At 39.3% G+C, this 72089-nt stretch overlaps 2 protein-coding genes across 3 annotated transcripts; one reads left to right on the top strand and one right to left on the bottom strand.

Moving 5' to 3' along the window:
• Nucleotides 1–26369: 26369 nt before the first annotated feature.
• On the top strand, nucleotides 26370–40471 carry LOC132157527 (myosin heavy chain, fast skeletal muscle-like). Its single transcript, XM_059566900.1, has 40 exons — nucleotides 26370–26434; nucleotides 26609–26821; nucleotides 26949–27092; nucleotides 27162–27318; nucleotides 27808–27835; nucleotides 27939–28050; nucleotides 28140–28232; nucleotides 28319–28382; nucleotides 28484–28582; nucleotides 28666–28769; nucleotides 28920–29058; nucleotides 29143–29261; nucleotides 29370–29519; nucleotides 29607–29777; nucleotides 29852–30152; nucleotides 30397–30467; nucleotides 30546–30633; nucleotides 30711–30828; nucleotides 30935–31058; nucleotides 31532–31668; nucleotides 31750–32005; nucleotides 34149–34391; nucleotides 35644–35820; nucleotides 35900–36045; nucleotides 36131–36221; nucleotides 36326–36715; nucleotides 36793–36919; nucleotides 37016–37134; nucleotides 37258–37454; nucleotides 37537–37720; nucleotides 37803–37968; nucleotides 38066–38190; nucleotides 38393–38701; nucleotides 38808–39011; nucleotides 39106–39231; nucleotides 39373–39543; nucleotides 39747–39851; nucleotides 39939–40034; nucleotides 40147–40278; nucleotides 40373–40471. Exons 2-40 carry the CDS (start codon nucleotides 26621–26623, stop codon nucleotides 40388–40390), a joined length of 5802 nt encoding a protein of 1933 aa, XP_059422883.1. The 5' UTR covers nucleotides 26370–26434; nucleotides 26609–26620; the 3' UTR covers nucleotides 40391–40471.
• A 6768-nt stretch (nucleotides 40472–47239) lies between these two features.
• On the bottom strand, nucleotides 47240–63308 carry LOC132157522 (myosin heavy chain, fast skeletal muscle-like). Of its 2 annotated transcripts, XM_059566894.1 has the most exons (40): nucleotides 63253–63308; nucleotides 62866–63078; nucleotides 62595–62738; nucleotides 62369–62525; nucleotides 61845–61872; nucleotides 61630–61741; nucleotides 61448–61540; nucleotides 61298–61361; nucleotides 61098–61196; nucleotides 60911–61014; nucleotides 60605–60743; nucleotides 60402–60520; nucleotides 60144–60293; nucleotides 59886–60056; nucleotides 59511–59811; nucleotides 59196–59266; nucleotides 59030–59117; nucleotides 58834–58951; nucleotides 58604–58727; nucleotides 57989–58125; nucleotides 57652–57907; nucleotides 53335–53577; nucleotides 51909–52085; nucleotides 51684–51829; nucleotides 51508–51598; nucleotides 51014–51403; nucleotides 50810–50936; nucleotides 50595–50713; nucleotides 50275–50471; nucleotides 50009–50192; nucleotides 49761–49926; nucleotides 49539–49663; nucleotides 49028–49336; nucleotides 48718–48921; nucleotides 48498–48623; nucleotides 48186–48356; nucleotides 47878–47982; nucleotides 47695–47790; nucleotides 47452–47583; nucleotides 47240–47338 (listed from the first exon to the last, which is right to left on the bottom strand). In XM_059566894.1, exons 2-40 carry the CDS (start codon nucleotides 63064–63066, stop codon nucleotides 47321–47323), a joined length of 5802 nt encoding a protein of 1933 aa, XP_059422877.1. In that variant the 5' UTR covers nucleotides 63067–63078; nucleotides 63253–63308; the 3' UTR covers nucleotides 47240–47320. The 2 variants fall into 2 exon arrangements, with proteins under 2 accessions (XP_059422877.1, XP_059422876.1); XM_059566893.1 differs by lacking the exons at nucleotides 47240–47338; nucleotides 47452–47583; nucleotides 47695–47790; ... (1 more) ...; nucleotides 48186–48356; nucleotides 48498–48623 and having other exon boundaries at nucleotides 48685–48921; nucleotides 59196–59263.
• Nucleotides 63309–72089: the final 8781 nt, after the last annotated feature.

Below are 72089 nucleotides of genomic sequence, written 5' to 3'. Positions count from 1 at the left end.
GCCTGCGGGTGTCGCTGTTGGACAGTGTTTTCTCTACTTCCTGTTGGCCTTCTGTAGCAAATTGTAGCTCCGTGTAGCTGTTTTTATTTTATTTTTTTTCTCTAGAATCTTTATCTTACTATCACTCTCTGTTTTTTAAAGTGGTAAAATATAACTTAATTCACACCATATTTCTGATATTATCAATCAATCTTATCAGATTAACTTTGATCGTTCACTTTTATTTTATATCCGTGAGTGCAGTACACCTGCAAAGCGTTAGCACTCGTTAGCTTGTCATTAGCGTTTTCATTCGAACCTATCGCTGTTTTCTTTTCTCCTCTCCCTCGCTCCAGTTTTTCACAAGTTCATCAAACAACCGCAGTAAGAATTTTCATCAAGCACGGTGAGTAATGGCTTCTCCTATCATTGTTTCTTGCACCTCTTGCCACATGTACAGTTTATCTATCTCTGTCGCTGATGAGGGATTCACATGTGATAAATGCAGGGAAATAGTTAGGCTGACAGAGAAGATTTCAGAATTAGAGACACGCATCCAAACTTTAATTGAGGACAGTAAGAATGTTAGGGCTCTAGATATGGCTTTGGATGCGTCTAGCTCAGGGATTCCTGTACATTGTTCGGTTCCGGAAACAGAGCCCCAGCAGCAGGGCAACTGGGTGACGGTGAGGCAGCGTAGCCGTGGGTCAAAACACCGCTCTTCTGTTCCGATCAAAACATTAAACAGGTTCTCCCCACTCAGTGATGCACCCACTGAGAAACCTGATGAAAGTGCTCTAGTTATTGGTGATTCTATTGTACGGAACGTGAATATAGAGACACCAGCCACCATAGTCAAATGTTTACCGGGAGCCAGAGCGCCTGACATCTTGGCAAATTTAAAAGTGCTGGCTAATGCTAAACGTAAATACAGTAAGATTGTTATTCATGCCGGCGCTAATGATGTTCGACTTCGCCAGTCGGAGATCACTAAAAATAACATTAAAGAGGTGTGTGAACTTGCAAGCACGATGTCAGACACTGTAATATGCTCTGGTCCCCTCCCTGCTTACCGTGGTGATGAGATGCATAGCAGATTGTCATCACTCAATGGCTGGATGTCTAAGTGGTGCCCACAGAATAACATAGGTTTCATAGACAATTGGACGAGCTTTTGGGGCAGACCTGACCTGTTTAAAAGAGATGGTCTTCATCCCTCCTGGGGTGGCACCACTCTTCTCTCTAGAAATATGGCAAATAGTCTTAGTGTTTATACTTGACTAACTGGGGCCCAGGTCAGGAAGCAGACAGACTGGCTAAACCGACCGTCTGCTAGCTGCCTCCCGTCACAGAGGTCAGTTAATTCTCAGCACATAGAGACTCTTTCACCTAGATATCACACTATAGAGACTGTGTCTGTTCCCCGAACTAGAAAATACAAAAAAACGTCCAAACCAAGTTAAGATTAACAATTTAATTGAGGTTCAACAAATAAAAAACAGAAGCAATATGGATAAACAAATGATAAAGCTTGGCTTATTGAATATCAGATCCCTTTCTTTGAAAACACTTTTTGTAAATAATATGATCACTGATCATAATATAGATGTACTCTGTTTGACAGAAACCTGGCTAAAACCTGATGATTACATTATTTTAAATGAGTCCACCCCCCAAGATTACTGTTATAAACATGAGCCACGTCTAAAAGGCAAAGGTGGAGGTGTTGCTTCAATTTATAACAACGTTTTCAGGATTTCTCAGAGGGCAGGCTTCAAGTATAACTCGTTTGAAGTAATGGTACTTCATATAACATTATCCAGAGAAACAAATGTTAATGATAAATCCCCTGTTATGTTTGTACTGGCTACTGTATACAGGCCACCAGGGCACCATACAGACTTTATTAAAGAGTTTGGTGATTTTACAACGAGTTAGTTCTGGCTGCAGATAAAGTTTTAATAGTTGGTCATTTTAATATCCATGTTGATAATGAAAACGATGCATTGGGATCAGCATTTATAGACATTCTGAACTCTATTGGTGTTAGACAACACGTTTCAGGACCTACTCATTGTCGAAATCATACTCTAGATTTAATACTGTCACATGGAATTGATGTTGATGGTGTTGAAATTATTCAGCCAAGTGATGATATCTCAGATCATTATTTAGTTCTTTGCAAAAATTCATATAGCCAAAATTGTAAATTCTACTTCTTGTTACAAGTATGGAAGAACCATCAATTCTAACACAAAAGACTGCTTTTTAAGTTATCTTCCTGATGTAACCAAATTCCTTAGCATATCCAAAACCTCAGAACAACTTGATGATGTAACAGAAACTATGGACTCTCTCTTTTCTAGCACTTTAAATAAAGTTGCTCCTTTACGCTTAAGGAAGGTTAAGGAAAACAGTTTGACACCATGGTATAATGAGCATACTCGCACCCTAAAGAGAGCAGCCCGAAAAATGGAGCGCAGCTGGAGGAAAACAAAACTAGAGGTATTTCGTATTGCTTGGCAGGAAATCAGAATCAGAATCAGAATCAGAATGAGCTTTATTGCCAGGTATGTTCACACATACGAGGAATTTGTTTTCGTGACAGAGCTCCGCAGTGCAACATAACAGCGACAGAACAAAAAACACAATAAGGAATAAAAAATACAAAAAAATACAAATAGGTGGGTAAGGATTGACAATATACAAATTGACAATGTATGGCAGGTATATTAAAAAGAGCATTTATGTATGTAAAATGATTACATGCATTTATGTATGTAAAAAGTAACATATCCTACAGAAAAGCATTAAAAACTGCTAGATCCGATTACTTTTCTTCTCTTTTAGAAGAAAACAAACATAACCCCAGGTATTTATTCAATACAGTTGCTAAATTAACGAAAAATAAAGCCTCAACAAGTGTTGACATTTCCCAACACCACAGCAGTAATGACTTTATGAACTACTTTACTTCTAAAATCGATACTATTAGAGATAAAATTGCAACCATTCAGCCGTCAGCTACAGTATCACATCAGACAGTGCACTATAGACCCCCTGAGGAACAGTTCCACTCATTCTCTACTATAGGAGAGGAAGAATTGTATAAACTTGTTAAATCATCTAAACCAACAACATGTATGTTAGACCCTATACCATCTAAGCTCCTGAAAGAGGTGCTTCCAGAAGTCATAGATCCTCTTCTGACTATTATTAATTCCTCATTGTCATTAGGACATGTCCCCAAAACCTTCAAACTGGCTGTTATTAAGCCTCTCATCAAAAAACCACAACTTGACCCCAAAGAACTAGTTAATTATAGACCAATCTCGAATCTCCCTTTTCTGTCCAAGATACTAGAAAAGGTGGTATCCACATAATTATATTCCTTCTTTGAGAAAAATGGTATATGTGAGGATTTCCAGTCAGGATTTAGACCGTATTATAGTACTGAGACTGCTCTTCTTAGAGTTACAAATGATCTGCTCTTATCATCTGATCGTGGGTGTATCTCTCTATTAGTTTTATTGGATCTTAGTGCTGCGTTTGATACAATTGACCACAACATTCTTTTGCATAGACTTGAATACTTTGTTGGCATCAGTGGAAGTGCATTAGCATGGTTTAAATCGTACTTATATGACCGCCATCAGTTCGTAGCAGTGAATGAAGATGTATCATATCGATCACAAGTGCAGTATGGAGTACCTCAAGGCTCAGTACTAGGGCCGCTACTCTTCACGCTTTATATGTTACCCTTGGGAGATATCATCAGGAAACATGGTGTTAGCATTCACTGTTATGCTGATGATACTCAGCTCTATATTTCTTCGCAGCCCGGTGAAACACACCAATTTGAAAAACTAATGGATTGCATAGTCGATATAAAAAACTGGATGACGAGTAATTTCTTACTGCTAAATTCTGAAAAAACAGAGGTGTTAATTATAGGACCTAAAAACTCTGCTTGTAATAACCTAGAACACTGTCTAAGACTTGATGGTTGCTCTGTCAATTCTTCGTCATCAGTTAGGAACCTAGGTGTGCTACTTGATTGCAATCTTTCCTTAGAAAGCCACATTTCTAGCATTTGTAAAACTGCATTTTTCCATCTCAAAAATATATCTAAATTACGGCCTATGCTCTCAATGTCAAATGCAGAAATGTTAATCCATGCATTTATGACCTCAAGGTTAGATTATTGTAATGCTTTATTGGGTGGTTGTTCTGCACGCTTAGTAAACAAACTACAGCTAGTCCAAAATGCAGCAGCAAGAGTTCTTACTAGAACTAGGAAGTATGACCATATTAGCCCGGTCCTGTCAACACTGCACTGGCTCCCTATCAAGCATCGCATAGATTTTAAAATATTGCTTAATACTTATAAAGCCCTGAATGGTTTAGCACCTCAGTATTTGAATGAGCTCCTTTTACATTATAATCCTCTACGTCCGCTATGTTCTCAAAACTCAGGCAATTTGATAATACCTAGAATATCAAAATCAACTGCAGGCGGCAGATCCTTTTCCTATTTGGCGCCCAAACTCTGGAATAACCTACCTAACATTGTTCGGGAGGCAGACACACTCTAGCAGTTTAAATCTAGATTAAAGACCCATCTCTTTAACCTGGCATACACATAACATACTAATATGCTTTTATTATCCAAATCCGTTAAAGGATTTTTAGGCTGCATTAATTAGGTAAACCGGAACCGGAAACACTTCCCATAACAACCTATGTACTTGCTACATCATTAGAAGAATGGCATCTACGCTAATATTTGTCTGTTTCTCTCTTGTTCCGAGGTCACCGTGGCCACCAGATCCACTCTCTGTCCAGATCAGAGGGTCACTGCAGTCACCCGGATCCAGTACGTATCCAGACCAGGTGGTGGATCAGCACCTAGAAAGGACCTCTACATCCCTGAAAGACAGCGGAGACCGGGACAACTAGAGCCCCAGATACAGATCCCCTGTAAAGACCTTGTCTCAGAGGAGCACCAGGACAAGACCACAGGAAACAGATGATTCTTCTGCACAATCTGACTTTGCTGCAGCCTGGAATTGAACTACTGGTTTCGTCTGGTCAGAGGAGAACTGGCCCCCCAACTGAGCCTGGTTTCTCCCAAGGTTTTTTTCTCCATTCTGTCAACGATGGAGTTCCGGTTCCTTGCCGCTGTCGCCTCTGGCTTGCTTAGTTGGGGACACTTCATCTACAGCGATATCGTTGACTTGATTGCAAATAAATGCACAGACACTATTTAACTGAACAGAGATGACATAACTGAATCCAATGATGAACTGCCTTTAACTATCATTTTTGCATTATTGACACTGTTTTCCTAATGAATGTTGTTCAGTTGCTTTGACGCAATGTATTTTGTTTAAAGCGCTATATAAATAAAGGTGACATTGACATTGACATATGCTAAGGAATTTGGATACATCAGGAAGATAACTTAAAAAGCAGTCTTTTGTGGTAGAAGTGATGGTTCTTCCATACTTGTAACAAGAAGTAGAATTTTGGCTATATGAAGTTTGCACAAAACTAAATAATGATCTGAGATATCATCACTTGGCTGCATAATTTCAACACTATCAACATCAATTCCATGTGACAGTATTAAATCTAGAGTATGATTTCGACAATGAGTAGGTCCTGAAACATGTTGTCTAACCCCAATAGAGTTCAGAATGTCTATAAATGCTGATCCCAATGCATCTTTTTCATTATCAACATTGATATTAAAATCACCAACTATTAAAACACCGCTGCAAAGATCAACATGTGAAGCATTCGTATAGTCTATATATTTTTCTTTTTCAGTCTATGTATAGGTAAAATGCATGTATAGTATATTTAGTCAAAAATTTGCAGTAGGTTAGTTGTGTATAGATTTATATTGTTTTAATAAATTGTTGTATGTCTGTATTTATGTAGCACTGTGGTCTTGTGAGGCACAACATTTTGTTCCACTGTATATCCACACATGTAGCAGAGTGACAATAAAGCTCTGAACTTAAACTTGAAACTTGAACTTAAAGACCCCTCTGTCAAGCACCTGAGTTTGCAGATGACACTACAGTCATCAGTTTCATTCAGGATGGCGACAATACTACAGCAGACAGCCAGCTGCTCAGCCTCTTGTCTGTAAGCAGTCTTAACAACCTGGAGCTGAACATGCTCAAAACTGTGGAGATGATCGTGGACTTCAGGAGAATCCACCCTGCTCTCCCCTCACTCACCATCATTGACAGCAGTGGAGTCATTCAGGTTCCTGGGCACCACTTTCTCTCAGGACCTAAAGTGGGACAATCACATTGACTCCACTGATAAAAAGGCCCAACAAAGGTTGTAATTCCTTCACCAGCTGAGGAAGTTTAATCTGTCACAGGAGCTGCTGAAACAGATCTACTCAGCCGTCACTGAGTCTGTCCTGTCCACTTCAATAAATGTCTGGTTTGATTCAGATACAAAATCAGACATCAGAAGACTACAGAGAATGCTTTGGACTGCTGAAAGGATTATTGATGCTCCCCTATCCACACTTCAAGAACTGTATACATCCAAAGTGAGGAAAAGGGCTCAGAAAATCAATCTGGATCCCTCAAAGGGTTGCCACCTTCAATACAGAGAAATAAGGGACGCCTCACACACACTCTCTCTCTCTCTTTCTCACACACACACACACACATACACACTCAATATAATATGCTGTTATACTCCATATAACTCCATATACAAGCCAGAAACCAAGCCTTTTTTTGCACAGGCCTATTTAAAGGGTTAATGGTCCCACCTAGTGACCAACTGTAAAAAATAACAAATGTTACCTCTTCCCAGAAGTGAAAACCACAAACAATCAAGAATGCATGATTATATGGTGTCATGGCATTGCAATCAAAAAATGTCATTATAATGGAAGTCAATGGGGCAAAAACAGCCACCAACAACAAATTAAGGAGAAAAAATTTAAATCTAATGCTGCACAAAAACTAACAATGCATCAAAGCCAATCTTGTTACTAATCTTTGACATGCCCAAGACTGTGATAAAAGGTTTAAAAAAATCCAGTCCACAATCACTTTTTATATTGAAAATATGTAATTTTGTGTGTTTTTATTTCCCAAATCAGTGACATCATTTATGAACTTGGTAATTAAAAAGTTAAAATCTTGAATTTTTTTTTTAAATTTGGTAGTTTTGATCAGGACTGAGGTTGATTAATAGATTTATGCAAAAAAAAAGAAAAAATATTTATCTGATACATTTTTACAACAGTTTAATTTAGTGGATGGTTTCATCCACGAACATCCCGAAAGGGTAGTGAATTTGGCCACAGTGTACCATTGAGTTTTTGAAAAATTTCAATTTAATTCCATTAGCTCAAACACAGAGAAAGTTGTGGCCAAAATAAGACTCAACTTTACCCCCTAGTGGACGAAAACGTCCCCAACAACGCACAAGGGTTAAAACATGTTTTCATAAAAATATTAATTGCTAATGAACTTTAGTAATTGTATAAGGTGGCGTGAACAGATTTTGGATAAAATATTTGTCATTGTTTGCAGACAGTAACAGCATCCAAACACTGAAACCACATAATAAATAACCGATCTATAAACATTTCTAAATTCATGTTAATCACACAATTTTTTTTTTTTTTATTATTGGTAAATTAATCTATTTTATATAGTCAATTGTTAATTCTACAGTAGCCTATTGAAGAATGCAATCATTTAAATTAGTTAAGTTGTTTATTTGCTTCACTTAGGCATTATATTTTTATTATTAAATATATCTATCTTATCTCTTATTAAAATAATGCTTATGTGTCTGACTGTACACCTTAACCGTAATAAACAAATTGCCAACACTTTAAAATAAGGTTCATTAGTTAACTATATTAATTAACATGAACTAATAATGAACTGCACTTATACAGCAATTGTTCATCTTTGTTCATGTTAATTTCCACATTTAATAATACTTTATAAAAATCTTGTTAATATTAGTAAATGCACTGAACTAACATGAACAAACAATGAACAGCTTTATTTCTATTAACTAACATTAACAAATATTAATAAATAATGTAACAAATGTATTTCTTACTCATTGTTAGTTCATGTTAGTTAATACACTAATGTTTAATAAATGAAACTTATTATAAAGTGTATGAATGTTGTTCTCCCGAGTCATGCTGTCGAGCATCTGAAAAGCCACCGTGCACAACAGAGAACACTCGCCGACAAATTGTGCTTGATACTCATTTCCGCTGACACTTTCCAGCCAAGTATTTGATTCCTCCCACTTTCGTCGGTACGTTTGCGTCCACTTTCGTTTCAGCGCTGGACGCGGTTGGGTATCTGGAGCAGCCTCCGCCATTCTTTCAAATCGACTCTCTGTCAAGAGACCCGCCCTCCTCTGACTCTGATTGGCTGTGAACCTGAAACAAACCAATCAATCCACCGATGGCAGCGAGTATTACCCAATCAGGGTCAGAATAGGACGAGTCTTCACAGAATGCCGGTGGGATGATCTGCACGAGATGCTGTATTGAAGACAACTCCGAAAATACGGGACAAACCCCATACTGGATCAGCACCTAGAAAGGACCTCTACATCCCTGAAAGACAGCGGAGACCAGGACAACTAGAGCCCCAGATACAGATCCCCTGTAAAGACCTTGTCTCAGAGGAGCACCAGGACAAGACCACAGGAAACAGATGATTCTTCTGCACAATCTGACTTTGCTGCAGCCTGGAATTGAACTACTGGTTTCGTCTGGTCAGAGGAGAACTGGCCCCCCAACTGAGCCTGGTTTCTCCCAAGGTTTTTTTCTCCATTCTGTCACCGATGGAGTTTCGGTTCCTTGCCGCTGTCGCCTCTGGCTTGCTTAGTTGGGGACACTTCATCTACAGCGATATCGTTGACTTGATTGCAAATAAGTGCACAGACACTATTTAACTGAACAGAGATGACATAACTGAATCCAATGATGAACTGCCTTTAACTATCATTTTTGCTTTATTGACACTGTTTTCCTAATGAATGTTGTTCAGTTGCTTTGACGCAATGTATTTTGTTTAAAGCGCTATATAAATAAAGGTGACATACCGTATTGATTCAAAACGTGACGCGCTATTTTATTCTCAAATACGGGACGATTCCGTATTTTAAGGGACGGGTGGCAACCCTAATCCCTAACATCTAAGTTTCACACTTTCTGAACTTTTGCCATCTAGCTGGCGCTTCAGAGCCGCAAATACCAGGACACAGGGATTTTTTTCAACTGGGGGGCACAAGAGGGGCCACGAGTAATACAGAGGGGCCAATCTTGTGTTGTTTGAACTGTATATCCAAGTCATTTCAAGAGTTCAGTAACCTTTAAAATCAGTAATAAACAGTGATACCCTATTATATTTTAATAGCAGTTATTCACTGCTCTAAATCAAAACAATCAAATACAATTTGCATCAACTTTTCACTTTACAAAAGTGAAAGAAAAACTGTAATAAATAAAAGAATCCAATGTATGAATAGTGTACAACTCACAAATAATAATAATAATAGAATTTATTTATAATAGCCTTATATAATATATATAATAGCCTTATTTATATAAATGCAGAATAACATCAATAATTCATAGAAATAAATACACAATTAATGAATTAATATAACTAATATAAATGCAATATTGATGAATTGATTAATAAACAAAATCTACTTATGTCAAGGCTAATTAATCTTGAGCATATTGATTTAAAAATATCATATATCCATACTTTGTTAGATAGCTACTTGTTCAAAAAAGTAGCTTTAGTTTAACATGTAAAATATGTGGATCCCATAGAAACAGTTTAGAATAGCTTAATTAGTCCAGTGTTATTTTAGTATTAGTTATTTATTTTGCTATTTAATCATTCATTAAATGCATGTTCATGCATGTTATTTGTGGACATATGATGAACATATGATAAAGCCAGTTGCTAAATTATTTTTTTCACTTTGATTACACACAAGATGAAAAAAGATGTTCAGAGGGATTTCAGCATATTTATATATTTTCGGCATATTTTTTTATTTTTATTAAAATGTCTAATTAATCAGGCCAGTAATGATTTATTAACAAATCCCTCTGGAGATATCTTCAGAATACAGAATATAAGTGTATAACTGGAGAGTTTGGTGCACATAGCTGCTACATAGGCTAAGATGTTTGTACTGAAGAATGACAAAAAACTCATTTTGAGAAAACGGCATTTAAATATTTGTAATGTACAGTCGTGGCCAAAAGTTTTGAGAATTACATAAATATTAGTTTTCAAAAAGTTTGCTGCTAAACTGCTTTTAGATCTTTGTTTCAGTTGTTTCTGTGATGTACTGAAATATAATTACAAGCACTTCATACGTTTCAAAGGCTTTTATCGACAATTACATGACATTTATGCAAAGAGTCAGTATTTACAGTGTTGGCCCTTCTTTTTCAGGACCTCTGCAATTCGACTGGGCATGCTCTCAATCAACTTCTGGGCCAAATCCTGACTGACAGCAACCCATTCTTTCATAATCACTTCTTGGAGTTTGTCAGAATTAGTGGGGTTTTGTTTGTCCACCCGCCTCTTGAGGATTGACCACAAGTTCTCAATGGGATTAAGATCTGGGGAGTTTACAGGCCATGGACCCAAACTTTCAACATTCTGGTCCCCGAGCCACTTAGTTATCACTTTTGCCTTATGGCACGGTGCTCCATCGTGCTAGAAAATGCATTGTTCTTCACCAAACTGTTGTTGGATTGTTGGAAGAAGTTGCTGTTGGAGGGTGTTTTAGTACCATTCTTTATTCATGGCTGTGTTTTTGGGCAGAAGTGTGAGTGAGCCCACTCCCTTGGATGAGAAGCAACCCCACACATGAATGGTGTCAGGATGCTTTACTGTTGGCATGACACAGGACTGATGGTAGCGCTCACCTTTTCTTCTCCGGACAAGCCTTTTTCCAGATGCCCCAAACAATCGGAAAGGGGCTTCATCGTAGAATATGACTTTGCCCCAGTCCTCAGCAGTCAATTCACTATACTTTCTGCAGAATATCAATCTGTCCCTGATGTTTTTTTTGGAGAGAAGTGGCTTCTTTGCTGCCCTTCTTGACACCAGGCCATCTTCCAAAAGTCTTCCCCCCACTGTGCATGCAGATGTGCTCACACCTGCCTGCTGCCATTCCTGACCAAGCTCTGCACTGGTGGCACTCCGATCCCACAGCTGAATCCTCTTTAGGAGACGATCCTGGCGCTTGCTGGACTTTCTTGGATGCCCTGAAGCCTTCTTTACAAGAATTAAACCTCGTTCCTTGAAGTTCTTGATGATCCTATAAATTGTTGATTTAGGTGCAATCTTAGTAGCCACAATATCCTTGCCTGTGAAGCCATTTTTATGCAATGCAATGATGGCTGCACGCGTTTCTTTGCAGGTCACCATGGTTAACAATGGAAGAACAATGATTTCAAGCATCACCCACCCCTTATTTATGTAATTCTCAAAACTTTTGGCCACGACTGTAAAAGCTAATTATTTTTTTTAGTGGAAACAACTATTTACAGACACAATATCTTGTCAAATCCTTAGCAATCAACAATACAAACCAACTAAAACACATCAAAACCTATAACTCAGCATTTATGGCCTTCAACTAAACAGAAAAACAGTCAAAAACACTGTGGAAATGTCAGGGCACGTCACGTTATGTGTCTGAACGAATCATGTTGTCGGAAATTGGCATCAGCCAATGAGATTCACTTTTAGTGTTAAATGCCCCATTGTACTTTCACAATTGGTTGCTGATGAAAAGGAAATGACCATATTTGGATCCGAGAACATTGTATGGGAGAGAGAGCTAGAGAGAGAGCTTTCCAGGGTGCAGACAGCAATCGCGGAGTACCATGGTGATTTAGAACGCCAACTGAATTTATGCGAAATCTACAGACGCAAATAGACTAAAGGTGTAGTAAAATAAAGACCTATATGTGTATTTTGGACTTTTCACCACAAGTCTGAAAGAAGACATGTTATTGAAGATAAACAGCTCGGCGTTCGGCCGAAAAATAAGTAAATCGTAACGCAGTAAACCTCTTTTACATTCAGCATCAGACGAGCATAGTAAATATAATGATTAGCATCTTGGTCTGCTATAGGAGATAACATCTTCATCGAACCTGGTCTGTCTAACACCGAAAGACATTAACGTTAGTACCAAACACTTCTTGCACTGCAACAACTTGCTAATCGAAAAACATAAGCTATATAAAATAGATCAACTTACCGTGTTCTTTTTTTCGTTGGAAAACAGCAGCTCGCTATTCTTGGTCCTCGTTGAGAAGCATCGCGACGCAATCATGAGTTATTTACTAAACTGAAAGATTATGATTTGAATTTGTGAGTGACAGACAAGTAGAAGGGTGGGGGCACACTGGGGGGCCAATCAGTTTTCAGGAGGGGCCAGTGCCCCCATGGCCCCTCCACTGGCTACGCCACTGCCAGGACAGCTGGGCTCAAGAACAGTTTCTTCCCCCAGGCAACCTACCTCATGAACAGTTCAATTCTGAAACATAGCTAGAATGAAGCAGCCCCTCCTAACTTCACTTACATGAGTGTCTGCAGGACTGTTAGGAGAGGTGGAGGTGTAGCTGCTCTATTTAAAGATGTCTATCAATGCAAGCAAGTGTCATTTGGTCAGTACTTGTCTTTTGAATATCTAGGGATTGTGCTGAAAGGTGCTCTACACATTTAGTTTATTATCATTTACAGGCCTCCAAAATACTATCCAGCCTTTGTTGAAGAGGTCACAGAAATGTTATCAATGATTTCCTCAGAGTTTGACAGTTTTGCTATTGCAGGGGATTTTAATATTCACATAGATAATGCAGAAAACAAAACTACAAAAGAAATGATAACGTTCTAAACACTTTTGACTTGATTAAGCATGTGCATGGACCCACACACAAAGGTGGACACACTCTAGACTTAATCATCAGTAGGGGTCTAAACATTTCATCCATTGTTATTAAGGAGGTAGCACTATCTGATCACTTCTGTTTTTTCTTTGATATTTTGATGTCTGCTACAACTTAATCTAGATCTGTCTCTGTCAGAAGGAGATGCATTAACGAGAACACAAGTGTAATGTTTATGGAGGCTATATCTTTAACACCAAGCATTTCTGCAGAGTCTGTTGATATTCTCCTTGACTCCTTCAACTCAAAAGTTAAGAATGTTATTGATGACATTCCTCCAACAAAGAATGATCAAATAAGTGAAATAATGGGTGTAATTATTACCAAGATTTTCATAATAATATTTAATAGGAATATTGATATACAGTACAGACCAAAAGTTTGGACACGCCTTCTCTTTATATGTGTTTTTCTTTATTTTCATGACTATGAAAATTGTAGAGTCACACTGAAGGCATTAAGGGCTATTTGACCAAGAAGGAGAGTGATGGGGTGCTGTGCCAGATGACCTGGCCTCCATAGTCACCGGACCTGAAACCAATCGAGATGGTTTAGGGGTGAGCTGAACCACAGACAGAAGGCAGAAGGCCAACAAGTGCTAAGCATCTCTCTGGGAACTCCTTCAAGACTGCTTGAAGACCATTTCAGGTGACTACCTCTTGAAGCTCATCAAGAGAATGCCAAGAGTGTGCAAAGCAGTAATCAAAGCAAAAGGTGGCTACTTTGAAGAACCTAGAATATGACATATTTAGTCAATATTTAGACATATTCAACATTTAATATTTCCTTGTTCCTTGTCTCTGGCTTGCTTAGTTGGGGTCAATTCATTTACAGCGATATCGTTGACTTGATTACAAATAAATGCACAGACACTATTTAAACTGAACTGAGATGATGACATCACTGAATTCAATGATGAACTGCCTTTAACTTTCATTTTGCATTATTGACACACTGTTTTCCTAATTAATGTTGTTCAGTGTCATGCTGTCTAGTCTCTGTTTCCCTGGGTCTCCACTAGTGGGCTCACTTCCCCTTAGGGACTTCACCGTAGGCACTAGAATTCCTCTAGTCTGGTCCTGTCTTCACAGTAATTGCACTCCTGTTAATTGCACCAGGTGCTGTCACTTTATTGTCATTAGCCTCCTTATAAATACCAGTCTCTCCCTGTTGTTTGTATGGAGTCCTTACCCTTCGTGTTATCAGCCTTCTCGTCATCCGAGATTCCCCTTCGTCTTCTCGTCTTCCGAGATTCACCCTAACCTCTCGTCTTCTGAGTTCCTTTCCTGTTCCCTCCTTTGTTTATTTGTTTATTTTTGGACTGTCTGTTTGGCTTTGACCTCTGCTTGTTCGACCACGAATTGGATTACCCTGAATTGATAATAAATACCTGCAATTGGATCTCTTACTCTCTCCTGTGACTCTCTGGTACATGAATCGTCACAGAAGGACTCCTTTCAAACAGAGATCCAGCGGTATGTCTATTCAAATTTCCTCCCCAGCCACCGAGCGGGAGAGGAATGGTTTTGAGGGTACTCGCCTGGTCGTATATCGTGGGACCAGGGGAGGTCGCTCAGGAGTGGGTGGTCGAGATGAGGTCCGGCATCACTCCCCAATATGGCCACCCGTCGACCCTGAGTTCGGAGGGGAGTCGCCGTCTCTCCATTGTGGACGGTGAGGGGAAAGGAGGCGCAAGTCTGCCGAGCCAGCACCGCTGCACAAGATGGCCGCCAGCCCAGCGCCGCTGCGCAGAATGGCCACCAACCCAGCACCACGAGGCAAGATGGAAGCCAGCCTAACACCACAACACAAGATGGCCGCCAGCTCAGCGCCACGAGGCAAGATGGATGCCAGACCAGCGCCACAGCACAAGATGGCCGCCAGCCCAGAGCCACTGCGCAGAATTGCCGCCGGCCCAGCACCACTGCCCATGATGGCCGCAGGTCCAGCGACACTGCACAAGATGGCCGTCAGCCCAGCGCCATGAGGCAAGATGGACGCCAGCACAGCGCCACAGCACAAAGTGGTCACCAGCCCAGCGCCACGGTGCAAGATGGCTGCCAGCTCAGCGCCAACGCCCAAGATGGCCGCCGAGACATTTTTGGATTATTTCTCCATGCTGTCAAAGATCCTAGAGATTCCCAGGAGTGTTCACGTCACGTCTGCTGATCCAGAGACTGTTCACATCACGTCTGCTGAGCCAGCACCACAATACAAAATGGCCACCAATTCAGCGCCACTGCACAAGATGGACACCAGCCCGGAGCCACTGCAGAGGATGGCGGCTACAGTGGGCTTTCCTGAGTTGAGTCAGGTTCCCGTTGACTCTCCAGAGTCGAGTCAGGTTCCGGTTGACCCTCCAGAGTTGAGTCAGGTTCAAATGGACCATCCAGAGTCGAGTCTGGTTCCTGTTGACCATCCAGAGTCGAGTCACGTTCCAGTTGATCCTCCAGATTCAAGTCAGATTCCTGTTGACCTTCCAGAGTAGAGTCAGGTGCCCGTTGACTTTCCAGAGTTGAGTCAGGTTCCGGTTTACCATCCAAAGTCGAGTCAGGTGCTCGTGGACCCTCCAGAGTCGAGTCAGGTGCTCATGGACCCTCCAGAGTCAGGGTTAGTCACCGTCGACCTTCCAGAATCAGGGTTAGTCACGTTAACCTTCCAGAGTCAGGGTTAGTCACCGTTGACCTTCCAGAGCCAGGGCTAGTTCCTGTTGACTTTCCAGAGTCAAGTCAGATTCCAGTTGACTATGCAGGGTCGAGTAAGGCTTCTGTTGACCATCCAGTGTCGAGTCACGCTCCAGTTGATCCTCCTGAATCAAGTCAGATTCCTGTTGACCTTCCAGAGTCGAGTCAGGTACCCATTGACTTTCCAGAGTTGAGTCAGGTTCCGGTTGACCCTCCAGAGTCGAGTCAGGTGCTCATGGACCCTCCAGAGTCGAGCCAGGTGCTCATGGACCCTCCAGAGTCAGGGTTAGTCACCATTGACCTTCTAGAGTCAGGGTTAATCACCGTCGACCTTCTAGAGTCAGGGTTAGTCACCGTTGACCTTGCAGAGTCAGGGCTAGTCACCATCGACTTTCCAGAGTCAGGGTCAGTCACGGCTGACTTTTCAAAATCAGGGTTAGTTCCTGTTGACCTTCCTGAGTTGAGTCAGGGACTCACGGACCCTCCAGAGTCGAGTCAGGTGCTCGTGGACCCTTCAGAGTCAGGGTTAGTCACCATTGACCTTCCAGAGTCAGGGTTAGTCACCTTTGACCTTCCAGAATCAGGGCTAGTCACCGTTGACCTTCCAGAGTCAGGACTAGTCGCCATTGACCTTCCTGCATCAGGGCTATTTACCATGGACCTTCCAGAGTCAAAGCTAGTCACCGTTGATCTTCGAGGACAGAGTCAAGTCATTGGTGATCTTCAGGGACAGAGTCACGTCACTGGTGATCTTCAGGGACAGAGTTAAGTCACTGGTGATCTTCAGGGACAGAGTCAAGTCACTGATGATCTTCAAGGACAGAGTCAAGTCACTGGTGGTCTTCAAGGACCGAGCCAAGTCACTGGTGATCTTCAAGGACCGAGTCAAGTCACTGGTGATCTTCAAGGACAAAGGCAAGTCACCACTGATCTTCATGAACAAAGGCAAGTCACCATTGACCTTCATGAACAAATACAAGTCACCAATGATCTTCATGAACAAATGCAAGTCACCAGTAATCTTCATGAGCAGAGTCAAGTCAGCACCGATCTTCTGGAATCCAGTATAAACACCATGGGATTACCAGAGTCTCGTCACTTCTCTGTGGGACTACCAGAACCGTTCCACGTCTCTGCAGAACTACCAGAGTCTCTCCTCGCCTCTGCGGAACTTCCAGAGACTCGTCATGTCTCAGTCGAACTCTCTGAGCACCCGACTGTTCCTGTTGTGGCCACAGAGGCTACCCTTAACATGTTCATGTTCTATGTTTCCAACTTGCCCAACCAGACTTGTCCTCCTGTTGGTCCGGCCGCACGGATGTGGTGGTCTTCTGCTCCGCCCTGGGGGCCTTCTGCCTCGACCACAAGGATGTGGTGGTCTTCTGCTCCGCCCTGGAGGCCTTCCGTCCCGACCACACGGTTGTGGTGGTGTTCTGCTCCGCCCTGAGGTCCTTCGGCCTCGACCACAAGGATGTGGTGGTCTTCTGCTCCGCCCTGCGGGGCTTCCGCCCTGACCACACGGTCGTGGTGGTCTTCTGCTCCGCCCTGGGGGCTTCCGCCTTGACCACATGGTTGTGGTGGTCTTCTGTTCCACCCTGGGGGACATCCGTCCCGACCACACGGAGGTGGTGGTCTTCTGCTCCGCCCTGGGGGGCTTCCGCCCTGACCACGCGGTTGTGGTGGTCTTCTGCTCCGCCCTGGGGGGCTTCTGCCCTGACCACACGGTTGTGGTGGTCTTCTGCTACGCCCTGGTGGGCGTCACGTGATGTCCTTCTTGGACTTATGTTTTTGTGTTTTTTTTTTTTTTTTAATGTCTGTCTTCCTCATATGGACCTGGCCCTCCGTCCCTCCCCCTGATCCTCCGCCGGTCCACCTCCCTCCTGGACTCCTTGTTTTGTGTTGCACTTCTCTTGTCTCTGTTTTCCCATTTTACCGAGTTCCTTTCCTGTTCCCTCCTTTGTTTATTTGTTTGTTTATTTTTGGACTGTCTGTTTGGCTTTGACCTCTGCTTGTTCGATCATTAATTGGATTACCCTGAATTGATAATAAATACCTGCAATTGGATCTCTTACTCTCTCCTGTGTCTCCCTGGTACACGAATCGTCACATTCAGTTGCTTTGATGCAATGTATTTTGTTTAACCTCGTAGCCAGCACCCCGACGCCCTCGCCCTGAAAGCTTCTAAACTGGCACTTGTCAGTGTTTACGAATAGATTAAATGAAACGGGACAAATTTAATCTTGACAAACTATGTATCATTATAAAGATCTAAGCCTCAAGCATCGACGACAGATCGCTGTTTTTCAACGGAAAGCTTATAAAGACTGTATTTGCTACATTTGTGTAAGCAGTACACATAAAAACATGAACATTAGAAATGCTGTACATACCAGATCCGTCGTAATAACGAGTCATAAACACATCCACAGCTGTAAATCCCAGTTTAGTTGGAAAGGTAAGGGTCCACTGAACGTCATCTCATGGAGCACGTTTGGTCCAATGAAGCAATAACGTTGTAATATGGATCATAATTCCTTTGTTTACATTTCAGTTCTTCAGCGACAGAACTGTTTGCGTCCGTTATGGAATAACTCATGGTCGGAAACTGCGTCTTGGTAGTAAAAAAATGGCATGGTTTTGCAGTGTACAGTGTCACAAACAGAATAAGACGATCCACTGGAAAAAATAATGAATGAAAGATAGACGAAAGATTGTTTATTTGAACACACCTGTCAGCTGATGGAGGCGGAACTTATAGCGATCGCCTTTTTCTTTCTTTTGAGAGTGTGTTTTATGTTGAATGTGAATGTATCTGCATGATTACCATCTGTTTGAGTGCAAATCAGCCCAAATCAGATCGCTATTACTGTATGATCACGGCTATCAAAGTGAACGAGTCTATATGAATAGAGAGAGTTGATTATTTACTTTATGGCACATTTGTGTTATTACCATCTGTATAAGTGGCCATCAGCACATCAGCACTTTTTTTTTTTTCTTACTTAAATATTCTTATTGTATTTTTCTAGTGCTCAAATAAATCACTTATATGATGTTTTTTATATGATGATATATGATATATTTTTATGATGATATTTTATGATGATACTTATATGATGATATTTTTGAGCATTATCAAATCTGGTTGATAAAAAGTAATACCCAAAGGTCCTTCTTTCCAAAATTATGTTTGTAACACACTGAAGTAGGAAACTGTTACAATTATAAGTTTGGTAGAGCACTTTCAGCTGTGAGTCCCATAATGGGGGGTGCTGGCTGACAGGTTAAAGTGCTATATAAATAAAGGTGACTTGACTTGACAGTACGTTTTTTCTCTAACCTTTTTCAATTTGATGGGGGACAACAGCTTCTAATGTATGAGAAGATAGTGCCCATGTTGCCAGTCATTTCGTTAAATTCATGTGTATTTATGGGTAAACAGAGAAGTTGAGATAAATCAAGTTATTTGCGAATCTGTCTTTGGTGGCTGGAACAATAGTCACGGTTAGGCAGAGCCATATAGTTAATATCAGTGATACGCAGCGTTCACTATACAAGGAAATGGTCTGTAACATCATCACTTTGAGGTACGATATCTATATCAGCAAGATCGATTCCATGTGATATAATTAAATCTAGCATATGATTAAAATGCCCAGTGGGCTAAGTGACATTTTGCTTGACTCCTAAAGAGTCAAATTAGTTCAGTAAACGCAAGACCTAATGTGTCATTTGTATTATCAATATGAATGTTTAAATCTCAGTTATTAAGTACTTTATCAACCTTAGTGCTTGCATAAACAATCGACTACTCGAGCATGCATTAACCATAATGCATGCACAGTTAGCAAGTACGATGTGCTTTTTAGAACAACAATATTGTGTGTAGCTGTTACTTTCTATGACTTTATCTATGTTGCATGTAAAATTAAAACATGTAATGTAATAATAAGGGGTGTCCCCAAAGCCGAATACCTTATTTGGAATGGCACAGATAATGGCTTCAAAAACAAACAAGGGACAAGTAATAATTCTGCCTAAATATTCGGCTGAGGCTGGCACAGTCTGGTGTTTGCTAGATAACAGTTGAGCCAGGGGATCAGCGCAATATTATACAAAGAACTCTAAAGTCACCCAATAGAGTGTGACGTGAATGAATGTAAACTTTATGAATGAAAAGAGCGCAAATCAAACACCGCATTGCTGTTGCCTCTCCGTGCATCCCTCATAAATCAGAGCTTGGCAAGAGTAATAACACCTATAATAATACATCATACACATTCTATTATTTGTATATATTTAAAAGGCAATGGTTTAAACCTTAGGCTACGATATGATATGAATGAATGGAATAAGCACAGCGCGCTCACCAATCAAATAGCCGCTTTGTGCATCTCAGTCTCTCAAAAACCAAACCAGTTCTCTCTCAAGAGTAGGCTAATAATCAGCTTAGATACAGATACATTACTACTTGGCCTACATGTTTGCATCTTTATCTTTTGCTGGTTTGTAACAGCATATTTGTTTAGTGAAGTTCTCTCTGCTTGCATCTCTCTTTAGTGAAGATCTCTCTGCTTGCATGATAAATATATTTAAAAAAAACTAATAATTGTTTTAGTTTAATACGTCATACTTGTTCAGTGATTACTATGAAAAAAAATATTTAGTGGTAACGGTCAAGTCATTGTACAACGTTCCATCTGGTTTTATCCGAATGCAGTTACAAATAATTTTGTCATTGTTACAGATACAAATACTGTCTGTTACATGAAAATTAAAATATGTAATGGCTTAATTATAAAGTTATGACAATTTACATAATTGTTGCATTAGACTATGAGTTTATAAGCGTTTAAATACGAACTATGTAATGTCTTTTCATTTACAGTAGAATGAACCACGGGTAGTCGAGTAACTCGAGTGTTTTTTAGATAAGAAATCGACTAGCAGAAATCAGAAGTCATGCAACCCCTAATCAACAGTAACTAACAGGTCTGGGAGGAAATCTGACAATTATTTTAGGAATTCTGTATATGGCCCTGGTGGTCTAAACACAGTAGCCAGAGCAAGAGATACCATAGATTTATTTTGCATATTTGACAGTGTAACATTAAGCAGAAGTATTTCGAATGAGTTAAACCTGTATCCTGTTTTCTGGGTTACATTGAGAATATCACTATATATTGTTGACCAATCTGATGGGGCTCATGCTTATGTTCACGTTTCAGGACCTACTCATTGTCGAAATCATACTCTAGATTTAATACTGTCACATGGAATTGATGTTGATGGTGTTGAAATTATTCAGCCAAGTGATGATATCTCAGATCATTATTTAGTTCTGTGCAAACTTCATATAGCCAAAATTGTAAATCCTACTTCTTGTTACAAGTATGGAAGAACCATCACTTCTAACACAAAAGACTGCTTTTTAAGTTATCTTCCTGATGTATCCAAATTCCTTAGCATATCCAAAACCTCAGAACTTGATGATGTAACAGAAACTATGGACTCTCTCTTTTCTAGCACTTTAAATACAGTTGCTCCTTTACGCTTAAGGAAGGTTAAGGAAAACAGTTTGACACCATGGTATAATGAGCATACTCGCACCCTAAAGAAAGCAGCCCGAAAAATGGAGCGCAGCTGGAGGAAAACAAAACTAGAGGTATTTCGTATTGCTTGGTGGGAAAGTAACATATCCTACAGAAAAGCATTAAAAACTGCTAGATCCGATTACTTTTCTTCTCTTTTAGAAGAAAACAAACATAACCCCAGGTATTTATTCAATACAGTGGCTAAATTAACGAAAAATAAAGCCTCAACAAGTGTTGACATTTCCCAACATCACAGCAGTAATGACTTTATGAACTACTTTACTTCTAAAATCGATACTATTAGAGATAAAATTGCAACCATTCAGCTGTCAGATACAGTATCATATCACACAGTGCACTATAGACCCCCTGAGGAACAGTTCCACTCATTCTCTACTATAGGAGAGGAAGAATTGTATAAACTTGTTAAATCATCTAAACCAACAACATGTATGTTAGACCCTATACCATCTAAGCTCCTAATAGAGGTGCTTCCAGAAGTCATAGATCCTCTTCTGACTATTATTAATTCCTCATTGTCATTAGGATATGTCCCCAAAACCTTCAAACTGGCTGTTATTAAGCCTCTCATCAAAAAACCACAGCTTGACCCCAAAGAACTAGTTAATTATAGACCAATCTCGAATCTCCCTTTTCTGTCCAAGATACTAGAAAAGGTGGTATCCTCACAATTATATTCCTTCTTAGAGAAAAATGGTATATGTGAGGATTTCCAGTCAGGATTTAGACCGTATCATAGTACTGAGACTGCTCTCCTTAGAGTTACAAATGATCTGCTCTTATCATCTGATCGTGGGTGTATCTCTCTATTAGTTTTATTGGATCTTAGTGCTGCGTTTGACACAATTGACCACAAAATTCTTTTGCATAGACTTGAACACTTTGTTGGCATCAGTGGAAGTGCATTAGCATGGTTTAAATCGTACTTATATGACCGCCATCAGTTCGTAGCAGTGAATGAAGATGTATCCTATCGATCACAAGTGCAGTATGGAGTACCTCAAGGCTCAGTACTAGGGCCGCTACTCTTCACGCTCTATATGTTACCCTTGGAAGATATCATCAGGAAACATGGTGCTAGCTTTCACTGTTATGCTGATGATACTCAACTCTATATTTCTTCGCAGCCCGGTGAAACACACCAATTTGAAAAACTAATGGATTGCTTAGTCGATATAAAAAACTGGATGACAAGTAATTTCTTACTGCTAAATTCTGAAAAAACAGAGGTGTTAATTATAGGACCTAAAAACTCCGCTTGTAATAACCTAGAACACTGTCTAAGACTTGATGGTTGCTCTGTCAATTCTTCGTCATCAGTTAGGAACCTAGGTGTGCTATTTGATCGCAATCTTTCCTTAGAAAGCCACGTTTCTAGCATTTGTAAAACTGCATTTTTCCATCTCAAAAATATATCTAAATTACGGCCTATGCTCTCAATGTCAAATGCAGAAATGTTAATCCATGCTTTTATGACCTCAAGGTTAGATTATTGTAATGCTTTATTGGGTGGTTGTTCTGCACGCTTAGTAAACAAACTACAGCTAGTCCAAAATGCAGCAGCAAGAGTTCTTACTAGAACCAGGAAGTATGACCATATTAGCCCGGTCCTGTCAACACTGCACTGGCTCCCTATCAAGCATCGTATAGATTTTAAAATATTGCTTATTACCTATAAAGCCCTGAATGGTTTAGCACCTCAGTATTTGAATGAGCTCCTTTTACATTATAATCCTCTATGTCCACTACGTTCTCAAAACTCAGGCAATTTGATAATACCTAGAATATCAAAATCAACTGCGGGCGGCAGATCCTTTTCCTATTTGGCGCCTAAACTCTGGAATAACCTACCTAACATTGTTCGGGAGGCAGACACACTCTTGCAGTTTAAATCTAGATTAAAGACCCATCTCTTTAACCTGGCATACACATAACATACTAATATGCTTTTATTATCCAAATCCGTTAAAGGATTTTTAGGCTGCATTATTAGGTAAACCGGAACCGGAAACACTTCCCATAACACCCTATGTACTTGCTACATCATTAGAAGAATGGCATCTACGCTAATATTTGTCTGTTTCTCTTTTGTTCCGAGGTCACCGTGGCCACCAGATCCAGTCTGTGTCCAGATCAGAGGGTCACTGCAGTCACCCGTATCCAGTATGTATCCAGACCAGATGCTGGATCAGCATCTAGAAAGGACCTCTACATCCCTGAAAGACAGCGGAGACCAGGACAACTAGAGCCCCAGATACAGATCCCCTGTAAAGACCTTGTCTCAAAGGAGCACCAGGACAAGACCACAGGAAACAGATGATTCTTCTGCACAATCTGACTTTGCTGCAGCCTGGAATTGAACTACTGGTTTCGTCTGGTCAGAGGAGAACTGGCCCCCCAACTGAGCCTGGTTTCTCCCAAGGTTTTTTTCTCCATTCTGTCACCGATGGAGTTTCGGTTCCTTGCCGCTGTCGCCTCTGGCTTGCTTAGTTGGGGACAGTTCATCTACAGCGATATCGTTGACTTGATTGCAAATAAATGCACAGACACTATTTAATTGAACAGAGATGACATAACTGAATTCAATAATGAACTGCCTTTAACTATCATTTTTTCATTATTGACACTGTTTTCCTAATGAATGTTGTTCAGTTGCTTTGACGCAATGTATTTTGTTTAAAGCGCTATATAAATAAATAAAGGCTTATAACAGAAGTTTGGTGGAGTGGACTCATTTAGACCAAAATAATCATTTGGTTTTAGCCAGGTTTCAGTCAAGCACAGTACATCTAAACTATTATCTGTGATCATTTCATTTACAATAACTGCTTTGAGTGTGAGTGATGTAATGTGTCTAATATTGAACAAAATGGGAAACGCATCAGCTGTCGGTCATCTCAGGGACACTGATGGTATGGAAATATCTCTCTTTAATTATAAGATGGACTAATTGTCACTTGAATCCATGTTATTTGATTATTATAATGTATAATATGAAGGAAAACAGTCATTTGTATTATGCTTCAATTATTATTATTAGGTGTATGACGCACAACTTTCGTCTAATCATAAGTGCATAAATGCAGTAAAATGCAATAGATCTCATATGTTTGCTTAAACTGTTCACGTAAATTTTATAAATGTTATGGTTGCATAAAAAGAGAAAATAAGCTAAATATATAAATGAACAAAATGAGACAATTGTAAATTGTTTATTTAAATTGTATTTGTTCACAGCTGTTAACATTTCATCAGAAGTAATGATATATCCTTTTCTTTGTTTTTCTTTTTTTCATTTAAGGTTATTGACCTAATTGAATCTACTTAAGCCAAATTGAAACTATTGTCTAACCTGCCAAACTGCCAAATTCAAGAAATGTCTATCATGATAAAACCTTAATATCAAACCTACATACTGTAATAATGTTTGGAAGTTTTAGAGAAATGCTTTAGAAACCCATTAGATTTTAGCTGACTAAATTCATGGTTGATTTAGTCGACTAAAATTTTATGATATTTAGTCGACTAAAACTATAATGAAACAAAAACTACATTCAAGAAAAGTAAATGATTTTGTGGTTTGACGTTCCGTATTTGACTTGATGCACTTAGGACAGATGTGGTGTGATAACAAACAGTACCATATTCATATAGGAATGCATCTGGAAATGCAACTCACCATACTCAGAAGCAATTGGCCCAAAGATGAATAAGTGTGTAGTACTTATTCATCTTTGGGCCAAATGCTTCTGAGTATGGTGACTGTTGTCTGTAAATTTATATTAAAATCAAGCAAAATTCCTAGGCTTGTGACTCTAACACAAAGTCAGTTAATAATCTATTGCAATAGTATACTGCAGCAGCTAATGAATGTTAACATATAAACGGAAATCTAGAGAGTTAGAGCTAGTCATAAACATTATTACTTTTAATTAATTATTTATTTATTTATTTCAAAAGTACAGTCAATTGAAAAAGCAGTGCACGTACTGAGAAATCTTACACTAATGTCATGATAGGTCAAATAAGTCTTCACCGTGGCCTGGATGTGTAACCTAAACTTAATACAAACATGAGCTCTCACTGTGCTATATTTATAATTTGTCCATATATGAACGTTCTGTTTATAACTTTGATAGTCATTATATGACCATGAAGTAAGATTTGTATGTGCAGTGATCACTGAGGTTTAATTCCCCCCAAAAAGTCAGTCAGATACATGTATTTATTTATTTATTTATTCATTTATTTATTCAATTGGAAGGACTGTCACAGTCCATCTTTGGTTTTTAAAGAGGAAATAATATGGATGCTAAAAGTTCAAAAACAAATAGTTATTAATATGATAGTTGCCCAAAACTCAAGTTGTATATTACCTTTTAGTCATCACATGGTGCTAGTCTTGCTTTCCCCTCTAAAATTAAATAGTAGTGACAGCTGACTGCTTCTTTACATCTGAATCAAGTTCCTCCTCTTTGCCAAGATTGAAATAAGAAGCAACATTGAAATAAGACCTCGGTGACATCAAATGAAACATTGTAAACAAACATACACTCAACAAGAAAGCCTACATTAAAAAGACAAGACAAAACATAAGAAAAACATGGACTGTTAAACTTTTATGTCATATAAGTATATTATCCAAATGTCTATAAATAATATGTTTTTGCTTTAAAATTTAAACATATCAATATCATGAATTTAAGTATAGAAAGACTGTTCAGTTGATCTAAACCATTAAAAAAATTAAAATATCACATGCTCCAGCAAACCAACAAAACAAATGAACGACAGCCTGCTGCTATTTACATCAACATAAACCATGTAGAATAACATGACCAAATCCAGCTGAACAGTTCAGCTGAGTCTTCAGTAAAGATACTATATAAATGACAACCTCTGATTGCAGGACAGTTGCCCATCAAAATACGGTGAGTCACTATCTATCTATCTATCTATCTATCTATCTATCTATCTATCTATCTATCTATCTATCTATCTATCTATCTGTCTGTCTACTTATTTATATATAATTATAATTATATATGTATTACTAATTAGTATATATTCATTTATAATTTTTATATTTCAGAATCCTGGACTTGCCAGCTGCAATTTCCATCTGAGATTAATACAAGGTAAAGAACTTCCCAACTGATGGTGACAATATGATCTGGTGATGATTTGGTTGATGATTTGGTTTAACTGATTGGAATGTATTAGGAGAGTTAGAGTTGAAAGTTAGACAATGACAATCAAAAAGTGAATCTAATGAAGTATATCAGCATGGTAATGTCAGTTGTGCTCCACAGTGAAGTACAATCATGGGAGATGGTGAAATGGAGTGTTTCGGCCCGGCGGCCATTTACCTCCGGAAGCCAGAAAGAGAGAGACTCGAGGCTCAGACTGCTAAATTCGATGCCAAAACAGCATTCTTCGTGACAGATGCAGCTGAGATGTACTTGAAAAGTACACTTATTAGTATAGAGGCTGGCAAAGCTACTGTCAAAACTGACTGTGGGAAAGTAAGTATCAAATATTAAAAAATAATATTTTATATGTGACTGTGCTTGAGTCTTCAAATGTTAAAGTTTTTCACTTTAATAGTGTAGAAATATGTGTACAAAAAGTCTAAAAAAAAGTTAATTACAGACTGTCACAGTAAAGGAAGATCAAATCTTCCCAAGGAATCCTCCCAAATTTGACAAAATGGAGGACATGGCCATGATGACCCATCTCAATGAGCCTTCTGTGCTGTTTAACCTCAAAGAGCGTTACGCAGCATGGATGATCTATGTAAGTAAATCATAATTTATTCCTAGAATAGGGCAGAAACATTGTAAAACTGGACGATCTCCATTTCAGACCTACTCTGGCTTGTTCTGTGCCACTGTCAATCCATACAAATGGCTTCCAGTGTACGACGCAGTTGTCGTGAGTGGATACAGAGGCAAAAAGAGGATTGAAGCCCCACCTCACATCTTCTCCATCTCTGACAACGCCTACCAGTTCATGCTCACAGGTAAGTGGATTCCAGCAGTCTCAACATATAATAGTTAAAAAGACAATGAAAAATACACTTTATAATAACTAGCATGAGGTGTTAGCCTATAATTCATTGTTAATAAATTGCTGTTGCTCTATGAAAGGAGTTCATAGAAAAGCTCAATTAACTCCAAATAGTATCTTTATATCAAAGATTACTGATGTTTTTTTATCCTTAGTTAACAACTTCTTTATAAACGGTACCTAAATGAGGTTTTAAGCTGAGGAAACGGAGTAGTACAGTTCAAATGAATTATCAATTAGTAAGTGTTTGATAACAACCATTTTATCTTCTATTTGTACTTACGTACATGAATAAATAACTGAAATGTTAACTTTAGGATATAGCCTTTTAATCTAATAATAATGGCAAAAAACAAACAAACAAACACTTAATAGCTTCAAGTTAATATAGAGTGCTACCTATATTTATATATCCTGTTAATATTTCATGGTTTAATTTCAGATCGTGAGAACCAGTCTGTCCTGATTACGTGAGTAAATATTCTTCTGCTGACACAACCTGAAGCTTTTCACTTATGATTGTAAATCAGTTAAAGATTTATGACTAAATGATGCTCTCATATAAATCTCCAGTGGAGAATCTGGAGCAGGAAAGACTGTGAACACAAAACGTGTCATTCAGTACTTTGCAACTGTTGCGATGGCTGGTCCAAAGAAGACAGACTCTGGCCCTGGAAAAATGCAGGTTAGTGAATATCTATTCTAGACAATGTTATTGATGACAGTGTTTGTGATTCACCTCATGACTACCCACTGTGCTACAATTACGTCTAGGGATCACTGGAGGACCAGATCATTGCAGCCAACCCTCTGCTGGAGGCTTATGGTAACGCCAAGACTATAAGGAACGACAACTCCTCTCGTTTTGTAAGTTGCGGTGATGAATCATAATTAATAACATCATAAATTTTCAATCACAAACAGTTGAGCTTTTATCAATGATTTCAACCTAGGGTAAATTCATCAGGATTCACTTTTCGGGCACTGGTAAACTGGCCAAAGCAGATATTGAAACTTGTGAGTCAACACTGTTTTTAGCCAAACATTTTATTTGGGGTTTAAGATGTGGGTTAATCAATTGAAAACAATGTCTTTTTACCACACCTTTTCTTGGAAAGATCTGCTAGAAAAGTCAAGGGTAACATTCCAGCTGTCTGCTGAGAGGAGTTACCACATCTTCTACCAGCTCATGACTGGACACAAGCCAGAGCTGCTCGGTGAGAAATCTACAGGATTGTGTGTTTCAGTTATTTCTATGTTTGAGAGCACTGGCAACATACTGCACATCAATTCTTTACAGAGGCCCTGCTCATCACCACCAACCCTTACGACTATCCAATGATCAGCCAGGGTGAAATCACTGTCAAGAGCATCGATGATGTGGAGGAGTTCATTGCCACAGATGTATGTGGATAGCTGCAATATTATTAGTAGTAGTAGTATTTTAGATTTTTTGCAAAATTTCTGAGCAAGTAAACATCAGAAAAACAGTGCATGACACAGTATAAAGTACTCCAATAAACTATATGATTTATTTGGTCTGTGTAAAAACAGAGTGCCATTGACATTCTGGGCTTCAATGCTGATGAGAAGATCAGCATCTACAAGCTGACAGGTGCGGTGATGCATCATGGGGCCATGAAGTTCAAACAGAAGCAGAGAGAGGAGCAGGCCGAACCTGACGGCAATGAGGGTAAGATCAAATTTGAGCACAAATTAACATATAAAAACGGTCACTTAATTAGCAACAATAATGCATAAAACTCTGCTTCCTTAGCTGCTGATAAAATCTCCTACCTCATGGGCATCAACTCTGCTGACATGCTGAAAGCTCTGTGTTACCCCAGAGTGAAGGTCGGGAATGAGATGGTGACCAAAGGCCAGACAGTACCACAGGTGATGACTTCATCAACACATTTAACTTGTGGATACAGTGAGAAATATCTCAGACATAGTCATCGTGAGAAGTAAGGGTAATAATACATTGACCTTTGAATCTGTCAGGTGAACAATGCAGTCTCTGCACTCTGCAAGTCTGTCTATGAGAAAATGTTCTTGTGGATGGTCGTCCGTATCAATGAGATGTTGAACACGACGAATCCTAGAGAGTACTACATCGGTGTGCTGGACATCGCTGGATTTGAGATCTTTGATGTGAGTATCAGTCATTAATGTCTCTGAAAGAATCAAGGCATACAAGATAACAGTGAGTTGCAATAATTGCTTCTGTTGAATTATTAGTATAACAGCTTGGAGCAGCTTTGCATTAACTTCACAAATGAGAAACTGCAACAGTTCTTCAACCACACCATGTTTGTTCTGGAGCAAGAGGAGTACAAGAAAGAAGGCATTGAATGGGCATTCATTGACTTTGGTATGGACTTGGCTACCTGCATTGAGCTCATTGAGAAGGTAAGAGGATATTCAGTAAATTAAAATAACGATCTCACTGTGCCTGTTCTTGAGTGGGAATATTTCTTCAACAGCCAATGGGCATCTTCTCCATTCTTGAAGAGGAGTGCATGTTCCCAAAGGCTACAGACTCAAGCTTCAAAAACAAGCTGCATGACCAACATCTGGGAAAATGTTCAGCTTTCGAGAAGCCCAAGCCTGGCAAGGGCAAAGCAGAGGCCCACTTCTCTCTGGTGCACTACGCCGGCACTGTGGACTACAACATTACTGGCTGGTTGGAGAAGAACAAGGATCCACTGAACGACTCTGTCGTGCAACTTTACCAAAAGTCAGCACTCAAAGTGCTGGCCTTGCTGTATGTCGCTGTGCCAGAAGGTACAAACATTTGCATTTCCTCAATTCTTTTGTGTTTGACTTATGTACAAGACACCTGGTTATACAAAAACTAAGAAAAAAGAATAAGACCATCAGAGCGCCACAGACTTTGGAGTTTTAAAATATGAAGTATATCTATGCAAGAGAATAGTTAGAATCAACAAGACACAAATAGAGATTATTGAAGGACCTAATGAACAGCAACACAAGATTAACAAAAAAAACCTCTGTCACTGATATATAGTTGAGGGAGGTGCAAAGAAAGGAGGCAAGAAGAAGGGTGGTTCCTTCCAGACGGTGTCTGCAGTTTTTAGGGTAAACAGATTCTCTCTCTAATTGAAGTTTGTGAATTTTTCACCATTACAGATTAGATTAATCACAAACTTTCCACAGGAAAACTTGGGTAAACTGATGTCTAACCTGAGGAGCACTCACCCTCACTTTGTGCGCTGCTTGATTCCTAATGAAACCAAGACTCCAGGTAACCTTGATCCTTGAAGACTCAAATAAATCACAGTTTAGAAAAAAACCTGAACCTTAAGAACATTTGCATTTCAGGTCTGATGGAGAACTTCCTTGTTATCCACCAGCTCAGGTGTAATGGTGTGCTGGAGGGCATCAGAATCTGCACGAAGGGTTTCCCCAGCAGAATCCACTACGGTGACTTCAAGCAGAGGTAATAACATCTTTTTGCAACTTCTTACTTAGAGATGATGTATTACCTAATCTTCACCTCCTAACATATTTCACAAGAATACTACTTTCCCCTAAATGTCCTCTAGATACAAAGTATTAAATGCTGCTGTCATCCCTGAGGGACACTTCATTGACAACAAAAAGGCTACAGAGAAACTCTTGGGCTCTATTGATATTGACCACACCCAATACAAATTTGGACATACCAAGGTGAGCTTTTCAGCAAATACACCATGTGGACAAAACTATTTCAACTCTTTCCTTCAAATTTTTTTACTCTGCTACAACATAATGACATTGTAGAGAATTCAGTCCTTCCAATTGTCCTGCAACAGTATGAGGAAGGAAGCTTTTGAATTCAGGCGTTCAAGTCTAGGCTTTGTGTCAGTCAAGCCTTATTCCACACCAGATTACACAAAACATTTCTATATGTACTCCACTTTGTGTACCAGACACTGTCGTGCCTCCTCAAACTGTTACATCAAAAAAAAAAGGACAGAATTCTCCCAAATGTCATTCTATACTATAGTATAGGCCATAATATAGGTTTTTCACCACTGGAATTACTGGAACAGCCAATCTCAATTATTATTAGGGCCATATCCCAGGCCACATCTACTCTGAAAAGTGTTAATTGGCTTCTTCAACACTACACCAATAATATATTACAAATGTTCTTGTAGGTGTTCTTTAAAGCTGGTCTGTTGGGTACTCTTGAGGAGATGAGAGATGAAAAACTATCAAGTCTGGTTACCATGACTCAGGCCTTGGCCCGAGGATATGTCATGAGGAAGGAGTATGTCAAAATGACGGAGAGGAGGTACTTACAATAATGTCTGAAACACAACTGTTTAGTTGCACAGTGTGATAAGGGCTTATTTACTGATTACAATTTACACAGGGAGGCAATTTATTCCATCCAATACAACATCCGCTCATTCATGAATGTAAAACATTGGCCATGGATGAAGGTGTACTTCAAGATCAAGCCTCTTCTGAAGAGTGCAGAGAGTGAAAAAGAAATGGCATCAATGAAGGAGAACTTTGAGAAAATGAAAGAAGATTTAACAAAGGCATTAGCTAAAAAGAAGGAGCTTGAGGAGAAAATGGTGTCACTTGTTCAGGAGAAACACGATCTTCTACAGCAAGTAACTTCTGTGAGTATTTCAGCTCTTATTTATCCCAATATGGATCCTGCAGCTATGAACATAAGTAGGCATGCACTGATATGAAAATTTTGGCCGATACGATAATCGATATGTTGGCAGATAAGTCTAAATCCACATTTTACATAATTTTTGAAAGCCTCGTTACCAAAAAAGATTCACCATTAAAAGGCATTAAACACTTCAACATAAATCAAACATAAACCAGCCTTACAAATAAATAAAATAATGCTTCAATAATGGAAACAAGTTAATGGACAACAGTACTTAACATGTAAAAAATCATGCCATGGACAGTGGTGTAGTGGATAGGGTTGTGTGGGGGGGCATTAAGATGATGGAGTGTGTTGAAAGTCGATAATCATGTAAGGACTATTGCCAGAGATATTGTTAAAATCACTAAATATTGTCATTATTGAGAATATTTGTCATTTGCAATTAATGTAGGCCTGCTATTTCCTGTCTAGCATTATTAGGTTACTTTTATTATTAAATGAATATTAGAATTAATTTGCTTGGCAACAATTTCATAGCACATTAACGCATAACTGACACGCTTTGACCTGTGAGGAAAATAAAAATAGGCTATAAGCTTAAGCTACTCCTCACTGAAAAAAAAAACATCTTAAAAACAGGTCTGTCATAGCCTACAATGAGTTATAGGCCTATAGCCTAAATAAAATTGTTACACTTCAGTAAAACTTTATCAATGAAGCAAAAGAGCAGCTTTATTTTATGCACAGACAAGAGAAACATTGAAGAAATAAATTATATATACGACATATAAGGAGATTCGTCTCTCGTCGTCTCTGAGAGAATACGTGCTGTTAATGTGTGTGTCGTCAGACGCCGAGAGCGCGGTCAGATTTTACTTTCACTATCATGGATAAAAGATGTTCACCTGCATATGTTTGACTTGCACAAAGCTTGCACATTGCTTGTATGATATCCACTGGCTGGCCTTCATGGTTTAAAACAGAAGTAGCCTATTTCCAATATTGCAATGCACCCGCTCTACAAACATCGAATAGTCAGATGTGTCGTGGACACGATCTTTCTGTAACAACGCGTCGAAACATGACAAATAAACCAAAATAATTCACAACTTTTTTATCACGGTAATATTGTCTTTATAATATTATGTTTATAACATTCCCAATTATAGTTATTATTGTTTTGCAGTGCTGTTTAACCTGTCTGTGTGCAGCTAAAGCACAGAATGAACACTGGTATACTGAAGTGCTGCCAGCTTTTTTCACACAAAGAAACACATCTTATATTCAGATATTTATACAACATAAATATAATACTACAACTTATACAAAAACATGCAAATGCACACGTGAACCTGAACTAAGTTATGTGCTAATCAGAATGTGCTGTGGATGCGCTCTTGGCTCTTTCTGCAACAACGAGCTGAAATATGGAAACCAAACCGAAAGAATTCATATCGTTTTATTATAATAGAATTCTCATTATAAAGTTTATATATATATATATATATATATATATATATATGACAATCTCATTCATAGTTATTAATGTTAATGTTATTAATGCTGCTGTTTGAGCCTTGTGTGCTGAGCTAAAGATGATAGACAGCAAACTGAAGCACTTAAGCCGTCTATATAGCTTAATCAAACGCATTCTATATGAGAAAAATCTGACTTTTATGTTTAAATAAAAACACAATATTATAACGTACATTTGCACAAAAGACTGTAAATGCACAAGCGAACTTGACTGTGCTAATTATGTGTGGATCCGTTGTGAATGCGCTCTTTCCTTAACAACACGCTAAAACACATGCAAACAAAGATTCCGTTACAATATTTTACAATAGCTAATGATCTCATTATAATATGACAGACTTGCCCTGCACATTTTCCTTTTCAAAGGGATTTGAGTAATATTTCAAGCAATTAAAAACCATCATGGTCAACAGTGCTCATCTGAAGTGTCTCTGCAGGAAATAATGCATTATTTATCGGCACTAAGATATTGGCCGTATTCACATATCAGTTTAATAACGATAACAGAAAAATTAAAGTTTATCAGCAGATACCGATATGGTGGCCAATATTTCAAGCATCCCTAAACATAAGTGATTAACTATATCCATGTCAATGAACAGGAATCTGAAAGCCTCTCTGATGCTGAGGAGAGATGTGAAGGGCTCATCAAAAGCAAGATCCAGCTCGAGGGCAAACTCAAAGAGACAAACGAGAGACTGGAGGATGAGGAGGAAATCAATGCTGAACTGACTGCCAAGAAGAGGAAACTGGAGGATGAATGCTCTGAGCTGAAAAAAGACATTGATGACCTGGAGCTCACCTTGGCAAAAGTGGAGAAGGAAAAACATGCAACAGAGAATAAAGTCAGTATTCATATGTGTGTGTGTGTCTATGTATATTATATATATTTATATATACATGTATATGAAGAGATTTGTTCCAAAACCCGATTAACATCTTTTTTTTTCTGCCAAAATCAGTATTTTATCTGGTCGGTATTGATAAGGCAGTTTTTAATTTGATGGAAAATGCAATATCGACCGAGTTAGTAGGTTATGTTTTTTCCCCTTTTTTTTCCAAACCTCGTCAAATGCCAGTCTCCCTTTTCTGCAGAATGCGATATATCTGCTCCACCAACCACAGCACACCATTCCACGCACTCTAGACAGTAATAGCGGAGCTTTGAATACACTCGGCATCGTAGTTTTCCTCATCTACTTTGTGATAAACAATCAAGGGCTGCATGATAAATCACATGTGATTGTCGTCAGTAAAGTCGATTCTGTGATTAATAGCTCTGGTAAATCTCCATCACGTGCTTCTGCTTTAAGATGGAGCGGCATTTAATACACAGAGCCGTAGATCACTGACAAGATACACAATATCGAGTTCATTAGATGAATCGCATTCGATTATTATTGTTATAGCTTATCAGTGTAATTTTTTTATGTTTGGCATTTATGTTTTTGTTAATACAGCGTATAGCACTAGTCAGCTAAATTAATGTAACATGACAAAGACGAATGCACTTTTGGAAGCTGAATGTAAGGGAAATGTTATCTTGGAATGTCTGTGGTCTATTGTGATATTGCTGTTCTTATTGTTGTTCATGAAGAAATGTTCTCGTTTATTGTTGTAATTAATTTATAGCAAATAAGATGACGCGTTGAATTCATTTTTGGGAGCGAAGACTGATTAATGTATTTTTGAATGTATCCTATATATAGGATTAGTATTGACAAAATTAAGAGGCTGTCATATGTGGATCAACTTATTTTGTTGTGTAAAACACTTTCATATTGTTTCAATGCATTCATTGCATTTTGAAATCAAAAACAAAAAAACGATCATGTATTTATTAATTTTATAATAAATATTTGAAAATCAAAATCTGGATTAAAATTTGTAATGTTATTATAAACTAAAGATGCTTTGTGAAAGTTTGAAACAGAAAATAGTGGTTTTCAGCTTGCCACTTTCTTGGTAAAGAAAACAAATTTTTACTAAAATAATCAAAATGGATTTATAGCGTTTTGGAACCAGACTCTTCATATACACTGCAGATTGGGATTCAGGCTCTTGATAATGAAACCTATTATCAATGTTTCCATTTAGGTGAAAAACCTGACAGAGGAGATGGCCTCTCAAGACGAGAGCATTGCCAAGCTGACAAAAGAGAAGAAAGCCCTCCAAGAGGCACACCAGCAGACTCTTGATGACCTTCAGGCAGAGGAAGACAAAGTCAACACTCTGACTAAAGCTAAGACAAAGCTTGAGCAGCAAGTGGACGATGTAAGATGTTTGGCATCAATAAGATATCAAATTTATTGCTCTGTACCAGATTTTAATGTTCCAGTTTTTGTAACAATAGCTTGAGGGCTCATTGGAGCAAGAGAAGAAGCTTCGTATGGACCTTGAGAGAGTCAAGAGGAAGCTTGAGGGTGATCTGAAACTGGCCCAGGAGTCCATAATGGACCTGGAGAATGAAAAACAGCTATCAGATGAGAAGATCAAAAAGTGAGTGACCATCAGATCCTAAACTTTACACAATTACACGAAATATGTATTTGACACATTTAAAACAACATTACTTTGAAAACAGGAAGGATTTTGAGATAAGCCAGTTTCTCAGCAAGATTGAGGATGAACAGTCTTTGGGAGCACAGCTTCAGAAGAAGATCAAAGAACTTCAGGTAACACTAGCTCTAATCTTTCTGATGTGAAATGGTGAAGTGGATGCATAGCTGGAAAAATCCACGATACAAATATCAGTAAAGAATCTTTTTTTTTCACTCAGGCCCGTATCGAGGAGCTGGAAGAGGAAATTGAAGCAGAGCGATCTGCTCGTGCCAAAGTGGAGAAGCAGAGAGCTGATCTTTCCAGGGAACTTGAAGATATCAGCGAGAGGCTTGAGGAAGCTGGTGGTGCCACTGCTGCTCAGATTGAGATGAACAAGAAGCGTGAAGCCGAATTCCAGAAGATGCGTCGTGATCTGGAGGAGTCCACCTTGCAGCATGAAGCTACAGCTGCAGCTCTCCGAAAGAAGCAGGCTGACAGTGTGGCTGAACTCGGAGAACAGATCGACAACCTCCAGCGGGTCAAGCAGAAGCTGGAGAAGGAGAAGAGTGAATACAAGATGGAGATTGATGACTTGACAAGCAACATGGAAGCTGTGGCTAAAGCAAAGGTAATGTCACTAGATGATCATTAAGAAGTACAAAATCATCTTTGCAAACATATTTATATAATCTCTAATCTCTTTAGGGTAATTTAGAGAAGATGTGCCGCACTCTTGAAGACCAGCTGAGTGAAATCAAGGCCAAAAGTGATGAAAATAGTCGCCAGTTGAACGACATGAATGCACAACGAGCAAGACTTCAGACTGAAAATGGTGAGTAAGCGACACATGTAAAAAATCTTAAAACAAAACTGAGTTCAAATATTCTGTTGTTAAAGTTCATGCTAATATCTGTAACCTGTTTCTAAGGTGAATTTAGCCGTCAACTGGAAGAGAAAGAAGCACTTGTTTCACAGTTAACTAGAGGAAAACAGGCTTTTACTCAGCAAATTGAGGATCTCAAAAGACATGTTGAGGAAGAAATCAAGGTAGAGTTGCAAATATTATTTAGTTTTGATAATAAATTAATTGTAATGTTCTGTTTTTTTTTTAATCCAAACCATTGTGTGGAAGGTACAGTGTTTAAAATCCCAAAATGTGTCACCTTACAGGCCAAGAACGCTCTGGCTCATGCAGTTCAGTCTGCCCGCCATGACTGTGATTTGCTCAGAGAGCAGTATGAGGAGGAGCAGGAGGCCAAAGCTGAACTCCAGCGTGGAATGTCTAAGGCCAACAGTGAGGTGGCCCAGTGGAGAGCCAAATATGAGACTGATGCCATCCAGCGCACTGAGGAGCTTGAGGAATCCAAGTAAATACAGCAACGAAAAGAGTCTTAACTACCCTACATTTAATATCAGTAAGATTTCATCATTTAATACCACTCTCTTTAGGAAAAAGCTGGCACAGCGTCTGCAGGATGCTGAAGAATCCATTGAGGCAGTGAACTCCAAGTGTGCCTCTCTGGAAAAGACCAAACAGAGGCTGCAGACAGAGGTAGAGGACCTGATGATTGATGGGGAGAGGGCAAATGCATTGGCTGCCAACCTTGACAAGAAGCAGAGAAACTTTGACAAGGTGAGAATGATGTGGATAATCTTAAAATCTAAACCTTGAACCATGGACTTAGCTAATTAACAACGATTACCTTTTTCACCAGGTCCTAGCAGAGTGGAAGCAGAAGTATGAGGAAAGCCAGGCTGAACTAGAAGCTGCTCAGAAAGAAGCTCGTTCTCTCAGCACTGAGCTTTTCAAAATGAAGAACTCCTATGAGGAAGCTCTTGACCACCTCGAGACCCTGAAGAGGGAGAACAAGAATCTGCAACGTAAATGGCACTTCTATTTTTACAGCAAAGATTTTAAAAACCAGAGATGCATTTAAAAACAGAAAATGATGTACAATTGATTTTTAAATACTTTCAGAGGAGATTTCTGAGCTCTCTGAACAGCTTGGAGAAACTGGAAAGAGCATTCATGAGTTAGAGAAAGCCAAGAAGACAGTGGAATCTGAGAAATCAGAGATCCAGACTGCACTAGAAGAAGCCGAGGTGCCATTCCTTTGCTACAACACTACCATCACACCAGTGCTTTGAATAATATTAAAACATTGTATATGTAGTGGTTCAAAACCTTAAATGAATGTTATTTCTTCTTAAACCGTCACAAATATACTCCCATAACTCCGGAGGCATATCGTACAATTTGACAAGTTTAAAAAGTATGTAAATCATTTCCTTTTTCTACTTGCAGGGCACCCTGGAGCATGAAGAGTCCAAGATTCTCCGTGTGCAGCTGGAGCTGAACCAGGTGAAGAGCGAGATTGACAGGAAGCTTGCTGAGAAGGATGAGGAGATGGAACAGATCAAGAGGAACAGCCAACGAGTGATCGACTCCATGCAGAGCACTCTGGACTCTGAGGTCAGGAGCAGAAATGATGCCATGAGAGTCAAAAAGAAGATGGAGGGAGATCTGAATGAGATGGAGGTCCAGCTGAGTCATGCCAACCGCCAGGCTGCTGAGGCCCAGAAACAGCTCAGGAACGTCCAAGGACAACTCAAGGTATCCCTCTGTAGAAAGAGTAGTTTAAGTGTTTGATCAAATGAATATGATACATGAATTAACTGAAGCATAACATGGAACTAACAAAGAAAGAACATTGCCACAGGATGCCCAACTGCACCTTGATGAAGCTGTCAGAGGACAGGACGACATGAAGGAGCAGGTGGCCATGGTGGAGCGCAGGAATGGCCTAATGCAAGCAGAGATTGAGGAGCTGAGAGCTGGCCTGGAGCAAACAGAGAGAGGCCGCAAAGTGGCGGAGCAGGAGCTGGTGGATGCCAGCGAACGCGTGACACTGCTGCATTCACAAGTACAAAAAGATTCTTAAATACTAAGAGCAAATTCAGATCACACGATACATCATTAGTTACATATACATTAAACTACCTGCCTAAATCCTGCAGAATACGAGTCTTATTAACACCAAGAAGAAGCTTGAGACTGATCTGGTCCAGGTTCAAGGTGAGGTGGATGATGCAGTCCAGGAGGCCAGAAATGCAGAGGAGAAAGCCAAGAAGGCCATCACTGATGTGGGTGTTTGCATTCTGTCACTCTATTCAAATTTAAACAGTTATTTGACTTGTTTAGCTGGATGTGGTAGCAAAGAGAACATTCATGGAAGCTAATTCTATCTATATTGGTAAGCTCGTTTTCATTGGCCAATATTTCAGGCTGCCATGATGGCTGAGGAGCTGAAGAAGGAGCAGGACACCAGTGCTCACCTGGAGAGGATGAAGAAGAACCTGGAGGTGACTGTCAAAGACCTGCAGCACCGTCTGGATGAGGCGGAGAATCTGGCCATGAAGGGTGGAAAGAAACAGCTCCAGAAACTGGAGTCCAGGGTAAATTACAGGCTAAATACAGACTTAGGGTGTACTCATACTAGGAACGGTTGCCTTCTAATGAGCCAGAGTGAGATTATACTAGTCAAACGAACCAGACTTTGGGGGTGCTCTGGAACGGTTCAGATCGCCTAGTGTGAGTAACCCTCAGGTGAGCTGGTCATGGCAGAGATTTCACCGTTGACAATAACTCTCTACTGAAGGTTCATGAGTTGGAGGCTGAAGTTGAAGCTGAACAGAAACGTGGTACAGACGCTGTGAAAGGAGTGCGCAAATATGAAAGGAGAGTGAAGGAGCTCACCTACCAGGTAAAACCACACGCGAATTAGACACTTAACACCTTTCATGATGATAAACCGTTTAACCAAGGCCATGAACAATTATTACACCCAAAGACTGAGGAAGACAAGAAGAACGTGACTCGACTGCAGGATCTGGTAGACAAGCTGCAGCTGAAAGTGAAGGCCTACAAAAGCCAAGCTGAAGAAGCTGTAAGTCTAATGTCAGATTTTCTTGAGTGTTTAGACATTTTCTATCCAATACAATCAGTGCCATGAGTGCAATGCTCTGAAAGGGGTTGGATATCTGGTGTAATCCTAACAGGAGGAGCAGGCCAACACTCACCTGTCCAGGTACAGGAAGGTGCAGCATGAGCTGGAGGAGTCTCATGAGCGCGCTGACATCGCAGAGTCCCAGGTCAACAAGCTGAGAGCCAAGAGCCGTGAAGCTGGGAAGGTAACAACAGATGATGATTATGTAGAGAAAAGTTACTTTTTATACATAACATCTATGAAACATTTAACGAAATCATTTTTTTTTTGCTTTTTAGACTAAAGATGAAGAATGAAGACAAGAAACTATACCTACAAGCAAGCATATGACTGACTTGTGCTGAGTTCTTCTGTGTCCATTAAATGGCAGAGTTTGACTTTGTTCTTCATTATTTTTTTCCACTTTCAAACTTCATCACATACTCAATCACTGTTTTAAAATATAACTCATGAGGCATGATATGGTAAAGAACACAAATGCAGAGTACTGAAATTGTGATAGTGACATAAAGTGACATAAAACCTAAACCGGAAACAACCTGAACTTCATAAACAAAAATGGGAACTTGTCTCTGTATGTCACTTTGGATAAAAGTGTCGGCTAAGTACATGAGTGTAAATCAAAGTCAAAGTCACCTTTATTTATATAGCGCTTTAAACAAAATACATTGCGTCAAAGCAACTGAACAACATTCATTAGGAAAACAGTGTCAATAATGCAAAAATGATTGTTAAAGGCAGTTCATCATTGGATTCAGTTATGTCATCTCTGTTCAGTTAAATAGTGTCTGTGCATTTATTTGCAATCAAGTCAACGATATCGCTGTAGATGAAGTGTCCCCAACTAAGCAAGCCAGAGGCGACAGCGGCAAGGAACCAAAACTCCATCGGTGACAGAATGGAGAAATAAACCTTGGGAGAAACCAGGCTCAGTTGGGGGGCCAGTTCTCCTCTGACCAGACGAAACCAGTAGTTCAATTCCAGGCTGCAGCAAAGTCAGATTGTGCATAAGAATCATCTGTTTCCTGTGGTCTTGTCCTGATGCTCCTCTGAGACAAGGTCTTTACAGGGGATCTGTATCTGGGGCTCTAGTTGTCCTGGTCTCCGCTGTCTTTCAGGGATGTAGAGGTCCTTTCTAGGTGCTGATCCAGCATCTGGTCTGGATACGTACTGGATCCGGGTGACTGCAGTGACCCTCTGATCTGGACACAGACTGGATCTGGTGGCCACGGTGACCTCGGAACAAGAGAGAAACAGACAAATATTAGCGTAGATGCCATTCTTCTAATGATGTAGCAAGTGCATAGGGTGTTATGGGAAGTGTTTCCGGTTACGGTTTACCTAATAAATGCAGCCTAAAAATCCTTTAACGGATTTGGATAATAAAAGCATATTAGTATGTTATGTGTTTGCCAGGTTAAAGAGATGGGTCTTTAATCTAGATTTAAACTGCAAGAGTGTGTCTGCCTCCCGAACAATGTAAGGTAGGTTATTCCAGAGTTTAGGCGCCAAATAGGAAAAGGATCTGCCACCCGCAGTTGATTTTGATATTCTAGGTATTATCAAATTGCCTGAGTTTTGAGAACGTAGCGGACGTAGAGGATTATAATGTAAAAGGAGCTCATTCAATTACTGAGGTGCTAAACCATTCAGGGCTTTATAAGTAATAAGCAATATTTTAAAATCTATACGAAGCTTGATATGGAGCCAGTGCAGTGTTGACAGGACCGGGCTAATATGGTCATACTTCCTGGTTCTAGTAAGAACTCTTGCTGCTGCATTTTGGACTAGCTGTAGTTTGTTTACTAAGCGTGCAGAACAACCACCCAATAAAGCATTACAATAATCTAACCTTGAGGTCATAAATGCATGGATTAACATTTCTGTATTTGACATTGAGAGCATAGGCCGTAATTTAGATATATTTTTGAGATGGAAAAATGCAGTTTTACAAATGCTAGAAACGTGGCTTTCTAAGGAAAGTTCGCTATCAAATAGCACACCTAGGTTCCTAACTGATGACGAAGAATTGACAGAGCAACCATCAAGTCTTAGACAGTGTTCTAGGTTATTACAAGCGGAGTTTTTAGGTCCTATAATTAACACCTCTGTTTTTTCAGAATTTAGCAGTAAGAAATTACTCGTCATCCAGTTTTTATATCGACTATGCAATCCATTAGTTTTTTTAAATTGGTGTGTTTCACCGGGCTGCGAAGAAATATAGAGCTGAGTATCATCAGCATAACAGTGAAAGCTAACACCATGTTTCCTGATGATATCTCCCAAGGGTAACATATAAAGCGTGAAGAGTAGCGGCCCTAGTACTGAGCCTTGAGGTGCTCCATACTGCACTTGTGATCGATAGGATACATCTTCATTAACTGCTACGAACTGATGGCGGTCATATAAGTATGATTTAAACCATGCTAATGCACTTCCACTGATGCCAACAAAGTGTTCAAGTCTATGCAAAAGAATGTTGTGGTCAATTGTGTCAAACGCAGCACTAAGATCCAATAAAACTAATAGAGAGATACACCCAAGATCAGATGATAAGAGCAGATCATTTGTAACTCTAAGGAGAGCAGTCTCAGTACTATGATACGGTCTAAATCCTGACTGGAAATCCTCACATATACCATTTTTCTCTAAGAAGGAATATAATTGTGAGGATACCACCTTTTCTAGTATCTTGGACAGAAAAGGGAGATTCGAGATTGGTCTATAATTAACTAGTTCTTTGGGGTCAAGTTGTGTTTTTTTGATGAGAGGCTTAATAACAGCCAGTTTGAAGGTTTTGGGGACATATCCTAATGACAATGAGGAATTAATAATAGTCAGAAGAGGATCTATGACTTCTGGAAGCACCTCTTTTAGGAGCTTAGATGGTATAGGGTTTAACATACATGTTGTTGGTTTAGATGATTTAACAAGTTTATACAATTCTTCCTCTCCTATAGTAGAGAATGAGTGGAACTGTTCCTCAGGGGGTCTATAGTTCACTGTCTGATGTGATACTGTAGCTGACGGCTGAATGGTTGCAATTTTATCTCTAATAGTATCGATTTTAGAAGTAAAGTAATTCATAAAGTCATTACTGCTGTGGTGTTGGGAAATGTCAACACTTGTTGAGGCTTTATTTTTCGTTAATTTAGCCACTGTATTGAATAAATACCTGGGGTTATGTTTGTTTTCTTCTAAAAGAGAAGAAAAGTAATTGGATCTAGCCATTTTTAATGCTTTTCTGTAGGATATGTTACTTTCCCGCCAAGCAATACGAAATACCTCTAGTTTTGTTTTCCTCCAGCTGCGCTCCATTTTTCGGGCTGCTCTCTTTAGGGTGCGAGTATGCTCATTATACCATGGTGTCAAACTGTTTTCCTTAACCTTACTTAAGCGTAAAGGAGCAACTTTATTTAAAGTGCTAGAAAAGAGAGAGTCAATAGTTTCTGTTACACCATCAAGTTGTTCTGAGGTTTTGGATATGCTAAGGAATTTGGTTACATCAGGAAGATAACTTAAAAAGCAGTCTTTTGTGTTAGAAGTGATGGTTCTTCCATACTTGTAACAAGAAGTAGAATTTACAATTTTGGCTATATGAAGTTTGCACAGAACTAAATAATGATCTGAGATATCATCACTTGGCTGAATAATTTCAACACCATCAACATCAATTCCATGTGACAGTATTAAATCTAGAGTATGATTTCGACAATGAGTAGGTCCTGAAACGTGTTTTCTAACACCAATAGAGTTCAGAATGTCTATAAATGCTGATCCCAATGCATCTTTTTCATTATCAACATGGATATTAAAATCACCAACTATTAAGACTTTATCTGCAGCCAGAACTAACTCGGATGTAAAATCACCAAACTCTTTAATAAAGTCTGTATGGTGCCCTGGTGGCCTGTATACAGTAGCCAGTACAAACATAACAGGGGATTTATCATTAACATTTGTTTCTCTGGATAATGTTATATGAAGCACCATTACTTCAAACGAGTTATACTTGAAGCCTGTCCTCTGAGAAATCCTGAAAACATTGTTATAAATTGAAGCAACACCTCCCCGTTTGCCTTTTAGATGCGGCTCATGTTTATAACAGTAATCTTGGGGGGTGGACTCATTTAAAATAATGTAATCATCAGGTTTTAGCCAGGTTTCTCTCAAACAGAGTACATCTATATTATGATCAGTGATCATATTATTTACAAAAAGTGTTTTTGTAGAAAGGGATCTGATATTCAATAAGCCAAGCTTTATCATTTGTTTATCCATATTGCTTCTGTTTTTTTATTTGTTGAACCTCAATTAAATTGTTAATCTTAAATTAAATTGTTAATCGTGCTGAGAATTAACTGACCTCTGTGACGGGAGGCAGCTAGCAGACGGTCGGTTTAGCCAGTCTGTCTGCTTCCTGACCTGGGCCCCAGTTAGTCAAGTATAAACACTTAGACTATTTGCCATATTTCTAGAGAGAAGAGTGGCGCCACCCCAGGAGGGATGAAGACCATCTCTTTTAAACAGGTCAGGTCTGCCCCAAAAGCTCGTCCAATTGTCTATGAAACCTATGTTATTCTGTGGGCACCACTTAGACATCCAGCCATTGAGTGATGACAATCTGCTATGCATCTCATCACCACGGTAAGCAGGGAGGGGACCAGAGCATATTACAGTGTCTGACATCGTGCTTGCAAGTTCACACACCTCTTTAATGTTATTTTTAGTGATCTCCGACTGGCGAAGTCGAACATCATTAGCGCCGGCATGAATAACAATCTTACTGTATTTACGTTTAGCATTAGCCAGCACTTTTAAATTTGCCAAGATGTCAGGCGCTCTGGCTCCCGGTAAACATTTGACTATGGTGGCTGGTGTCTCTATATTCACGTTCCGTACAATAGAATCACCAATAACTAGAGCACTTTCATCAGGTTTCTCAGTGTGTGCATCACTGAGTGGGGAGAACCTGTTTAATGTTTTGATCGGAACAGAAGAGCGGTGTTTTGACCCACGACTACGCTGCCTCACCGTCACCCAGTTGCCCTGCTGCTGGGGCTCTGTTTCCGGAGCCGAACAATGTACAGGAATCCCTGAGCTAGACGCATCCAAAGCCGTATCTAGAGCCCTAACATTCTTACTGTCCTCAATTAAAGTTTGGATGCGTGTCTCTAATTCTGAAATCTTCTCTGTCAGCCTAACTATTTCCCTGCATTTATCACATGTGAATCCCTCATCAGCGACAGAGATAGATAAACTGTACATGTGGCAAGAGGTGCAAGTAACAATGACGGGAGAAGCCATTACTCACCGTGCTTGATGAAATATTCTTACTGCGGTTGTTTGATGAACTTGTGAAAAACTGGAGCGAGGGAGAGGAGAAAAGAAAACAGCGATAGGTTCGAATGAAAACGCTAATGACAAGCTAACGAGTGCTAACGCTTTGCAGGTGTACTGCAGTCACGGATATAAAATAAAAGTGAACGATCAAAGTTAATCTGATAAGATTGATCGATAATATCAGAAATATGGTGTGAATTAAGTTATATTTTACCACTTTAAAAAACAGAGAGTGATAGTAAGATAAAGATTCTAGAGAAAAAATAAAATAAAAACAGCTACACGGAGCTACAATTTGCTACAGAAGGCCAACAGGAAGTAGAGAAAACACTGTCCAACAGCGACCTTCAGTGAAGCGTGTGGGTGACCTGCACGCGCTCTCGGTGAGCCTGTCATGCTTGGAGTTTGGGCCTAATGACTCAAGGGTCATACTCAAACCTAGGCACGGTTATGTGCCTAAGTCCCTCAACACGCCGTTTCGGGCTCGGGTTATTGCCCTGTCGGTGTCAGGAGAGGATGGAGACTCGAGTCTTATTTGCCCTGTTAGGGTTTTAAGAGCTTATGTGTCTCGCTCCGCTGTCTTTCAACAGACTGAGCAGCTGTTTGTCTCGTTTAGTCGACGTTCCAAGGGAATGGCTGTTTCGAGGCAGACTCTATCCAGATGGATAGTTGACGCCATAGCGTTAGCTTACGCTTCCAGGGGCCTTCAGTGCCCACTGGGCGTCAGAGCACACTCCACAAGGGGCGTTGCCTCGTCGTGGGCGTGGTCTACTGGGATCTCCTTGCAGGATATATGTATGGCGGCAGGTTGGGCCTCGCCGTCTGCATTTATCAGGTTCTATAACTTTGAGGTTCCCGCCTTGCAAGCAAGGCTGCTGTCGGTATAGCCGAATCAGGGCCCTGATGGGAATTCTGAGTTTGTGAGCATTATGCGCTGCCGACTGTTATATGGGCAGTATTGCGTAAGACCCGCATTGCCACATTGGTCAGGCCTTGCCTCGACTGTGTGATGTTATATTGCCGCATCTACGGGTGCTGCTAGATATGGGACGGAGGGCTCCCCCCTCTCCTGTCCTGGACTCTCTGTGAGTCCCTCGGGTGACTGTGCACTGTAAATCCTGGCCGTTGCTTCAGGTTTATTGGTGTGTGATCCCTGTGCGCACGGCATTTTACATGGGGTTCCCGTAGCGTCTTAGCTAAGACGCAGTACGAGAGAACTCTCGTAAGAGAACGTACTCGGTTACCAACGTAACCTCGGTTCTCTCTAGAAGAAGGAATGAGTACTGCGTTCTCTGCCGTACAATTCACTCTGGTTCGCTTCGGCGATGAAATAAATCAGGTGAGTCAGCCTTTTCGAGCTCCTTTTATAGGGTTGGGCCACACCTGTTTCGGCGGGAAGTGGCATGAATTGGTCTGATATTGCATCAGCCTGCACTCGATAGGCTGTGCACTTGCCGCAGAGCAGCCAATGAGCGAGCAAGCCATCTCGCCTATGGCTGTGTACTGCTGCAAATGCGCTTTACAAAAATTCAAAATTAAGGATAATTTTTTGCTTCAGTATTTCGTGAAAAGAGACTTTTCCCGTAGCGTCTTAGCTAAGACGCAGTACTCGTTCCCTCTTCTAGAGAGAACCGAGGTTACGTTAGTAACCGAGTACGTTTTATGTCACTTTATGTCACTATCACAATTTCAGTACTCTGCATTTGTGTTCTTTACCATATCATGCCTTATGAGTTATCTTTTAAAACAGTGATTGAGTATGTGATGAAGTTTGAAAGTGGAAAAAATAATGAAGAACAAAGTCAAACTCTGCCATTTAATGGACACAGAAGAACTCAGCACAAGTCAGTCATATGCTTGCTTGTAGGTATAGTTTCTTGTCTTCATTCTTCATCTTTAGTCTAAAAAGCAAAAAAAAAAACATTAAAATTAATAAAAATGATTTTGTTAAATGTTTCATAGATGTTATGTATAAAAAGTAACTTTTCTCTACATAATCATCATCTGTTTTTACCTTCCCAGCTTCACGGCTCTTGGCTCTCAGCTTGTTGACCTGGGACTCTGCGATGTCAGCGCGCTCATGAGACTCCTCCAGCTCATGCTGCACCTTCCTGTACCTGGACAGGTGAGTGTTGGCCTGCTCCTCCTGTTAGGATTACACCAGATATCCAACCCCTTTCAGAGCATTGCACTCATGGCACTGATTGTATTGGATAGAAAATGTCTAAACACTCAAGAAATCTGACATTAGACTTACAGCTTCTTCAGCTTGGCTTTTGTAGGCCTTCACTTTCAGCTGCAGCTTGTCTACCAGATCCTGCAGTCGAGTCACGTTCTTCTTGTCTTCCTCAGTCTTTGGGTGTAATAATTGTTCATGGCCGTGGTTAAACGGTTTATCATCATGAAAGGTGTTAAGTGTCTAATTCGCGTGTGGTTTTACCTGGTAGGTGAGCTCCTTCACTCTCCTTTCATATTTGCGCACTCCTTTCACAGCGTCTGTACCACGTTTCTGTTCAGCTTCAACTTCAGCCTCCAACTCATGAACCTTCAGTAGAGAGTTATTGTCAACGGTGAAATCTCTGCCATGACCAGCTCACCTGAGGGTTACTCACACTAGGCGATCTGAACCGTTCCAGAGCACCCCCAAAGTCTGGTTCGTTTGACTAGTATAATCTCACTCTGGCTCATTAGAAGGCAACCGTTCCTAGTATGAGTACACCCTAAGTCTGTATTTAGCCTGTAATTTACCCTGGACTCCAGTTTCTGGAGCTGTTTCTTTCCACCCTTCATGGCCAGATTCTCCGCCTCATCCAGACGGTGCTGCAGGTCTTTGACAGTCACCTCCAGGTTCTTCTTCATCCTCTCCAGGTGAGCACTGGTGTCCTGCTCCTTCTTCAGCTCCTCAGCCATCATGGCAGCCTGAAATATTGGCCAATGAAAACGAGCTTACCAATATAGATAGAATTAGCTTCCATGAATGTTCTCTTTGCTACCACATCCAGCTAAACAAGTCAAATAACTGTTTAAATTTGAATAGAGTGACAGAATGCAAACACCCACATCAGTGATGGCCTTCTTGGCTTTCTCCTCTGCATTTCTGGCCTCCTGGACTGCATCATCCACCTCACCTTGAACCTGGACCAGATCAGTCTCAAGCTTCTTCTTGGTGTTAATAAGACTCGTATTCTGCAGGATTTAGGCAGGTAGTTTAATGTATATGTAACTAATGATGTATCGTGTGATCTGAATTTGCTCTTAGTATTTAAGAATCTTTTTGTACTTGTGAATGCAGCAGTGTCACGCGTTCGCTGGCATCCACCAGCTCCTGCTCCGCCACTTTGCGGCCTCTCTCTGTTTGCTCCAGGCCAGCTCTCAGCTCCTCAATCTCTGCTTGCATTAGGCCATTCCTGCGCTCCACCATGGCCACCTGCTCCTTCATGTCGTCCTGTCCTCTGACAGCTTCATCAAGGTGCAGTTGGGCATCCTGTGGCAATGTTCTTTCTTTGTTAGTTCCATGTTATGCTTCAGTTAATTCATGTATCATATTCATTTGATCAAACACTTAAACTACTCTTTCTACAGAGGGATACCTTGAGTTGTCCTTGGACGTTCCTGAGCTGTTTCTGGGCCTCAGCAGCCTGGCGGTTGGCATGACTCAGCTGGACCTCCATCTCATTCAGATCTCCCTCCATCTTCTTTTTGACTCTCATGGCATCATTTCTGCTCCTGACCTCAGAGTCCAGAGTGCTCTGCATGGAGTCGATCACTCGTTGGCTGTTCCTCTTGATCTGTTCCATCTCCTCATCCTTCTCAGCAAGCTTCCTGTCAATCTCGCTCTTCACCTGGTTCAGCTCCAGCTGCACACGGAGAATCTTGGACTCTTCATGCTCCAGGGTGCCCTGCAAGTAGAAAAAGGAAATGATTTACATACTTTTTAAACTTGTCAAATTGTACGATATGCCTCCGGAGTTATGGGAGTATATTTGTGACGGTTTAAGAAGAAATAACATTCATTTAAGGTTTTGAACCACTACATATACAATGTTTTAATATTATTCAAAGCACTGGTGTGATGGTAGTGTTGTAGCAAAGGAATGGCACCTCGGCTTCTTCTAGTGCAGTCTGGATCTCTGATTTCTCAGATTCCACTGTCTTCTTGGCTTTCTCTAACTCATGAATGCTCTTTCCAGTTTCTCCAAGCTGTTCAGAGAGCTCAGAAATCTCCTCTGAAAGTATTTAAAAATCAATTGTACATCATTTTCTGTTTTTAAATGCATCTCTGGTTTTTAAAATCTTTGCTGTAAAAATAGAAGTGCCATTTACGTTGCAGATTCTTGTTCTCCCTCTTCAGGGTCTCGAGGTGGTCAAGAGCTTCCTCATAGGAGTTCTTCATTTTGAAAAGCTCAGTGCTGAGAGAACGAGCTTCTTTCTGAGCAGCTTCTAGTTCAGCCTGGCTTTCCTCATACTTCTGCTTCCACTCTGCTAGGACCTGGTGAAAAAGGTAATCGTTGTTAATTAGCTAAGTCCATGGTTCAAGGTTTAGATTTTAAGATTATCCACATCATTCTCACCTTGTCAAAGTTTCTCTGCTTCTTGTCAAGGTTGGCAGCCAATGCATTTGCCCTCTCCCCATCAATCATCAGGTCCTCTACCTCTGTCTGCAGCCTCTGTTTGGTCTTTTCCAGAGAGGCACACTTGGAGTTCACTGCCTCAATGGATTCTTCAGCATCCTGCAGACGCTGTGCCAGCTTTTTCCTAAAGAGAGTGGTATTAAATGATGAAATCTTACTGATATTAAATGTAGGGTAGTTAAGACTCTTTTCGTTGCTGTATTTACTTGGATTCCTCAAGCTCCTCAGTGCGCTGGATGGCATCAGTCTCATATTTGGCTCTCCACTGGGCCACCTCACTGTTGGCCTTAGACATTCCACGCTGGAGTTCAGCTTTGGCCTCCTGCTCCTCCTCATACTGCTCTCTGAGCAAATCACAGTCATGGCGGGCAGACTGAACTGCATGAGCCAGAGCGTTCTTGGCCTGTAAGGTGACACATTTTGGGATTTTAAACACTGTACCTTCTACACAATGGTTTGGATTAAAAAAAAAACAGAACATTACAATTAATTTATTATCAAAACTAAATAATATTTGCAACTCTACCTTGATTTCTTCCTCAACATGTCTTTTGAGATCCTCAATTTGCTGAGTAAAAGCCTGTTTTCCTCTAGTTAACTGTGAAACAAGTGCTTCTTTCTCTTCCAGTTGACGGCTAAATTCACCTTAGAAACAGGTTACAGATATTAGCATGAACTTTAACAACAGAATATTTGAACTCAGTTTTGTTTTAAGATTTTTTACATGTGTCGCTTACTCACCATTTTCAGTCTGAAGTCTTGCTCGTTGTGCATTCATGTCGTTCAACTGGCGACTATTTTCATCACTTTTGGCCTTGATTTCACTCAGCTGGTCTTCAAGAGTGCGGCACATCTTCTCTAAATTACCCTAAAGAGATTAGAGATTATATAAATATGTTTGCAAAGATGATTTTGTACTTCTTAATGATCATCTAGTGACATTACCTTTGCTTTAGCCACAGCTTCCATGTTGCTTGTCAAGTCATCAATCTCCATCTTGTATTCACTCTTCTCCTTCTCCAGCTTCTGCTTGACCCGCTGGAGGTTGTCAATCTGTTCTCCGAGTTCAGCCACACTGTCAGCCTGCTTCTTTCGGAGAGCTGCAGCTGTAGCTTCATGCTGCAAGGTGGACTCCTCCAGATCACGACGCATCTTCTGGAATTCGGCTTCACGCTTCTTGTTCATCTCAATCTGAGCAGCAGTGGCACCACCAGCTTCCTCAAGCCTCTCGCTGATATCTTCAAGTTCCCTGGAAAGATCAGCTCTCTGCTTCTCCACTTTGGCACGAGCAGATCGCTCTGCTTCAATTTCCTCTTCCAGCTCCTCGATACGGGCCTGAGTGAAAAAAAAAGATTCTTTACTGATATTTGTATCGTGGATTTTTCCAGCTATGCATCCACTTCACCATTTCACATCAGAAAGATTAGAGCTAGTGTTACCTGAAGTTCTTTGATCTTCTTCTGAAGCTGTGCTCCCAAAGACTGTTCATCCTCAATCTTGCTGAGAAACTGGCTTATCTCAAAATCCTTCCTGTTTTCAAAGTAATGTTGTGTTAAATGTGTCAAATACATATTTTGTGTAGTTGTGTAAAGTTAAAGATCTGATGGTCACTCACTTTTTGATCTTCTCATCTGATAGCTGTTTTTCATTCTCCAGGTCCATTATGGACTCCTGGGCCAGTTTCAGATCACCCTCAAGCTTCCTCTTGACTCTCTCAAGGTCCATACGAAGCTTCTTCTCTTGCTCCAATGAGCCCTCAAGCTATTGTTACAAAAACTGGAACATTAAAATCTGGTACAGAGCAATAAATTTGATTTCTTATTGATGCCAAACATCTTACATCGTCCACTTGCTGCTCAAGCTTTGTCTTAGCTTTAGTCAGAGTGTTGACTTTGTCTTCCTCTGCCTGAAGGTCATCAAGAGTCTGCTGGTGTGCCTCTTGGAGGGCTTTCTTCTCTTTTGTCAGCTTGGCAATGCTCTCGTCTTGAGAGGCCATCTCCTCTGTCAGGTTTTTCACCTAAATGGAAACATTGATAATAGGTTTCATTATCAAGAGCCTGAATCCCAATCTGCAGTGTATATGAAGAGTTTGGTTCCTAAACGCTGTAAATCCATTTGGATTAATTTGAGTAAAAATGTGTTTTCTTTACCAAGAAAGCTGAAAATCTGTTTCAAACTTGCACAAAGCATCTTTAGTTTATAATAACATTACAACATTTAATCCAGATTTTGATTTTCAAATATTTATTATAAAATTAATAAATACATGATCGTTTTTTTGTTTTTGATTTTCAAAATGCAATGAATGCATTGAAACAATATGAAAGTTTTTTACACAACAAAATAAGTTGATCCACATATGACAGCCTCTGAATTTTGTCAATACTAATCCTATATATAGGATACATTCAAAAATACATTAATCAGTCTTCGCTCCCAAAAATGAATTCAACGGGTCATCTTATTTGCTATAAATTAATTACAACAATAAACGAGAACATTTCTTCATGAACAAGAATAAGAACAGCAATATCACAATAGACCACAGACATTCCAAGATAACATTTCCCTTACATTCAGCTTCCAAAAGTGCATTCGTCTTTGTCATGTTACATTAATTTAGCTGACTAGTGCTATACGCTGTATTAACAAAAACATAAATGCCAAAATGCCAAACATAAAAAAATTACACTGATAAGCTATAACAATAATAATCGAATGCGATTCATCTAATGAACTCGATATTGTGTATCTTGTCAGTGATTTACGGCTCTGTGTATTAAATGCCGCACCATCTTAAAGCAGAAGCACGTGATGGAGATTTACCAGAGCTATTAATCACAGAATCGACTTTACTGACGACAATCGCATGTGATTTATCATGCAGCCCTTGATTGTTTATCACAAAGTAGATGAGGAAAACTAGGATGCCGGGTGTATTCAAAGCTCCGCTATTACTGTCTAGAGTGCGTGGAATGGTGTGCTGTGGTTGGTGGAGCGGATATATCGCATTCTGCAGAAAAGGGAGACTGGCATTTGACGCGGTTTGGAAAAAAAAGGGGAAAAAACGTAACCTACTAACTTGGTCGATATTGCATTTTCCATCAAATTAAAAACTGCCTTATCAATACCGATCAGATAAAATACTGATTTTGGCAGAAACTTAAAAAAAAGATGTTAATCGGGTTTTGGAACAAATCTCTTCATATACATGTATATATAAATATATATAATATACATAGACACACACACATATGAATACTGACTTTATTCTCTGTTGCATGTTTTTCCTTCTCCACTTTTGCCAAGGTGAGCTCCAGGTCATCAATGTCTTTTTTCAGCTCAGAGCATTCATCCTCCAGTTTCCTCTTCTTGGCAGTCAGTTCAGCATTGATTTCCTCCTCATCCTCCAGTCTCTCGTTTGTCTCTTTGAGTTTGCCCTCGAGCTGGATCTTGCTTTTGATGAGCCCTTCACATCTCTCCTCAGCATCAGAGAGGCTTTCAGATTCCTGTTCATTGACATGGATATAGTTAATCACTTATGTTTAGGGATGCATGAAATATTGGCCACCATATCGGTATCTGCTGATAAACTTTAATTTTTCTGTTATCGTTATTAAACTGATATGTGAATACGGCCAATATCTTAGTGCCGATAAATAATGCATTATTTCCTGCAGAGACACTTCAGATGTGCACTGTTCACCATGATGGTTTTTAATTGCTTGAAATATTACTCAAATCCCTTTGAAAAGGAAAATGTGCAGGGCAAGTCTGTCATATTATAATGAGATCATTAACTATTGTAAAATATTGTAACGGAATCTTTGTTTGCACGTGTTTTAGCGTGTTGTTAAGGAAAGAGCGCATTCACAACGGATCCACACATAATTAGCACAGTCAAGTTCGCTTGTGCATTTACAGTCTTTTGTGCAAATGTACGTTATAATATTGTGTTTTTATTTATACATAAAAGTCAGATTTTTCTCATATAGAATGCGTTTGATTAAGCTATATAGACGGCTTAAGTGCTTCAGTTTGCTGTCTATCATCTTTAGCTCAGCACACAAGGCTCAAACAGCAGCTTACAACATTAATAACTATGAATGAGATTGTCATATATATATTAGTGCTGTCAATCGATTAAAAACTTTAACTAGATTAATCACACATTTTTTCTGTGATTAATCGCAATTAATCACAATAAAAAAAGAAATGTTTTTGACCGTTTTTAATATATTTTTTAATGTAATAATTTCACAGTTAAATTTAATTACTTGTTTAAATGACATCTTTTTATGAATGAAGGCCAGTATTACTGATATTAATACAGCTACTGATTTTTTTTTTTTTTACATTTATTATTAGGCTTCAAAAATATAACAGTTTTTAATTTAAGTAAACTTAAAACAATGCTAACATAAACCCATAATAAATGTCATGTTTACTCCTGCCCTTCCTGTCTTAACAGTTAGGAAATATGCAGAAATTTAATAAAGTTATCAAAGTTATATGCAGTCTGCACTGCATAAACTATAAATTAAATAGTTAATCCTTATTAAAGCTACAAAAGTTATTTAGTCAAGAGCAGCGAGTCATTTTCTCTGTTCCCTTTGCAGACATCCCAAGTCTCCCGGAAGTTCCGGGAGTCTCCCGCATATTGAAAGCGGCTCCCTGAGACCCGCAAATTAGTTAAAATCTCCCGGAATTTAGACCGAGCGAGCAAAAGCGTGCATGCGAAACAGATACTGTGTTTCAAACCGTGTAGCGCACGCACGGCAGAGAGGGAGAGGGAGCGAGAGTCCTTGCGTGTGTGTGTGCTAATGTGCGTGTGTGCGAAGCGCATGTAAGACAGAGAGCATCCTGATTGGCCTGTTTCTGCAAATCAACCAATCAATTGTCAGTGTGGGCGGGCTTTTATCTCTACTCCCGAGTCCCGAACAAAATTAATCAGTTATGTCTATCTAGTAACAGGAGCACCATGGCAGAGGGAGACTGCCACAAAACAAAAAAAGTATAAGACACATTTTACGGCAGACTACACGAAAGTGTACCCCTGTCTTATAGGTGTCAAACATAATGACAGTCTTGCTCAAGCATTGCCCATGGGGGGTTATTTGATTGCAAAAGGCATGTTGAGGTGAGTTGACAAGTTTCATTTCATCTGCATATTATTCAGGCTAGTTGCCAAGGCTACATGAAAACAACAAACTCCTTAGACCTGTTTAAAGTTGCAATGGAAAATAAATAAATGCAGTTTACATAAATTGTATAAGCAGATTATATAAATAGTAAAAGTAATCTACATATTTAAACATAATTAACGAATAATTACATAGGCCTATAGCTTATAGAAATAATATTTTATGCTTTTATATATTTTAGGGACCACAACATGTTAGGGAGGCTAAGCGCAGGGAAGGCTGCTCCAATATATCTCAGTTCTCCCATTCAGATAGGCAAAGTCTCACTGAGAAGGTGACTACAGCTGAGATCTATTTCCTTCCCTTTTGGGGGGGGGGGAGAACCTCCCTGAAATGACCTTTTGCAGGTTGGGATGTCTGCCTTTGTTCTTTTAACTTTACTGACAGGAAGCTTTATTGGCTGCTGTCCCTTTAAGAGCAGACAGACACGCGGATCTCACCGTTTATATACTGTCTATGGATCTCGCCTCATTCTCTCACAACTCTTTTTGTTCATTTTAGACTTAATATAAATAATTTAAGATTGCTCTTATGAGGATAATCGACAAAACTGGCACTTTGGGATGTTTATTGTTAGTTCAAGCGCTTAAGAGAACTGGATTCTGGCGCCCTGTCTATGCATTGTGTGTGTGTGTGTGTGTGTGTGTGTGTGTGTGTGTGTGTACGTGTGTATGTGTCACATAAGGGCATTCACAGACAGCGCATTCTCTTTTGTCTTGCCGCGCTTGAAATGTTTAAAAGCATTTAAATGAATAAGAGCGTGATCATATAATGTAAAGCTAGCCAACGGATGGCAGAAAATACGGATGCTGCGTTAATTGCGTTAAATATTTTGACACGTTAAACCAGACAAAAATTAATCGCATGCGTTAACGCGTTAACGTTGACAGCACTAATATATATATATATTTTGGTTTGGTTTCCATATTTCAGCTCGTTGTTGCAGAAAGAGCCAAGAGCGCATCCACAGCACATTCTGATTAGCACATAACTTAGTTCAGGTTCACGTGTGCATTTGCATGTTTTTGTACATATATAAGTTGTAGTATTATATTTATGTTGTATAAATATCTGAATATATGATGCGTTTCTTTGTGTGTAAAAAGCTGGCAGCACTTCAGTATACCAGTGTTCATTCTGTGCTTTAGCTGCACACAGACAGGTTAAACAGCACTGCAAAACAATAATAACTATAATTGGGAATGTTATAAACATAATATTATAAAGACAATATTACCGTGATAAAAAAGTTGTGAATTATTTTGGTTTATTTGTCATGTTTCGACGCGTTGTTACAGAAAGATCGTGTCCACGACACATCTGACTATTCGATGTTTGTAGAGCGGGTGCATTGCAATATTGGAAATAGGCTACTTCTGTTTTAAACCATGAAGGCCAGCCAGTGGATATCATACAAGCAATGTGCAAACTTTGTGCAAGTCAAACATATGCAGGTGAACATCTTTTATCCATGATAGTGAAAGTAAAAACTGACTGCGCTCTCGGCATCTGACGACACACACATTAACAGCACGTATTCTCTCAGAGACGACGAGAGACGAATCTCCTTATATGTCGTATATATAATTTTATTCTTCAATGTTTCTCTTGTCTGTGCATAAAATAAATCTGCTCTTTTGCTTCATTGATAAAGTTTTACTGAAGTGTAACAATTTTATTTAGGCTATAGGCCTATAACTCATTGTAGGCTATGACAGACCTGTTTTTAAGATGGTTTTTTTTCAGTGAGAAGTAGCTTAAGCTTATAGCCTATTTTTATTTTCCTCACAGGTCAAAGCGTGTCAGTTATGCGTTAATGTGCTATGAAATTGTTGCCAAGCAAATTAATTCTAATATTCATTTAATAATAAAAGTAACCTAATAATGCTAGACAGGAAACCGCAGGCCTACATTAATTGCAAATGACAAATACTCTCAATAATGACAATATTTAGTGATTTTGACAATATCTCTGGCTATAGTCCTTACATGATTATCGTCTTTCAACACACTCCATCATCTTAATGCCCCCCCCCCCCACCACCCTATCCACTACACCACTGTCCATGGCATGATTTTTTTTTTTTTTTTTTACATGTTAAGTACTGTTGTCCATTAACTTGTTTCCATTATTGAAGCATTATTTTATTTATTTGTAAGGCTGGTTTATGTTTGATTTATGTTGAAGTGTTTAATGCCTTTTAATGGTGAATCTTTTTTTGGTAATGAGGCTTTCAAAAATTATGTAAAATGTGGATTTAGACTTATCTGCCAACATATCGATTATCGTATCGGCCAAAATTTTCATATCAGTGCATCCCTACTTATGTTCATAGCTGCAGGATCCATATTGGGATAAATAAGAGCTGAAATACTCACAGAAGTTACTTGCTGTAGAAGATCGTGTTTCTCCTGAACAAGTGACACCATTTTCTCCTCAAGCTCCTTCTTTTTAGCTAATGCCTTTGTTAAATCTTCTTTCATTTTCTCAAAGTTCTCCTTCATTGATGCCATTTCTTTTTCACTCTCTGCACTCTTCAGAAGAGGCTTGATCTTGAAGTACACCTTCATCCATGGCCAATGTTTTACATTCATGAATGAGCGGATGTTGTATTGGATGGAATAAATTGCCTCCCTGTGTAAATTGTAATCAGTAAATAAGCCCTTATCACACTGTGCAACTAAACAGTTGTGTTTCAGACATTATTGTAAGTACCTCCTCTCCGTCATTTTGACATACTCCTTCCTCATGACATATCCTCGGGCCAAGGCCTGAGTCATGGTAACCAGACTTGATAGTTTTTCATCTCTCATCTCCTCAAGAGTACCCAACAGACCAGCTTTAAAGAACACCTACAAGAACATTTGTAATATATTATTGGTGTAGTGTTGAAGAAGCCAATTAACACTTTTCAGAGTAGATGTGGCCTGGGATATGGCCCTAATAATAATTGAGATTGGCTGTTCCAGTAATTCCAGTGGTGAAAAACCTATATTATGGCCTATACTATAGTATAGAATGACATTTGGGAGAATTCTGTCCTTTCTTTTTTGATGTAACAGTTTGAGGAGGCACGACAGTGTCTGGTACACAAAGTGGAGTACATATAGAAATGTTTTGTGTAATCTGGTTTGGAATAAGGCTTGACTGACACAAAGCCTAGACTTGAACGCTTATTCAAAAGCTTCAGGCCTTCCTTCCTCATACTGTTGCAGGACAATTGGAAGGACTGAATTCTCTACAATGTCATTGTGTTGTAGCAGAGTAAAAAATTTGAAGGAAAGAGTTGAAATAGTTTTGTCCACATGGTGTATTTGCTGAAAAGCTCACCTTGGTATGTCCAAATTTGTATTGGGTGTGGTCAATATCAATAGAGCCCAAGAGTTTCTCTGTAGCCTTTTTGTTGTCAATGAAGTGTCCCTCAGGGATGACAGCAGCATTTAATACTTTGTATCTAGAGGACATTTAGGGGAAAGTAGTATTCTTGTGAAATATGTTAGGAGGTGAAGATTAGGTAATACATCATTTCTAAGTAAGAAGTTGCAAAAAGATGTCATTACCTCTGCTTGAAGTCACCGTAGTGGATTCTGCTGGGGAAACCCTTCGTGCAGATTCTGATGCCCTCCAGCACACCATTACACCTGAGCTGGTGGATAACAAGGAAGTTCTCCATCAGACCTGAAATGCAAATGTTCTTAAGGTTCAGTTTTTTTTTCTAAACTGTGATTTATTTGAGTTTTCAAGGATCAAGGTTACCTGGAGTCTTGGTTTCATTAGGAATCAAGCAGCGCACAAAGTGAGGGTGAGTGCTCCTCAGGTTAGACATCAGTTTACCCAAGTTTTCCTGTGGAAAGTTTGTGATTAATCTAATCTGTAATGGTGAAAAATTCACAAACTTCAATTAGAGAGAGAATCTGTTTACCCTAAAAACTGCAGACACCGTCTGGAAGGAACCACCCTTCTTCTTGCCTCCTTTCTTTGCACCTCCCTCTGCTATATATCAGTGACAGAGGTTTTTTTTGTTAATCTTGTGTTGCTGTTCATTAAACCCTTCAATAATCTTTATTTGTGTCTTGTTGATTCTAACTATTCTCTTGCATAGATATACTTCATATTTTAAAACTCCAAAGTCTGTGGCGCTCTGATGGTCTTATTCTTTTTTCTTAGTTTTTGTATAACCAGGTGTCTTGTACATAAGTCAAACACAAAAGAATTGAGGAAATGCAAATGTTTGTACCTTCTGGCACAGCGACATACAGCAAGGCCAGCACTTTGAGTGCTGACTTTTGGTAAAGTTGCACGACAGAGTCGTTCAGTGGATCCTTGTTCTTCTCCAACCAGCCAGTAATGTTGTAGTCCACAGTGCCGGCGTAGTGCACCAGAGAGAAGTGGGCCTCTGCTTTGCCCTTGCCAGGCTTGGGCTTCTCGAAAGCTGAACATTTTCCCAGATGCTGGTCATGCAGCTTGTTTTTGAAGCTTGAGTCTGTAGCCTTTGGGAACATGCACTCCTCTTCAAGAATGGAGAAGATGCCCATTGGCTGTTGAAGAAATATTCCCACTCAAGAACAGGCACAGTGAGATCGTTATTTTAATTTACTGAATATCCTCTTACCTTCTCAATGAGCTCAATGCAGGTAGCCAAGTCCATACCAAAGTCAATGAACGCCCATTCAATGCCTTCTTTCTTGTACTCCTCTTGCTCCAGAACAAACATGGTGTGGTTGAAGAACTGTTGCAGTTTCTCATTTGTGAAGTTAATGCAAAGCTGCTCCAAGCTGTTATACTGATAATTCAACAGAAGCAATTATTGCAACTCACTGTTATCTTGTATGCCTTGATTCTTTCAGAGACATTAATGACTGATACTCACATCAAAGATCTCAAATCCAGCGATGTCCAGCACACCGATGTAGTACTCTCTAGGATTCGTCGTGTTCAACATCTCATTGATACGGACGACCATCCACAAGAACATTTTCTCATAGACAGACTTGCAGAGTGCAGAGACTGCATTGTTCACCTGACAGATTCAAAGGTCAATGTATTATTACCCTTACTTCTCACGATGACTATGTCTGAGATATTTCTCACTGTATCCATAAGTTAAATGTGTTGATGAAGTCATCACCTGTGGTACTGTCTGGCCTTTGGTCACCATCTCATTCCCGACCTTCACTCTGGGGTAACACAGAGCTTTCAGCATGTCAGCAGAGTTGATGCCCATGAGGTAGGAGATTTTATCAGCAGCTAAGGAAGCAGAGTTTTATGCATTATTGTTGCTAATTAAGTGACCATTTTTATATGTTCATTTGTGCTCAAATTTGATCTTACCCTCATTGCCGTCAGGTTCGGCCTGCTCCTCTCTCTGCTTCTGTTTGAACTTCATGGCCCCATGATGCATCACCGCACCTGTCAGCTTGTAGATGCTCATCTTCTCATCAGCAGTGAAGCCCAGAATGTCAATGGCAGTCTGTTTTTACACAGACCAAATAAATCATATAGTTTATTGGAGTACTTTATACTGTGTCATGCACTATTCAGTTAAAGCTTGTGTTTTTCTGATGTTTACTTGCTCAGAAATTTAGCAAAAAATCTAAAATACTACTACTAATAATAATATTGCAGCTATCCACATACATCTGTGGCAATGAACTCCTCCACATCATCGATGCTCTTGACAGTGATTTCCCCCTGGCTGATCATTGGATAGTCGTAAGGGTTGGTGGTGATGAGCAGGGCCTCTGTAAAGAATTGATGTGCAGTATGTTGCCAGTGCTCTCAAACATAGAAATAACTGAAACACACAATCCTGTAGATTTCTCACCGAGCAGCTCTGGCTTGTGTCCAGTCATGAGCTGGTAGAAGATGTGGTAACTCCTCTCAGCAGACAGCTGGAATGTTACCCTTGACTTTTCTAGCAGATCTTTCCAAGAAAAGGTGTGGTAAAAAGACATTGTTTTCAATTGATTAACCCACATCTTAAACTCCAAATAAAATGTTTGGCTTAAAACAGTGTTGACTCACAAGTTTCAATATCTGCTTTGGCCAGTTTACCAGTGCCCGAAAAGTGAATCCTGATGAATTTACCCTAGGTTGAAATCATTGATAAAAGCTCAACTGTTTGTGATTGAAAATTAATGATGTTATTAATTATGATTCATCGCTGCAACTTACAAAACGTGAGGAGTTGTCGTTCCTTATAGTCTTGGCGTTACCATAAGCCTCCAGCAGAGGGTTGGCTGCAATGATCTGGTCCTCCAGTGATCCCTAGACGTAATTGTAGCACAGTGGGTAGTCATGAGGTGAATCACAAACACTGTCATCAATAACATTGTCTAGAATAGATATTCACTAACCTGCATTTTTCCAGGGCCAGAGTCTGTCTTCTTTGGACCAGCCATCGCAACAGTTGCAAAGTACTGAATGACACGTTTTGTGTTCACAGTCTTTCCTGCTCCAGATTCTCCACTGGAGATTTATATGAGAGCATCATTTAGTCATATATCTTTAACTGATTTACAATCATAAGTGAAAAGCTTCAGGTTGTGTCAGCAGAAGAATATTTACTCACGTAATCAGGACAGACTGGTTCTCACGATCTGAAATTAAACCGTGAAATATTAACAGGATATATAAATATAGGTAGCACTCTATATTAACTTGAAGCTATTAAGTGTTTGTTTGTTTTTTGCCATTATTATTAGATTAAAAGGTTATATCCTAAAGTTAACATTTCAGTTATTTATTCATGTAAGTACAAATAGAAGATAAAATAATGCAAAATAATGGTTGTTATCAAACACTTACTAATTGATAATTCATTTGAACTGTACTACTCCGTTTCCTCAGCTTAAAAACCTCATTTAGGTACCGTTTATAAAGAAGTTGTTAACTAAGGATAAAAAAAACATCAGTAATCTTTGATATAAAGATACTATTTGGGGTTAATTGAGCTTTTCTATGAACTCCTTTCATAGAGCAACAGCAATTTATAGACAATGAATTATAGGCTAACACCTCATGCTAGTTATTATAAAGTGTATTTTTCATTGTCTTTTTAACTATTATATGTTGAGACTGCTGGAATCCACTTACCTGTGAGCATGAACTGGTAGGCGTTGTCAGAGATGGAGAAGATGTGAGGTGGGGCTTCAATCCTCTTTTTGCCTCTGTATCCAGCCACAACAACTGCGTCGTACACTGGGAGCCATTTGTATGGATTGACAGTGGCACAGAACAAGCCAGAGTAGGTCTGAAATGGAGATCGTCCAGTTTTACAATGTTTCTGCCCTATTCTAGGAATAAATTATGATTTACTTACATAGATCATCCATGCTGCGTAACGCTCTTTGAGGTTAAACAGCACAGAAGGCTCATTGAGATGGGTCATCATGGCCATGTCCTCCATTTTGTCAAATTTGGGAGGATTCCTTGGGAAGATTTGATCTTCCTTTACTGTGACAGTCTGTAATTAACTTTTTTTTAGACTTTTTGTACACATATTTCTGCACTATTAAAGTGAAAAACTTTAACATTTGAAGACTCAAGCACAGTCACATATGAAATATTATTTTTTAATATTTGATACTTACTTTCCCACAGTCAGTTTTGACAGTAGCTTTGCCAGCCTCTATACTAATAAGTGTACTTTTCAAGTACATCTCAGCTGGATCTGTCACGAAGAATGCTGTTTTGGCATCGAATTTAGCAGTCTGAGCCTCGAGTCTCTCTCTTTCTGGCTTCCGGAGGTAAATGGCCGCCGGGCCGAAACACTCCATTTCACCATCTCCCATGATTGTACTTCACTGTGGAGCACAACTGACATTACCATGCTGATATACTTCATTAGATTCACTTTTTGATTGTAATTGTCTAACTTTCAACTCTAACTCTCCTAATACATTCCAATCAGTTAAACCAAATCATCAACCAAATCATCACCAGATCATATTGTCACCATCAGTTGGGAAGTTCTTTACCTTGTATTAATCTCAGATGGAAATTGCAGCTGGCAAGTCCAGGATTCTGAAATATAAAAATGATAAATGAATATATACTAATTAGTAATACATATATAATTATCATTATATATAGATAGATAGACAGTAGACAGATAATAGATAGATAGATAGATAGATAGATAGATAGATAGATAGATAGATAGATAGATAGATAGATAGATAGATAGATAGATAGATAGATAGATAGATAGATAGTGACTCACCGTATTTTGATGGGCAACTGTGCTGCAATCAGAGGTTGTCATTTATATAGTAACTTTACTGAAGACTCAGCTGAACTGTTCAGCTGGATTTGGTCATGTTATTCTACATGTTTTATGAGGATGCATCCGAGTCCTAGTGGAAAATAGCAGCAGGCTGTCGTTCATTTGTTTTGTGGGTTTGCTGGAGCATGTGATATTTTAATTATTTTAATGGTTTAGATCAACTGAACAGTCTTTCTATACTTAAATTCATGATGTTGATATGTTTTCCTTTTAAAGCAATAACATATTAATCATAGACATTTGGATAATATACTTATATGACATAAAAGTTTAACAGTCCATGTTTTTCTTATGTTTTGTCTTGTCTTTTTAATGTAGGCTTTCTTGTTGAGTGTATGTTTGTTTACAATGTTTAATTTGATGTCACCGAGGTCTTATTTCAATTCTGCTTCTTATTTCAATCTTGGCAAAGAGGAGGAACTTGATTCAGATGTGAAGAAGCAGTCAGCTGTCACTACTATTTAATTTTAGAGGGGAAAGCAAGACTAGCACCATGTGATGACTAAAAGTTTTTACTTTTGATAAAAGGTAATATACAACTTGAGTTTTGGGCAACTATAATATTAATAACTATTTGTTTTTGAACTTTTAGCATCCATATTAATTCCTCTTTAAAAACCAAAGATGGACTGTGACAGTCCTTCCAAATGAATAAATAAATAAATAAATACATGTATCTGACTGACTTTTTGGGGGGAATTAAACCTCAGTGATCACTGCACATACAAATCTTACTTCATGGTCATATAATGACTATCAAACTTATAAACAGAATGTTCATATATGGACAAATTATAAATATAGCACAGTGAGAGCTCATGTTTGTATTAAGTTTAGGTTACACATCCAGGCCAAGGTGAAGACTTATTTGACCTATCATGACATTAGTGTAAGATTCCTCAGTACGTGCACTGCTTTTTCAATTGACTGTACTTTTGAAATAAATAAATAAATAAATAAATAATTAATTGAAAGTAATAATGTTTATGAGTAGCTCTAACTCTCTAGATTTATGTTTATATGTTAACATTCATTAGCTGCTGCAGTATACTATTGTAATAGATTGTTATTAACTGACTTTGTGTTAGAGTCACAAGCCTAGGAATTTTGCTTGATTTTAATATAAATTTACAGACAACAGTCACCATACTCAGAAGCATTTGGCCCAAAGATGAATAAGTACTACACACTTATTCATCTTTGGGCCAATTGCTTCTGAGTATGGTGAGTTGCATTTCCAGATGCATTCCTATATGAATATGGTACTGTTTGTTATCACACCACATCTGTCCTAAGTGCATCAAGTCAAATACGGAACGTCAAACCACAAAATCATTTACTTTTCTTGAATGTAGTTTTTGTTTCATTATAGTTTTAGTCGACTAAATATCATAAAATTTTAGTCGACTAAATCAACCATGAATTTAGTCAGCTAAAATCTAATGGGTTTAGTTACAGTGCATTTATAAAGCATTTCTCTAAAACTTCCAAACATTATTACAGTATGAAGGTTTGATATTAAGGTTTTATCATGATAGACATTTCTTGAATTTGGCAGTTTGGCAGGTTAGACAATAGTTTCAATTTGGCTTAAGTAGATTCAATTAGGTTAATAACCTTAAATGAAAAAAAAACAAAGAAAAGGATATATCATTACTTCTGATGAAATGTTAACAACTGTGAACAAATACAATTTAAATCAACTTTACAAATGACAATTGTCTCCTTTTGTTCATTTATATATTTAGCTTATTTTATCTTCTTATGCAACCATAACATTTATAAAATTTTACGTGAACAGTTTAAGCAAACATATGAGATCTACTGTATTTTACTTCATTTATGCACTTATTATTAGACGAAAGTTGTGCGTCATACACCTAATAATAATAATTGAAGCATAATACAAATGACTGTTTTCCTTCATATTGGCGGGTGTTGCTGTTGGACAGTGTTTTCTCTACTTCCTGTTGGCCTTCTGTAGCTAATTGTAGCTCCGTGTAGCTGTTTTTATTTATTTATTTATTTTTTTCTAGAATCTTTATCTTACTATCACTCTCTGTTTTTTTAAGTGATCAAATATAACTTAATTCACACCATATTTCTGATATTATCGATAAATCTTATCAGATTAATTTTGATCGTTGACTTTTATTTTATATCCGTGAGTGCAGTAAACCTGCAAAGCGTTAGCACTCGTTAGCTTGTCATTAGCGTTTTCATTCGAACCTATCGCTGTTTTATTTTCTCTTCTCCTCTCTCTCGCTCCAGTTTTTCACAAGTTCATCAAACGACCGCAGTAAGAATATTTCATCAAGCACGGTAAGTATTGGCTTCTCCTGCTATTGTTATTTGCACCTCTTGCCACATGTACAGTTTATCTATCTCTATCGCAGATGAGGGATTCACATGTGATAAATGGAGGGAAAAAGTGAGGCTGACAGAGAAGATTTCAGAATTAGAGACACGAATCCAAACTTTAATTGAGGATAGTAAGAATGTTAGGGCTCTAGCTACGGCTTTGGATGCGTCTAGCTCAGGGATTCCTCTACATTGTTCGGTTCCGGCAACAGAGCCCCTGCAGCAGGGCAACTGGGTGACAGTGAGGCAGTGTAGTCGTGGGTCAAAACACCGCTCTTCTGTTCCGATCAAAACATTAAACAGGTTCTTCCCACTCAGTGATGCACCCACTGAGAAACCTGATGAAAGTGCTCTAGTTATTGGTGATTCTATTGTATGGAACGTGAATATAGAGACACCAGCCACCATAGTCAAATGTTTACCGGCAGCCAGAGCGCCTGACATCTTGGCAAATTTAAAAGTGCTGGCTAATGCTAAATGTAAATACAGTAAGATTGTTATTCATGCCGGCGCTAATGATGTTCGACTTCGTCAGTCGGAGATCACTAAAAATAACATTAAAGAGGTTTGTGAACTTGCAAGCACGATGTCAGACACTGTAATATGCTCTGGTCCCCTCCCATCTTACCATGGTGACGAGATGCATTGCAGATTGCCATCACTCAATGGCTGGATGTCTAAGTGGTGCCCACAGAATAACATAGGTTTCATAAAAAATTGGACGAGCTTTTGGGGCAGACCTGACCTGTTGAAAAGAGATGGTCTTCATCCCTCCTGGGGTGGCACCACTCTTCTCTCTAGAAATATGGCAAATAGTCTTAGTGTTTATACTTGACTAACTGTGGCCCAGGTCAGGAAGCAGACAGACTGGCTAAACCGACCGTCTGCTAGCTGCCTCACGTCACAGAGGTCAGATAATTCTCAGCACATAGAGACTCTTTCACCTAGATATCATACTATAGAGACTGTGTCTGTTCCCCGAACTAGAAAATACAAAAAACGTCCAAACCAAGTTAAGATTAACAATTTAATTGAGGTTCAACAAATACAAAACAGATGCAATATGGATAAACAAATTATAAAGCTTGGCTTATTGAATATCAGATCCCTTTCTACGAAAACACTTTTTGTAAATAATATGATCACTGATCATAATCTAGATGTGATCTGTTTGACAGAAACCTGGCTAAAACCTGATGATTACATTATTTTAAATGAGTCCACCCCGTCTAAAAGGCAAAGGGGGAGGTGTTGCTTCAATTTATAACAACGTTTTCAGGATTTCTCAGAGGGCAGGCTTCAAGTATAACTCATTTGAAGTAATGGTCCTTCATTTAACATTATCCAGAGAAACAAATGTTAATGATAAATCCCCTGTTATGTTTGTACTGGCTACTGTATACAGGCCACCAGGGCACCATACAGACTTTATTAAAGAGTTTGGTGATTTTACATCCGAGTTAGTTCTGGCTGCAGATAAAGTTTTAATAGTTGGTGATTTTAATATCCATGTTGATAATGAAAAAGATGCATTGGGATCAGCATTTATAGACATTCTGAACTCTATTGGTGTTAGAAAACACGTTTCAGGACCTACTCATTGTCAAAATCATACTCTAGATTTAATACTGTCACATGGAATTGATGTTGATAGTGTTGAAATTATTTAGCCAAGTGATGATATCTCAGATCATTATTTAGTTCTGTGCAGACTTCATATAGCCAAAATTGTAAATTCTACAAGTATATGTATGGAAGAACCATCACTTCTACCACAAAAGACTGCTTTTTAAGTTATCTTCCTGATGTATCCAAATTCCTTAGCATGTCCAAAACCTCAGAACAACTTGATGATGTAACAGAAACTATGGACTCTCTCTTTTCTAGCACTTTAATTACAGTTGCTCCTTTACGCTTAAGGAAGGTTAAGGAAAACAGTTTGACACCATGGTATAATGAGCATACTCGCACCCTAAAGAGAGCAGCCCGAAAAATGGAGCGCAGCTGGAGGAAAACAAAACTAGAGGTATTTCGTATTGCTTGGTGGGAAAGTAACCTATCCTACAGAAAAGCATTAAAAACTGCTAGATCCGATTACTTTTCTTCTCTTTTAGAAGAAAACAAACATAACCCCAGGTATTTATTCAATAAAGTGGCTAAATTAAAAAAAAATAAAGCTTCAACAAGTGTAGGACATTTCCCAACACCACAGCAGTAATGACTTTATGAACTACTTTACTTCTAAAATCGATACTATTAGAGATAAAATTGCAACCATTCAGCCGTCAGCTACAGTATCACATCAGACAGTGCACTATAGACCCCCTGAGGAACAGTTCCACTCATTCTCTACTATAGGAGAGGAAAAATTGTATAAACTTGTTAAATCATCTAAACCAACAACATGTATGTTAGACCCTATACCATCTAAGCTCCTAAAAGAGGTCATAGATCCTCTTCTGACTATTATTAATTCCTCATTGTCATTAGGATATGTCCCTAAAACCTTCAAACTGGTTGTTGTTAAGCCTCTCATCAAAAAACCATAACTTGACCCCAAAGAACTAGTTAATTATAGACCAATCTTGAATCTCCCTCTTCTGTCCAAGATACTAGAAAAGGTGGTATCCTCACAATTATATTCCTTCTTAGAGAAAAATGGTATATGTGAGGATTTCCAGTCAGGATTTAGACCGTATCATAGTACTGCGACTGCTCTCCTTAGAGTTACAAATGATCTGCTCTTATCATCCGATCGTGGGTGTATCTCTCTATTAGTTTTATTGGATCTTAGTGCTGCATTTGACACAATTGACCACAACATTCTTTTGCATAGACTTGAACACTTTGTTGGCATCAGTGGAAGTGCATTAGCATGGTTTAAATCGTACTTATATGACCGCCATCAGTTTGTAGCAGTGAATGAAGATGTATCATATCGATCACAAGTGCAGTATGGAGTACCTCAAGGCTCAGTACTAGGGCCGCTACTCTTCACCCTTTATATGCTTATGTTATGTTATGCTGATGATACTCAGCTCTATATTTCTTTTCGGCCCGGTGAAACACACCAATTTGAAAAACTAATGGAATGCATAGTCGATATAAAAAACTGGATGACGAGTAATTTCTTACTGCTAAATTCTGAAAAATCAGAGGTGTTAATTATAGGACCTAAAAACTCTGCTTGTAATAACCTAGAACACTGTCTAAGACTTGATGGTTGGTGTGTCAATTCTTCGTCATCAGTAAGGAACCTAGGTGTGCTATTTGATCGCAATCTTTCCTTAGAAAGCCACGTTTCTAGCATTTGTAAAACTGCATTTTTCCATCTCAAAAATATATCTAAATTACGGCCTATGCTCTCAATGCCAAATGCAGAAATGTTAATCCATGCATTTATGACCTCAAGGTTAGATTATTGTAATGCTTTATTGGGTGGTTGTACAGCTAGTCCAAAATGCAGCAGCTAGAGTTCTTACTAGAACCATGAAGTATGACCATATTAGCCCGGTATTACATATTAGGCGGCAGATCCTTTTCCTATTTGGCGCCTAAACTCTGGAATAACCTACCTAACATTGTTCGGGAGGCAGACACACTCTTGCAGTTTAAATCTAGATTAAAGACCCATCTCTTTAACCTGGCATACACATAACATACTAATATTCTTTTAATTTCCAAATCCGTTAAAGGATTTTTAGGCTGCATTAATTAGGTAAACCGGAACCGGAAACACTTCCCATAACACCCTTTTTACTTGCTACATCATTAGAAGAATGGCTACATCATTAGAAGAATGGCATCTACGCTAATATTTGTCTGTTTCTCTCTTGTTCCGAGGTCACCGTGGCCACCTGATCCAGTCTGTGTCCAGATCAGAGGGTCACTGCAGTCACCCGGATCCAGTACGTATCCAGACCAGATGGTGGATCAGCACCTAGAAAAGACCTCTATTGCCCTGAAAGACAGCAAAGACCAGGACAACTAGAGCCCCAGATCCCCCTGTAAAGACCACAGGAAACAGATGATTCTTCTGCACAATCTGACTTTGCTGCAGCCTGGAATTGAACTACTGGTTTCGTCTGGTCAGAGGAGAACTGGCCCCCCAACTGAGCCTGGTTTCTCCCAAGGTTTTTTTCTCCATTCTGTCACCGATGGAGTTTTGGTTCCTTGCCGCTGTCGCCTCTGGCTTGCTTAGTTGGGGTCACTTCATCTACAGCGATATCGTTGACTTGATTGCAAATAAATGCACAGACACTATTTAACTGAACAGAGATGACATAACTGAATTCAATGATGAACTGCCTTTAACTATCATTTTGCATTATTGACACAATGTTATCCTAATGAATGTTGTTCAGTTGCTTTGACACAATGTATTTTGTTTAAAGCACTATATAAATAAAGGTGACTTTGACTTTGACTATTAATGTTGGGACAAGACTTTATAAAGCATGAACTGACTATTTACTAATGAGTGCAGTTATTATAAAGTGTTACCAATGCATTTACTAATGTTAACAAATAAGACATTATTTTACAGTGTTATCAAATCCTTAAATGATTTATAAGTGTTTTATAATGATTTTATTGACCTATAAGCATTTGTGAAAGTTCTGCTTGCATTACTGTGATGATTCGTGTACCCAGAAAGACACAGGGAGAGCGAGAGATCCAATTGCAGGTAGTTTAATATATGGTAATCCAAATCGTAGTCGAATACAGCCAAGGTCAAAACCAAAAGGACAGTCCAAACAAAACAAACAAATGAAAGGGACAGGAAAAGGGAATTCGGAATGTGAGATGACTCGGAGGATGAGGAGACAGCAAGAATCTCGGGGGACGAGAAAGCTGGACACACAAAGGGTAAGGACTCCATACAAACAACAGGAAAAGACTGGAATTTATAGGGAGGCTAATGATAATAGAGTGCCTGCACCTGGTGCAATTAACCAGAGTGCAATTACTGTGATGACAGGGCAAGACTAGAGGAAATCTAGTGCCTACGGTGAAGTGCCTAAGGGGAAGTGAGCCCACTAGTGGACACCCAGGGAAACAGAGACTAGACAGCATGACATTACCCCCTCCTCCACGGAGCAGCTGCCAGATGCTCCACCCGAACCCAAGGGAAAACCAAAGACACAAAGAGACCAGAAGGGAGGTGGAGCGGCGGAGGACCAGGGGGAGGGACGGAGGGCCAGATAAAATGGTAAAAAAGAGACAAGAGGACCAGGTAGAATGGGGAAACAGAGACAAGACAACCAGGTAAAATGGGGAAACAGAGACAAGAGTAGTGCAACACAAAACAAGGAGTCCAGGAGGGTGGTGGACCGGCGGAGGATCAGGGGGAGGGACGGAGGGCCAGGTCTTTAGAGGGAAACAGAACGAAAGACACAGACAAGAAACCCAGGAGGGAGGTGGACCGGCGGAGGATCAGGGGGAGGGACGGAGGGCCAGGTCCATAGGAGAAAGACAGACAGAAAAAAAAAAAAAAACATAAGTCCAAGAAGGACATCACGTGATGCCCACCAGGGCGGAGCAGAAGACCACCATAGCCGCGTGGTCGGGACGGACGCCTCCCAGAAGTCATAGATCCTCTTCTGACTATTATTAAATCCTCATTGTCATTAGCATATGTCCCCAAAACCTTCAAACTGTCTGTTATTGAACCTCTCATCAAAAAACCACAACTTGACCCCAAAGAACTAGTTAATTATAGACCAATCTCGAATCTCCTTTTCTGTCCAAGATACTACAAAAGGTGGTATCCTCACAATTATATTTCTTCTTAGAGAAAAATGGTATATGTGAGGATTTCCATTCAGGATTTAGACCGTATCATAGTACTGAGACTGCTCTCCTTAAGAGTTACAAATGATCTGCTCTTATCATCTGATCATGGGTGTATCTCTCTATTAGTTTTATTAGATCTTAGTGCTGCGTTTGACACAATTGACCACAACATTATTTTGCATAGACTTGAACACTTTGTCGGCATTAATGGAAGTGCATTAGCATGGTTTAAATCGTGCTTATATGACCGCCATCAGTTCGTAGCAGTAAATGAAGATGTATCATATTGATCACAAGTGCAGTATGGAGTACCTCAAGGCTCAGTACTAGGGCCACTACTCTTCACGCTTAATATGTTACCATTGGGAGATA

The sequence above is a fragment of the Carassius carassius genome, chromosome 14 (assembly GCF_963082965.1).
Source record: "Carassius carassius chromosome 14, fCarCar2.1, whole genome shotgun sequence".
NCBI classification, from domain to species: domain Eukaryota; kingdom Metazoa; phylum Chordata; class Actinopteri; order Cypriniformes; family Cyprinidae; genus Carassius; species Carassius carassius.
This window is presented reverse-complemented; position numbering and strand designations above follow the sequence as displayed.

Bases quoted from the DNA above. Each gene is read 5' to 3' on its own strand.
- LOC132157527 (XM_059566900.1), top strand. From the start codon at position 26,621: ATGGGAGATGGTGAAATGGAGTGTTTCGGCCCGGCGGCCATTTACCTC. The intron at 37,455-37,536 runs GTAAATACAGCA...CACTCTCTTTAG, and splicing joins GAGGAGCTTGAGGAATCCAA to GAAAAAGCTGGCACAGCGTC. The intron at 37,969-38,065 runs GTAAATGGCACT...AAATACTTTCAG, and splicing joins GGAGAACAAGAATCTGCAAC to AGGAGATTTCTGAGCTCTCT.
- LOC132157522 (XM_059566894.1), bottom strand. From the start codon at position 63,066: ATGGGAGATGGTGAAATGGAGTGTTTCGGCCCGGCGGCCATTTACCTC. The intron at 62,526-62,594 runs GTAAGTAAATCA...TCTCCATTTCAG, and splicing joins ACGCAGCATGGATGATCTAT to ACCTACTCTGGCTTGTTCTG. The intron at 57,908-57,988 runs GTACTTACAATA...CAATTTACACAG, and splicing joins GTCAAAATGACGGAGAGGAG to GGAGGCAATTTATTCCATCC.